A 72,089-nucleotide genomic window follows, 5' to 3' on the forward strand; every position below is an offset into this window, starting at 1 on the left:
ACGAAGCTAGCATATGGATAATCAGGCTTTAGATACTCAATTTTGCTGTTATACTTCATGAGATGCAAAGCATGCCTGGAAACTTTGATTTTTTTTATATACAATTTAAAACTATGAAGTTTACTTCCAAATGGCAAAACGTTTTTCAAGATTCCTTAATATTCTACATTAAAAATGATGTTCATTTTATTTAAAAATTTGATTAGGTTGGCTTTATTCAGACTTAAATTTTTTGTAATGAAAAAAACTATTTGCCTATTTACTTCCTATTGCTGTAGCATTTCTAAGATAATTAACAACCACTTGCCTCCTTCATTGGATATTTTTTTTAATTTACCATATATATTAAAGTAATTAAATACATTCTGTGTTAACTCCAAAATTATGATTTTATTGATGCTTTGCAATGACCTTAATCTGCATGAGTGGGTTGGTGTTGCACAAAGTTAGAAACTTTGTTTTAATCTCACTAAGTTTATCTCAAGACAGCAAAGCAAAAATTGGCACAATGTGTAAGAAGCAAGAAGGGATTTAGTTTGGTTAATTAATTAACCATTCTGCCTTTGGAAATGTCAGTAATTAATTAAATATTTCGATAAAGCTCTTATTTAATTTACCTGACCTTTCTCTGTTGTAGGAGGTGGGTTTCCTGTGATTAGACTTAAATCAATGTAACTGAAGCACACTCGTTTTAAGGAACAAATTAAATTTATTGATAAACGGAAGGATTATAGAAATATGATAACTGCATATATATATATATATATATATATATATTGACACATAAGACAGGACACAAACAGACAAACATTTATCATAGGAGAGGTTTGCTTACTTGTTCTGATTTATCTTGGCACAGGTAAAATAGTTTTACAATACCAGGTCTTTAGTGATGATATCCGATGTTGTGAGGATTTGTTCTTTTGTCCACTGGAGGATTCTTTTTGTGTTAGAGTACCCTTTTTCTTTTTCTGACATGGTCCTTTGTTTGTGATGTGCAGTGGCTTCCTCAGTTAGGCCCTTTGCTAAGTCATCTGTAACTTCATAGGGAAAATCAGTACTCTTGCTGGCATAAGAGTTTAGATGCTGAAGTTCCCTTGTTGAAGTAATAACCACTTCTCTACCTTTTCAGACTACTGGCCAAGGTTTCTGATCCACAAAGACAAATGATTGACAGTTTCAACTCCCCAAACAGGAGCAGTTCATCAACTTTCTGCTTTCAGACATAGGTTGTAGAAGATCATTTTGCAGCGGGAGAGCGCAGAGTTCCACAGTGAGAGTGCTTCACTCAAGAGAGTCTCAAGAAAGTTCAGTGAGAGAAACTAGGTATGTGGGTGTAGCTAGTTTTTAAGAAGGAATTCTAATCTCTTGGATTAAAGACAGTTCCTGTTACAAAATCATTGCCTTCCCATAGGTGCATTATTTTGCCCATTATCATTGCCATTTATTGGTTTACAGCTCTTTGCTCCAGCTTGAGTCCATTTTGAGCCTTCTGGCTCAAGAAGTTTGCAGATGTACCTTTGGAAAGATGTTAGCTCAACTCTGAATTACACTTTTGTTGTCAGATGAAGTACAGGCAGATCCTGGTACAAGTTGGACTTCCACCACTTAATTTGATATGTAAGTGGTGAAAGGTGCAGCTGGATGTCTACTAAATCTGGTGCTTTAACAGGCTTGGTGTGCCATGAAATCATATCAAAATGGGCCATGCCAACTTTGTTCTAAACCAGGTAACAGTTGCATATTTTTCATGGACCAAACAAAAAATGCACATGAAGTAGGCAGTTAATAACAATACAAGATGTCAAAATATAGTGAATAAACAAATATTGGATAAATTAGATAAATTATTAAAGATGATACAGACTAAAATCAATAGCATCTAATAAATGATGATAAAAAAATAAAGATAAAACCGAATGATGATGGTAACTACTTTATAGAAGTTCTCTCAAAGCTTAAAAGCTTTCCTGCATTTTCATTAAGTGCTTTAAAAATGATAGTATGTCTCTTAATAACATTATTATGTCATAAAACGTATGCAGCTATAAAGCAGCTAGGTCGTATATGTGAGATCTCCCACACTTGAGGAAAATTCTCTCTCTCTCTCTCTGAGTAATGCTATCTCTATTTTCTCATTTTAAAAGCAGTTCTCCATTCCAAGAGTAGTCAGGTGTCTCTTGCCTTCATCCAACATGGTTTTTTATTCTCCAAAATAAGAACACTAACAGCAGACAGAAGGGAATAAACAAAAGTAGCATCCACCTTTCATGTTCACACTTTACTTTATTGCTGACATCTGAAATAGGAAATACCAAAATAAATAAAATCATTACCAGTCCAAGGAGAAAAGTAACAAAAAAGGTTCAGGCTTTACACATTAACAGACTCCCCACTTACCTTGAGTTAGACTGATGTGCCTAGTAATTGTTTGATTCAAAGCCATGTTTTCCAGTATAAAAGTAAGTTTAACAAATGCTTTGGCTTTTAGAACACTGTTCACCATAAAAAGGCCTCCATCAGCAGGTGACTGGAGGATTTCTGTGTTATGAGAAAGCTGTCTTCCATCTGTGCTGAGCCATTGGACTCTTGGCTCTGGGTAGCCCATAGTCCTAAAGCAAAAGCTGGTATGGTGTATTTGAGGAGCAACAATGAGTTCTGGTTCAAGGTAGTAGGCTGTTGAAGTAAACAAGACCTTTGTTAACAAACATGAACAGCTTAAACAACATATCAACATTTTCATCCATCTCTTCATCCATTAATTTTCAGACACAATTTTCCAGGTTAGGTGAGCTGGTACCTAAGAACATCAGGCCCAGAAATCATCATGGAAAGGATGGCAGTTCGGCGCAAGGCACAATCACACATACACATTGTGGGAAGCAGCCCGGACACAGACAGGCAGACACAGATAGTTTCATCCCAAAACCTTTGTCTCTGAACACATACAAATCAGGTTACGACCAAAAAGTACGCCAAACTTCTGCATCTGTTAACGACCACACACTCAGGTGACGAACAAGCCAGTTTCCCTTCTGGTTCGTATGCACCGATGATTTACGCATGTGTTCAGGCTCTCCCTGTACAGTACATTGTTCTCGGTCAGACATGCATTGTGCAGAGAGACTTTACCTCAAAACTGTAATCTCCTCTCCACCCAGCTTCCTGCTCACTTCATGCAAGAACTCGACTCATGCAAGGTTAGTTTATTTGGTTGTTTATGGTTAGTTTTTGTATAAATGAAGGATTTTTCAAATGTTCATTTTTTTCCCTGTGCTTAAAACTCACTAAAAAAATGTTTACAGTGAGCGGTTCGTAAGGCTGTAGCATGAACACTTGTAATGTTACTTTCCTCTGTTCAAGCTTTTCTCAGTGTTATTCAATGTTTTACATTTAGTTTACTATTACTCTGTGCATTCTATGGTTTAATTAACTATTTTTGTCCTTAAAAATCTTTAAAAAATATATATTTACATACAGTTTGTACGGTCTGGAACGGATTAATTGTATTTAAATACAATCCTATGGGGGAAATTACTTTGGGTCACGACCAAATAGGATTGTGACCAGAGTTTTGGAATGAAGTGAATGACCCAGTGCCCCAGCACCAAGCATCCTTAGTCCAGGCCTCTGTCACAGTGCCTTTCCTCTCACCGCCTCCACTCCTCTCCTCCGAGCTATGTCCACTTCCACCCGACTCCAGCCATCGAATGGAGAGAGGCGGCCCTTTTTATATTCACCCAGACATGCTCCAGGTGCCTCCTGGTGTGGTGGAAGTGCCGCACAAGCACCCAGAAGCACTCCAGGTGTCCCTGGTCTTTCCTTCCCCCAGCACCACCGAGTGTGGCGGAAGTGCTGACGTCCAGGGCTTTTCAGGCATCCGAGCGCCCCCTGGCATAGACCACGGGCCCCTATAGGGTTGAGCTTCCATGCTCCATTTACGTGGTCCCCATACCAACCAGGGCAACTGCCCTCTCGTGGTCCAGGGGAGGTGTAGTCCCTCTTCCGGTCCTTCCGGGCGTCCCAGCTGGGCATTTTTTCATTTTTGGAGTCTGTTATTAAACAATCTTTTGCAAACATGTCCTAAAATCTTATATTTCTTCATTAATCATTATTTTTTAGTATATAAGGGTTAATAATGGAAAGAACTGTTTTGTATCATATCACATCTTTAATCATTTTTTGCAATCATAATTTTGAGGTCCTTTGGATATGACTTTAAACTGCATCCAGCCATGCAAGCGGTCCACCAATTTGCAAGGAAATCATGGGGGTTGGTGGGAGGATTGGCACTCCAGCCACAGTAAAAAAAAACTTCACACAGCTGTGAGACGACAGAAAAGACTCCTTTTTGCTCTCCGCGGGAGTAACTCTGCTGCAACTGCCCATAGGAAGGCTGCTCGCATCATAAAGGAGATGGGAGAAAGCCCTTGGGAGCCCCATTCCCAAAAGAGTCGAAGCTGCCGGAGAGCCAATGGGGTCACGTCTGTTGGGGATCAGAACTGGTGTGGTGCTGAGGTGTCGCGACGGGTCCCAATTTGAGACGGCCAATCCGGGTAGGTGCATGGAACGTCTTGTCTCTCCGGCATGATGATCATTTTCCTCTGCTGTCCGAGAAGCTGTGTAAGCTGTTCAGTGGTGGCACTCTCTGAGGTGTGCAAACCTAGGACTGGCCAGATCTCTATAGGTGGATACACCTTTTATTGGTCTGGTCGCTCTGATGGCTGTCATACTTGGGGAGTAACTGTTGCTGTAGCAGACTGGCTTCTTCCAGTTGTGTCCGATGTCACTCCTTTCAACGAACGTATTATGAGACTCAGATTACGGCACTCCCTGGGTGCCTTGTCTATTGTCTCAGTGTATGCTCCAACTAGGTGAGTGATGTCTCGGTGAGGGAGACATTTTATTCGCAACTTCGCTCGGTGGCTGATGGGTGCCCACGAGGTGACACTCCTCTGGTCATAGGTGACTTCAGTGCAACCACTGGTACTAACAGGGCTGGCTATGAGGATTGTCTTGGTCCCCATGGGTCTGGTGACCTTGGTAAAAGTGGCTCCATTTTCCTTGACTTTGCAAAAGGTCAGGGGCTGTCAATCGCTGAATCATGGTTCCAGCACCCTGAGCCACATCATTGGACTTAGTACTCCAATACTGGTGGTGCGGTGAAGGAGATCAATCACATCCTCGTGGGCAGATGCTGGAACCTATTTCAAAACTGCAGGATCTACAGAAGTGCCCAATTTGTGAATTCTGACCACAGACTTGTTGTTGCTACTCTGAAGATCCAGCTTAGGTCCAGTAGGTTAGCACCTAGGAAAATGAGCCTGGACTTGGCCAGACTCCAAGACCAGGCTGTTTCTAATGAGTTTGCATGCAGTTCGTGTGAGGAACTTGCGGATTTGGGTGCAACTGCCGATCCTAATGTCATGTGGGAGACCTTCCATCACAAGACCCTGAAGGTTGCGGAGGGCTGTGTTGGTGTTACTGGTGTTCCCAGAAAGAAGTGTTTCATCTTGCAGGGCACCCTGTATATCATTTAGAGGAGTCGCAGTGCACCACTCAATGCAACTCTGTTCTTTACCGGGAACTGAGAAGGACGGCTGTGAGGGCTCTGAGGGCAGATAAAGAGGTGTTTGTTAGAGGAATCTGTGAGCAAGTGACACACCATCTGTGGTCTAGCGACCCACGTCCTGCTTACAGAGGAGTCAAAGCATTGCACACATCTGAATCTGTTCCTCGGAGAGTCGCAGTCAGGGTGGCTGATGGAACAGTCCTTACGGATGACACTACAGTTGTGACCGCTGGGCTAGCTTCTTTGAGCACCTGTTCGAAGCTCATCCTCCGGCTAGGACGTTGGATATCTCTGGGTCCACGGTTCTTGAGGCTGATCCTCCAATTAACTGTGAACCACCCAGTCTCACTGAAATTGCACACGTGATGAACCAGCTGAGGGGTGGAAAGGCTGCAGGCATCTATGGTATCCAGGCTGGTGGTAAGGCTGTCCTCCTGGTATTGCAAGCAATCTTTGCTTCCATTTGGGAGACTGGCATCATCCCAACTGACTGGAGAACATGACTTGTCGTCCCTATCTGGAAAGGGAAGGGTGATCGCCTGGCTTGCAGCAACTACAGGGGGATAACACAGCTCTCTCGCTGAGTAAGGTCCTTCCTAGGGTCGTCCTCAATAGGATCCATGATCACTTGCTCACCTACCAGTGACCAGAGCAGTCAGGTTTTTTTTTACGCCTAAGAAGTCTACCATTGACCGCCTCCTGGCATTGAGGGTTCTCATGGAGCGCAAATGTGAATATCGGCAGTTTCTTTGCAGCCTTTATTGATTTTTGTAAAGTGTTTGACTCAGTTGATCGAGCTGCCCTGTGAGACATCCGGAGGATGCTGGATATCATCTATGTGAGTGCTGTGCAGAGTGAAGGCAGAACCTCTTTATTTTTCCCAGTTGATTCTGGGGTTCATCAGGGGTGTGTTCTTGCTCCTACTCTGTTCAATGCTTGTATGTGTGTTGGGCAAGGTCACGGGGTCCAGCGGCTATGGAGCATCTGTTGGTGAAGAAAGATTCACTGATCATGACTTTGCTGACAATGCTGTGATCTTCGTGGAGTCAATGGAGGCTCTGATTGGGGCTCTCAAGAGACTGAGTGGGGATTCTGAGTGTCTGTGCTTGTGAGTGTTCTGGATAAAAACCAAGATCCAGGCCTTTAATGACCTCAGGCACAGCCATCAGCAGTGTGCCTGTCTGCAGAGAGAGTGTCGACCTTGTCGAGAGGGTTACTTACCTTGGCAGTTACATTCATGTCTCTGATGACTCTTCCTATGAAGTCAGTAGACGGATTGGGAGAGCATGGGGGATCATGAAGTTGCTGGAAAGGGGTGTGTGGAGCTTCCAATATCTGTGTAAAAGGACGAAGGTCCAAGTCTTTGGAGTCCTGATGCTTCCTGTCTTGCTATATGGTTGCGAGACATGGACGCTATCCAGTAACCTGAAACGAAGACTGGACTCCTTTGGTACTGTGTCTCTCTGGAGAATCCTTGGGTACCGCTGGTTTGATTTTGTGTGGGTTGCTCATGGAGTCCCGAATGAGGCACATTACCTGCATTGTGAGGGAGTGTCAGTTACGGCACTATGGCAATGTGGCACGATTCCCCAAGGGCAATCCATGTTGTAGGATTCTCATTGTTGGGGACCCGAGTGGCTGGACCAGGCCAAGGAGTCACCCACGTAACACCTGGCTGTGGAAGATAGAAAGTCATTTCTGGAGGATGGAACTGAACCACGTGTCTGCCTGGGGGGTTGCCAACCGGGATCGTGAGCTGTTTCGTCGTGTGGTGGGTGCAGCAATGCACTGTACCAGTGCATGCTGCCCAACTTGACTTGACAAAAGAGTAAAGTCACTTCACACTTTTGCAGCTGTTCTGCTGGTCCTCAGAAATAGCAACAAAGCCAACTTATAAATCATTCATACCTCTTGATAACGTGCAACAGAAAACTGTTTTAGGTTATTGAACAGATTACATATTAAATAGTTCTGTATTCTGGAAATGCACATGTCGTTATTGGCTATGGGGACTGTAATAGCGAAAGACAAAGTGCCTCTTAATACACTGAAACTGTTTGAACATTAGGACGGTTTTGGCAAGAACAGACTGTTTAGTCCAACAAAGCTTGCCAATCTTATTCACTAAGTAGCAGCCTCGGCACCGATTCTTAAAGAATAATAATTTCATTCTCACCACTTAATTGTCAAAATGTACCTAGCACCAGAATTCTTTGCTTCCTGTGTTTAGGTAAATTTTGCATACATCGAAACATTGTGCCCTGCACTCTAACTCCTTTAACTTTAATTCAGTATATATATATATATATATATATATATATATATATATATATATATATATATATATATATATATATATATATATATATATATATATATATATATATATATATATATATATATATATATATATATATATATATATATATATATATATATAGTGGAATATGTGATCTGATGGTGCCGACCCGACACAGACTGACAACAGAGGCACAGGTGAAAATGAACAAAAAGATTTATTTTTGTATTCTTTAGCCATGGGGCATGTTTTCCCAGGGTCCCACAGGCCCTACACAGACCCCAAAACACATAGAAAAGAAAACACCCAAAAAATCACTCTCTTCTTCCTCCACTCCTACCAGGCAGCTTCGTAGCTCGTAGAAGGAAAATTTTTATATGAACATAGATAATAGCAAATTAACATATAAAGCCATAAAAAGTAATTAAAAGCTTCTAAAATATTAAGATTAAGCATAAATTAGAATGTTAAGCAAATAAGATAGGTCTAGCAAATAGTTAACTAAAAAATCAGTTATATTGCATTATTTTTTTGGCTTACAGTAAAATTTCCAGAGTAAGAAAAGAACAGCAAATTGATACACCGAGACCAGTTTTAGACTGGATAAGAGTTTGAGAACACCTGTGATTCAAGGCTAGGAAGCGATAACACAAAGAAGATGCCTCTGAAAGGCTTGTATCAAAAAGCAGCTGGGCTGATGAATCAGCAGAAAGGCAAAAAAGGCTTTTGCTGTAAGCAGGGTCACACTGACATAATGCATGAAGAGAAAATCTTAGTAAATTCAGGCATTAGCAAAAATACTAGAAGAATATATTAGAAGTTAACTCTAGTGTAGAAATTAAGACAAATCAAGCATGCCAAGCAATGATTAAATGAAAGCACATACTATATTTCTTCTTGATTAAAGCTTAAGCTTCAGGTCACTATAGTCTTAGACCAATCAAAATAAGCCGAACAGACACCAAGAGGAATAATGGACAGTAAAACCAGGAGCAGAATGAGCTAATTGAATGAGGTAAAAATGATAAGAAATTGTTATAAAAACTTCAATTGCTGTAATGTTCGGCGCTCAATCTCATTTGGCCGAATTGGGTTGAGTCCGTGTTGTTGATTTATTGCAATAAAGCCTTAAAACTCTGTCTGTCTATCTCGAGTCCTAATAGCCTTTATTTTTAGGTAAAAAGCCTTCTGATGATGAATTTTTCACCACGACACTCGTCTTTCCAACTCTGGCGCCTCGAGTAGTCGAGTAGTGGCTGCAGGCTCTTCTTATAGACCACAAAGAAGTAAGTGCTTCAAGTAATAATTAACCTAATTCAGGCTGGACTGAAGTCTTACGCCTTTGGCCCCGATGTAACCTAGGAGGACTGCCAACACGGGTTCTGGGGAACGTAGTTTGCATCATATGGCTGCTCCCCCAGACCCAGTGTCAAAGGGGCGTCCCAGTCAGGCATGGGTCCTGGCTGTCTGTGGGGCACAGCGGCTCGTCCCGCAAGGGCTGGTCTCCTCCAGGATGGGGAGTCGGCGTCCTTTGGTCTATATATATATATATATATACACACAACACCCTGTGTTGGCTGGGATTGGCTCTACCAGACCCCCATGACCCTGTGTTAGGATATAGCGGTTAAATAATGGATGAATGGATATATATACAGTAATCCCTTCTCGATCACGGGGGTTGCGTTCCAGAACCCCCCACGATAGATGAAAATCCACGAAGTAGAAACCATATGTTTGTATTGTTATTTTTATATATTTTAAGCCCTTATAAACTTTCCCACACTGTTAACATTATTAGAGCCCTCTAGACATGAAATAACACCCTTTAGTCAAAAATTTAAACTGTGCTCCTTGACAAGACAGAGATGACAGTTCTTTCTCACAATTAAAAGAATGCAAACATATCTTCTCTTCCAAGGAGCGCCGTCAGGAGCAGAGAATGTCAGAGAGAGCGAGTGAGAGAGAGAGCGAGAGTAAAGCAAACATTTAAAAAATCAATACGTGCTTTTGTGCTTTTAAGTATGCCGAAGCACCGCGATAAAGCAGCATTTTTTAGAGGAGCGTCCATATCTTCTAAGCAAACAGCCTCTGTGCAAACAGCCCCTCTGCTCACACCCCCTCCGTCAGGCGCAGAGAATGTCAGAGAAAGAGAAAAGCAAACAATCAAGCACCGCGCGGGAAGCATATCTTATATCATTGAGGAGTTTTAGTTAATATGTAATACATGCTCTGATTGGGTAGCTTCTAAGCCATACGCCAATGTATGAATTCAACTGGGCAAACAAACTGAGGAAGCATGTACCATAAATTAAAAGACCCATTTTCCGCACAAATCCGCAAACCAGGGAAAAATCCGTGATATATATTTAGATATGCTTACATTTAAAATCCGCGATGGAGTGAAGCCGCGAAAGTCAAAGCGCGATGTAACGAGGGATTACTGTACAGCATATATTTATTTTATCTTTTGTTTTCCAGACTAAATGCCTCACAGTTTTCAGAAATTCTCTCTTTTTGTTGTAAATTTCTCTCAGTCAGTGAGCTGCGACTGGAGCGTAGTACGGTGTCTGGAAATGGACTTTACCCCCTGGTAAAGCAAGAAGGACATGAAGCAAACTGTAAAGCTCACTATAGAGGTGCCAACTATGTGGTGCGCTTCTGAATCTCAAAAGAGAAATTGCAATTGATGATAAGCACAGACACAATGTCCACAGAATAGAATTTTCCCAATTATTTTCTTAAGGAAAGATCCTGATTTAAAGGATTGTTTGGTGTTTTTCAAGTCTAAGTCATTCCTTCACAAACATGCTATATATGCATTTGCCAAGTAAAATTATGTTCTAAAGTTAATTGCTTTCTATAAATGTTAAAAATATCTTAGCCTCCAATGGTGCTTTACATTGTAGTCTATGGGGTACAGAGGGAAAAGCTTCAAAACTTACCAAATACATCCATTTTACAGGCCAAAGCAGTTGTGGAGTATTGATCCTTGTCTTGTGATTACAGAAAAATTGTAAAATAGCTCATACATGTAATTTCTGAACAACACCAAAAACACCAATATTAGGAGATTTTGATATTTTAAAGGAAGGGTGCAATATTTCAGCACTGAGTTTTCCTATTACAACCTTTCACACACCTGGGGGGTTGGTGGTTTGACCCTGACAAACCAAATCACAAAGAACTTTCTGTGCCATGTGGTTTGTTTTGTTTTAATTTGCTTCTGTATTTCTGAGAGAACTCACATAAGCTAATAAAATGCAGCATCATGTATATGTGGTAAAATGATTATTTCCAGATCCCTTTTGTTGTCACAAACATGCACCAGAAACATAGACTCTCTCTCGTAAATAAGGACAAAACAGAAATCTTAGTGATTGGCAAACATGGAAATAGTGATGGTATCAGAAATAAACTTGATCCCATCCATGTCAACCAAGTTTATAATGCATTCACTCGGCTGCCAGACTTAATTTTATGGGCTATTAATTGACTGGTATAATCTTATAATAATTGGTTGATGTGGAAAGTGGTGATGTAACATTGTTCTAGACTTTCATTGCCTTTCTCATTCTGGTATTAATTGAATCATTCTGAAGCTCTAGTAAATATGCTGTAACATTTCACACAAAGTTAGTGTAGCCTTCAGAAGAAAGGTGATAATAACACATGAGCAGCAGTGGTTGCCCTGCTAAGAGCCTTTACTTGTTCACCATTGATGGCTATAATTTGGCATTCAAAACAAAACATTGCCACATAAATTTGTATCTGGTTTGTCTCTTGTCTCTCTATGTGAATCCTGTTTCAGTCTGAGCACACTATAGCATAAGATGGATGGGTTGGATAGGGAGGACCTTTGTGAGGTACGGGGCTGTCGTTGCAATTTCCGGGAGTGCCATGAAAATGGATGCACTATTTGAAAAGGAGCGCGAAAAGGCAGGAAGAGAAGGCAAAAAAAAAAAGACAGCCCAAGTTTTATGGCAGATGGAAAAGACATGACCCATCTAAGTCCAAAAAAAAGAGTGTTTCGTTTTGGTCTCGTCCGATGCGACAGATGGACGTGTGAAGTGGAGCTCCGCTAGCAGCGGTGTTATGTTTCATATTATTTGCTTATTATCCTGAGATATCTTGTATTTATTCAACCCAAGAGGGACTGCTACAGTATATGTAAGCACATATAAACATGGCCAACAAAAAGGGGGGCCCGAAAGAATCAAAAACTAAAGCTACACCCAAGCTACGATCAAGAAGCCCCAGTTCAAGATACGGCCTTTCAGAGACAGACCTGGATCAGATGGGTGAAAGTACAGACTCCTAGGGACCACGGTCCGCTACATCGTCGCTGGCTGAGAGCGAAAAGGGGAGCGAAGGTGCAATTGTGCGTGCAGATTGGGATAGCTCGCCGATCGGAGAAGATCAACTGAAAATGGAAAGGGCCTTGAAGTCCGCGGCTTCAATTACACAATTATGCGAGCCGGGAGCAGCGGGGACACCGGCTTCAGCAGAGTCTGCTGCTTCATTTACGGTACAAGAAAGCACAATTGAAATGTCTAAACTGGAGGTGATGCTCGCTGAGCTCATGCAAGATATAAAGAAAAGTGAGAAGGCTAATGAGAAAGCAACGGCAAAGGCACATGAGACTGAAACAGGAATTGAAACAGGAGATGAAACAGGCCAATGAATGGCTGCAACAGGAATTCCAACAGGCAAATGAAAGGATGCAAGAGGTGCAACTTGAGCTTCGACAGGTGCTGGGTAAAATTGAAGAGCGCATTCAGGAAAACTCGGTTAAACTGAAAATGCTTACTGATCAACTCGGAGAAAAACTCGGAGACAGACTGGCTGCTTTGGAAGATGGGAGTAGAAGGTATAATGTCAGAATTGAAGGCCTGCCTGAGAATCGAGAAAGTTCAAACCCTGTGAAATTCGCAGCTGAACTTTTTTCTAAAATAATCGGGGAGGACTTTAAAGCAGAATCTGAGATAGCAGTGGCTTACCACGTACGTGGATCAAACACCGTTAGACCCCGACCAAGATCTTTTATAGTTCGTTTTGAACGATTATCATTTAAGATAGAGGTGATGGCACTCCTCAGAAACAAGGAAGATATTATATATGAAAATAACCACATTCGTATCTTCCCTGACTTCTCTCCAGCAACAGCTACTAAACGTGCAGCCTTCTATAACATTAAACAGCGGTTACGGCAAGCCAGCGTCAAATACAGCCTCTTGTATCAGGCAAAACTGAAAGTGGAATGGCAGGGTCAATTCTATGTCTTCGCTAGCAAGGAAGAAGCAGAAAAGGAATTAAGAAAGCTGATCCCGGGACAATTCTGATACATAATAGTGAGTCATGGCGGTTAATGATAAAGCAAGGATTAACAATCTACTGTCTGATCTATTCGTTTTAAAATACGGGTTTTTATCAGCATATATTCTCATATATTCTCTTTATTACTTAGTATTACTAGGGCGCTATCTGTTTATGTTTTATTGTGCTTAATTATTCTTTTTTTTTCTCTTTTTCTTTTCTAATTATTTCATCTCTACCGTAAATGAGACTGTTCAATATCATACCCTTGGTTTATTGTTATTGCTATTACTGCATTAAGACTTGTTATGCTTATTCTGGACACATTTTTAACACCATCCCCCGGGTTTATTATCTGGGTGTATCATCTTAATGCACTAAAATTGCTGTAGACTATATATATATTTTAAGTGCAAAACTCTTTTTTTTTTTTTTAAGACTATATTGATAATAGATATCTCTGTCTTTTAACCCTAAAGCGCCGCTGCATTGGGGCTTGTTGTGCTTTGGACGTGCTCTGTCTCTGGGTATGTCAGAGGACTGGGACTGCGTGAAGTGGGTTTTAGCCTCACTTGGGGAGGCAAAAAGGGAGGGTGGGGGGTTAAGGGGGGGAGAGAAAGAGAGCAGGCCTGATCTATACCTAATCTATCCCCTCAATCTTTACAATTATAACTATCAACGTAATAATAAGCTGCATGGCAACAACTCATGACTATAAAATTACATCAAAAACTCAGAATCAGTGTCTCCATGATGGGACAGTTAACTTCGTAAGCTGGAATATTAAAGGCCTGAATCACGAATTAAAGAGAAAGAAAGTACTTTCTCACCTAACAGGTCTAAATGCTAAAATAGTATTTTTACAGGAAACCCACTTACTAAGCAAGGATCAGTTCCGGCTGCAAAAGACTGGACTGGCAAATGTTCCATTCTAGTTTTACAAAGAAAACTAGAGGGTGGGAATTCTCATACATAGAACAGTACCATTTGTAGCATCAGATGTAGTATTGGATCCTGAAGGGAGATATGTAATGGTCATGGGAGACTTATCTAACTGTAAAATGATTTTGATAAATGTTTATGCACCTAATGTTGATGATAAGGAATTTATACAAAATTTATTTGCATCCATTCCCAATCTGAACACTCATAAACTTATAATGGCTGGGGACTTTAATTGTGTTTAAATCCACTTTTAGATAGGACTTCCTCCACAGGGGAACGCATCTAACACTGCAAAGATAATTACAAAGTTTATAACTGATCACAACTTATCAGATCCCTGGAGGTTTTTAAACCCAAATTCAAGAACATATTCTTTCTACTCACCAGTACATCATTGCTACTCAAGGATTGATTATTTTTTATAGACAATAACTTCTTGCCTAAGATTAAATCTTGCAAATACGATGCTATTGTTATTTTGGACCATGCACCTATGATCTTGGAGCTGAAATTACTAAGCCCCATACACTCACTCCGCAGATGGCTCAACCCGCTTCTATTAGCTGACGAGAATTGTACTGAATTTATATCCAAACAAATCAAATTCTTTCTAGAGACAAATACATCCCCGAGATCTCTGCAGGAATACTCTGGGAAACTCTTAAGGCCTTCTTAAGAGGACAGATTATCTCATATCTTTCCCACAGAAATAAATCCAAGCCAAGAAAGTAGCAGAGATAAAAAGCGAAATTACTAAAATAGATGAAGAACATGCCAGACTACCAAGCGAGACTCTACATAGAGGAGGCAGGCTCTACATTCAGAATTAAACCTCTTGACAACTAAAGAAACTGAACAACTAATTTACAAATCCAGACATCATTACTATGAACATGGAGAGAAAGCTAATAAGCTTTTAGCTCAACAAATTCACAAGCAAGAAGTGCAACGCAATCTCGTAATCACTAACACGAACGGAGATAAAATAAACGAACACAAAAATATAATGCACACTTTCAGAGACTACTATAAATCCCTATATACTACTGAGTTTAAAGAAGACAATACACAATCTAATGCATTTCTGGATACATTACAGATACCACAAATAGACGCTTTTAGTGTGGAGGAACTTGATAAACCTCTGCATTATCAGAATTACTAGATGCTATAAAGTCACTCCAAGGTGGAAAAGCAGCAGGCCCTGATGGCTACCCTGCAGAGTTTTACAAGAAATTCTCCGCTCAGCTAGCTCCCTCCTATTAGCAACATTTACAGAAGCCAGAGATAACCAATCTCTTCCACAAACCTTTCGCCAAGCACTAATCACTGTCTTTCCAAAACAAAATAAGGACTTATTACAATGTGCATCATACAGACCAATTTCACTTCTGAATAACGACGTTAAAATACTCTCTAAAATCATAGCTAGAAGGATGGAGAAAGTGCTCCCTCGTAATATCACAAGACCAAACTGGATTTATTAGGGGCCACACTTATCTTCAAATCTTGACCTGTTTAATGTAATATACTCACCAACTAAATCAAACACCCCAGAAATATTATTATCATTGGATGCAGAAAAGCATTCGACATGATTGAATGGAAATACCTTTTACTACATTGGAGAAGTTTGGGTTTGGCCCGAACATTTGTGCATGGATTAAATTACTGTATACTAACCCAGAAGCTTAAATTTGCATCAATAACATTTGCTCAGACTACTTTAAACTAGAACGTGGCACTAGACAAGGATGCCCCTTGTCACCGCTGCTGTTTGCATTGCCATTGAACCACTGGCAATACATTGTCGAAATACTGATCAGATAAAGGGGATTAGCAGAGAAGGACTGGAACAGAAAATCTCATTATATGCAGATGATATGGTACTGTATATATCGGACCCAGAAAATTCTGTGCCTGCAGTCTTAGCAGCACTCACAGAATTTCAAAAGATCTCTGGTCTCAGAATTAATCTGAATAAAAGTGTACTCTTTCCAGTGAATTCTCAAGCATATAATATTAGATTAGATACCCTACCTTTTATCATTGCAGAACAGTTTAAATACCTAGGGTAAACATCACAAGTAAACATAAAGCTCTATATAAGCAAAATTTCACTGTCTGCATGGAAAAAATTAAACAAGATTTGCATAGATGGTCAACTCTCACTCTAGCTGGAAGAATTAACACTGTTAAGATGAATATTCTTCCTAAGCTCCTTTTTATTTCAAAACATCCCAATATACATTAATAAATCATTCTTTAAGCAATTAGATTCAATAATAACCTCATTTATTTGGAATTCAAAACATCCACGCATCAAAAGAGCGACCCTACAAAGACAAAAGGCAGCAAATATACAGGCGATAAGAACCTGGACACAAACAGAAGAACATACACAGGCTTGGAGCGCAATAGAAGTAAAATCCTGCAGTACTTCTTTGTATTCCTTGCTCTGTGCTCCAATAAACACACGTTATCGGCAATACACTAATAACCCAATTGTGCTCCACTCACTTAAAATCTGGAACCAATGTAGAAAGCATTTTAAGACGGAGAAGCTTCTATCTGTGGCACCCTGCAAGAGAACCACCTCTTTCAACCTTCACAAACATATGCAGTTTTTAATATCTGGAAAAAATTTGGAATTAACTTGCTTAGAGATCTTTATATAGACAATGTCTTTGCATCCTATGAACAATTACATTCCAAATTTAACATTCCAGCTACACATTTCTTTCACTATCTTCAAATCAGGAACTTTGTTAAACAGAACCTTCCAGATTTTCCTCATCTTGCACCCTCATCCATGCTGGAAAAAATATTGCTCAATCTCAAGGACTTAGACTCCATCTCTACAATATATAAAATCATTTTACAATCCCTTCCTTTCAAAGATCCAAGAGGACACTGGGGAAAAGATCTCTCAATTAATATATCAGAAAAGGAGTGGAAAGTAGCAATGCAGAGAATTCACTCGAGCTCCATATGCGCAAAGCATACAATTATACAACTCAAAATTATATATCGAGCACATCTGTCTCGACTAAAACTCTCCAAAATGTTTCCAGGGCATGATCCAACCTGCGAACGTTGCAATCAAGTCCCAGCCTCAACAGGTCACATGTTCTGGGCCTGCACCAAATTAACATTACTCTGTACAAAATTTTTAATTACCTCTCAGATAGCCTTGGACTCACAATCCCTCCTAACCCATTAACAGCTGTGTTTGGGGTTCTTCCAGAGGGGCTTAAAGTGGAGAAGGACAAACAAATTGTGATTGCATTCACTACACTCTTGGCACGCAGACTCATTCTGATAAACTGGAAGAACCCAAACTCTCCTCTTTTAAGTCAGTGGGAAACCGATGTGTTATATTATTTGAAATTGAAAAAAAACAAATACTCAGTTAGAGGATCCGTACAGACTTTTTTCAAAACATGGCAGGATCTAATCAGTAATATTTTAAAATAAGTTCATAAAGCACAGAGAATTTATTAATTTAGGTATGTTTACAAGCCTTAAATTTTACGCCATTTGGCTTGCTCTCTCTCTCAGGTGTGGGGATCGATCTGTTCTTAACTCAATTTTTCTTTTTGTAAAAACTTGATTGCTTTGTATGGATTGTAATAAAATTAATAGCACCACAAGTCCAATTCAGTTTGGGGTGGCCACCTCAAAGATTCCGAATACACTGAGTGAAGTGGAATAGTCAGTGAATGGGATCGGAATCCGTGTGAGCCTTAAATCTTTTATTCTGGGATTGGCGTGACTTAAGAAACTGAACTATTGGGAAATATGATAATCAGATAAAAAAAATGGAGGTTATGGAATATACTTCAGGTACATGATTTTATGACATTTGTTTACTGTATATATTGGAAGAGGGTGGGCGGTTTTCATAATTGGTTGATATACGGGGGAGTTTGTAGGATTGTAGACAAGGTATTAATTACATGTTTTTTTGCTGCATCTTTTCTCTGAGTGATTTTTTGTAAAAATTGTAAAAATTACTTTAATTAGTGGAAGTCATTTTTCTGCCCTCTGGGAAGGGGTGTGAAGACAATTTGGGGTTGACATGTAATCATTAGTACAATTTTCACTATAAACTTAGTGAAGCATAGCGGTTACAATCACTACATAGTTTACAGTAATAGGAATTTTAAGACTTTGCTTGAATTTGCTATGCCAGGATGGAGCATAATAGACTGTATTTGGTGTACTAGTTTTTGTTTCATTGGTAGAGCTTATTTTTAGACTACAGTTGAGTGAAGGCTGAAGTCAGCAGACATGTACCAATTGTGAAGACCTCTTAACGTCTCTGAAATGATAAAGTGCTGTACAGAACATCTAATGCTCTTTCGCGTTTTCTGAGAATCAAAAAAGAAAAAAAAAAAACTTGATTCATTAGGCTTAAAAGTCAAGATTAAGGTAAAGAATTTAGGGGTAATCATTTACTCTGACCTAAATTTTTAATTATATATTAACTAGATTACTAGGTCTGCATTTTATCACTTAAGGAATATTTAAAATATATAGCAAAATTAAGACCTCTTATAACTTTACAAGGTGCTGAAAAATTAGCTCATGCTTTTGTTTTTAGTTGGCTAGATTACTGTAATGCACTCCTAACAGGACTACCAAAGAAATACATCAATTGTTTGCAATTACTGTAGAAAGCAGCAGGCACAATCTTAACCCCAAAAAGAACATTTGAGCACATCTCACCAGTTTTAGCATTGTTACATTGGTTGCTTGTGTCATTCAGAATTGACTTTAAAAAACCACTAATGGTTTACAAAGTCTTAAATAATCTTGCTTCATCCTATATTTTGGAATGCCTGTCCCCCTACATTCCATGTATTAATCTTAGATCTTGGAATGAAGGTCTGCTTATAATTCCAATAGCTAAACTTAAAAGAAGCGGTGAGATAGCATTTTGCTGTTATGCATCCAAAATTTGGAATACTTTACCGATAGAAATTTGGCAGGCTAATAAAACTGCTAAAAATCCATCATTTTAATATGGCTTTTTTGTAGCTATATTTTAGTTGTATTTCTGATAGACTATTATCATATTCTTCAGGGATCCACAATACGTATTAATCTCTACTATTCTCTGTTGTCTTTCCTGGTCCTTCTGTGGTGGCAATCTGCACCATCACCACCTGATCAAGGCTCCATGCAGCCCCCTGCATTAATGGACTCAAGATGGGAATCCCAGCTGTCAACAACACTAACATCATCAAATACTACCTGAATAGCCTGAAAACCAAAAGGACTGATTTATGATCATTTATATGTTGTATTAGGTAGAATGCCCAGAGGGGTCTGGATGATCTTTCTGGCCCTGGAACCCCTGAAGGTTCTGTTTTTTTTTTCCAGCCTAACTAGAGTTTTATTGCTTTTTCTGTCCTCTCTGCCATCTCACTTTATTGTTTTCTTTGTTACCTATTCTTTTATAGTATTGCTTAATCTTATTTGTTTTTCGTTTCAAATAACTTTCTTTTTGTTATCTTGTAAAGCACTTTGAGCTACATTGTTTATACGAAAATGTGCTACATAAATAAATGTTATTGTCGTTTTTGTGGGCGGCACGGTGGCGCAGTGGTAGTGCTGCTGCCTCGCAGTTAGGAGACCCGGGTTCGCTTCCCGGTCCTCCCTGCGTGGAGTTTGCATGTTCTCCCCGTGTCTGCGTGGGTTTTCTCCGGGTGCTCCGGTTTCCTCCCACAATCCAAAGACATGCAGGTTAGGTGGATTGGCGATTCTACATTGGCCCTAGTGTGTGCTTGGTGTGTGGGTGTGTTTGTGTGTGTCCTGCGGTGGGTTGGCACCCTGCCCAGGATTGGTTCCTGCCTTGTGCCCTGTGTTGGCTGGGATTGGCTCCAGCGGACCCCCGTGACCCTGTATTCGGATTCAGCGGGTTGGAAAATGGATGGATGGATGTTTTTGTTGAAAGGCAAAAATTAATACTTTTAGTAAGCTTTTAAGCTTTTCCTCCTCATGCCACATGACCTCCATTGTAAAGTGCTAAAGTTAGCAAGATTCTTTTTATTTAATTATAAATGTATTTTATTTTAGAACACAATTGCACATAGCAAATGCATATACTATGTATCATGTTTCTGAAGAAATAACTTTGACGTGAAAAATATCTTTATGTGGTTGGCCACATCTAAAATCCATCAGTATAGTAATTTGTGGTGTTCAATGTAATGGTACAGTAAAATGTGCCCTTCCCAAAGTACAAACTTTAAGCTACACCACATATTTAACAAACTTTGCTAATTCAAGTACTGCTTGAATTCCTAAGGTATGAGTCTTCAAGTTCACTCCTGCAAGGCTACAGGTTTCTTACTTAGAAGACAATTCTTGCAAGTGAAGCAACACATTGCTCAAGAAACATGCTTGTTCTTCATTTTAGTTCAATCACTGTTATGATTTCCAAGCCTTAGTTGCTTCTTGTTTTTATAATCTGCTGCCAATTAATAACAAGTGGCAAGAAAACAGACAGCAGTTCATCATTTAGCTTGGTCTGATTTACACCTGAGTGTGCTCATCATGAAGTGTCTTTTTTAATGAAATATTTGGAAAGAAATTGAGGGAAAAAATTAAGAACTGACAACAGTAATTAACAGTTAGCCAGAAAATTAAATAAGTTCTTTTATTTGTAATCTTGAAAACTGAGGATCATTAGTGTAAACTTTTACATTTATTTTTATTTATTTTACCTTCAGGTTGCAGTTGAGTTTCTGTTTTATTTTTTGTTTTTTTTTTTGGTCAAAGTTCGGTTAATACTTTTTTATTGGGCAAGCATCAGTTTATTTCTCAAAGAAAGAAGAATCAACATTTGAAAAGAAATTGAAAACAAATTGAAAAGTATGCATGCATTTACATTTTTTAAAGAAATAAATAATTTTTAAGCTGCAATACATTTCCTGACACCCTTAATTAAGACATCTCATTACATAAGAGTGGAAAACTGCATTTATTATTTCTGGACAGTGTGTGTCTAAGTGTGTTTGCATTTCCCAATATTTGCACAGATTTATGCCCTACAATACTCCAGTACTCCAAAGCAGAGTTAGTTATGGTGCTTGGTGACTAATATTCTTCTCGTTTGAGTATGGTGCCCCTTTAATGGGTTTTCACCAGATGCTACTAGTTCCAGCTCCCCATGTTCCTACTAAAGACTTGGGTGGCTAACTGTATACAGGTACATGTCCCTGTAGTTTTACCTAATAAATTAGCTTTCTTAAATTGAAAAAATCTTTCCAGATTGACTTGCATACAATGTAATTGTTTATTGATAAAGTATTTAAGTCAGTAATCTAGCAAGCCACAACTTGTATGGATCCTTTAACACATATATTCTAGTGACATGTGCAAAGTTAAGTCTTTCTGAATGCAAGAAATTCATTTCATTGAGGTTATGGAATGAAGCTATTAGGTATTTGAAAGAAGGCATTTTTCCCGAATAAATAAACTTCCATTAAAATGACTTTTTTTATATATTTACCTGACATCTCTATCTAAAACAACTTACAATAACAAGATCTGTTGATTGACTTGTTCAGGATTATACAGTGAGTGATAGGCAAGAAATGAAGCAGCATACATTAACCCTGGGTTTTTAAAGTCCACTGCTTTAGTCGACACTCCACAATGAGTCATGCAGTGATGCAGGGTTTAAATTGCAGCCTGACAACTGTATTTGCATCAACTTATAGCCTGTTCACTGTTTGTGTATTCATTTTCTCCTGGGGTGAGGTTGGATTTTCCTTGTGGACCTCACTTTATCAAAATTGTTTATTTTAAGCTTATGTGCAATGTAATGGTGGCTTTTCTATTTTTTGTTCTTTCCTTGCAGCTAATTTTCTGACTATAGGCCTTAGCTCCCTGATTTGGAGTTTACGTAATTTTGGAAAATTCATAGTAACTTTTGAGTTATCAATTTTACAGGATAAGCAACAGATAATCAAACTAATGCCACATCTCACTGATTCCAGCACAACAGGGTATAAGGTATTAAATAAGGACTGAAGGAGCTTAACCTTTTAGTTGAAGGAAATGGACAAGTGAGATGATCGAAGTATTCATAATTATGAAAGGAATCAGCATCATAGGTCACAGTTGGTTACTATGAAGTGTAGCAGGGCAAGTGATAATGCATTGCGAGTTCAAAAATAGTTGGGGTGCCATCCGGGCAAACTCCCGTTTAACATGAACAGAAACGTCAGAAAAAGAAAAACACATGCTTGATGGTGTTACAATAAACTGCTGGCTTGATGCTGCCTAAGCCACTCTGGTGGCATTTTTAGAGACGTTTCACCTGCATTTGTCCCTACTAGTTACACTGTCAGGTCCAAACGAGATACCATCTTCCAGGAATTTGTTTATTACTGTTTATGTTATGTGCTCAGTGTGGGGTATTCCTATATTTTCCAAACCAAGATTTTGTATAAGCCATTAATTAACATTAATTTCAAGTTACACTTCAAAAATCTTTATTTAACCCATATTTCAGATGTCAATTTCTGACCAGTATAAACTATTTTACTTTTAATTATTTGGGTGGCATCTTTATCCAAGGTAACTTACAACATTTGAGATAGCATTAGTTACATTTCTTTTGGTTTTGCAATTGTACAGGGAGGTGAAGTGACTTGCTCTTGGTCACACAGTGTCAGTAATGGGATGTGAAATCAAAACCTCAGGGTCTGAAGTCCAAAGCCTTAACTAGTATGCCACACCGCCTGTGTACATACATTAATAATACATAATGTAAAACATTACAATGTTTTTACATATTGTCACACAGGAGACAGCTAATGGGCCTGAATAATAGTAGTTCCATGCCAGACCACGGGACGGCAAGGTGCACTAACTTTCTTTCTCGATCCCTTGCAGACCATCCACAGGAAATCCCACATGGTTCTGGAGACTCTGATGCAGTCATTTCCGGTTCCGGGGTCCCCTTGATGATGCCACTTTCTGGTTCTGCCCCTTGATGACATCACTTCCGGTTCCAGGCCTTTGATGACATCACTTCCAGTTCCGGAGCCTTTGATGGCATCTCTTCCGGTTCCGGGCCTTCTGATGCTGTCACTTCCGGTCTTGGCAAAAAAAGCCGCCATCTTTGGCAACCAGCATCAGTTTTGTTTTGGATTCTGACTTGTTAACATCTCACAACTATTTACTCATTTGCAGCCGGGGTATATTATATGGATAGCTGCCCCAAACCTTTTTTGATGTCTTCTTGTCATTTTTGTGACAATATATAGTAGCCCCTTGCTACTTTTACAATGGTGCATTACATTTAATCACCAATCACATTTAAATTTCTTTTTAAAATTTACATAATCTGACTGATTACATGTCCTGTGATTGCACCCAATGCAATCTGCTTGCTAGCAAGCTTGTATCCTGCAAAAGTTCATTTCAAGTGAATTATAGTCAACTGAAATAATTTTGGGGGGTTCAGCTTTCTAACTAAGAAAGAATATTTTAAGATGTTGCTTTTGTAAATTACTGCACAGAGGTCAGGGACTTTATCAAAACATTACTGATTGGTTTTGATTAAAAACATTACACTATGTAGTTAATGGTAATTGTGCTTTTCCTTTTGTAGCTGTCATTTTTGGTTCAAGGCATGTACAGTAACATGTTGTCTACCATGCACCAACAGCATAGCCTATATGACAGAAATTGCTGTGCAAACCTCCTTCTAGCTCTGTTTTATTGTATATGGGAGCAGTTTTAACATAGGTGAAAAATATGGGTGTGTTGCAATTCTAGCATTACAGTAAAGGACTTTAAAATATAATTTTATGTAATTACTAAATGATTACTGTTATTTAACTCATAATGTGATGCAAGTAGGAGAGCCAAACATGGAGACATATGTCTGGATCAATCCATCTCTCACACTTTAAGGCATGTTTACTAAAGCAACCTTAGGTAGACAAGAAACATCCTGTGGAGCAGAAATTTGATTGTGTTGATATTTTATAATGTTGATTGTCAATACAAGTGAAATACGAGTGCAGAAGCTTCTTTATGATTCTTCTTCCTTTTTGTATTTTAAACCAGAATGTAAAGCAGAATTCACCAAGCACTGATTTGTCCACCCAGTATTTGGAAACATGAGCTGGGATTAGATTGCTATGAAGCAGGTTAATCAAAGTTATATTGTGTATTCATTATAGAAATCATGTTCAGAGTAATATTAGGTGCAGGGTCAAACATCAATCAAACTGAACACACCAGTGTGGCTTTCCCAAATTTTAGCTCCTTCCCAAATCTAGTTTTGGGGCATGAATAATTTGCTCCCTCTAACTTTTTTATATTACAGACAGACAGACAAATTAGAGAGAAAGGTAATCTAACAGTAAAGAAAAACTGTATGTCCTAAAAACAAATTAAAAGATACAGTTTTAAGAACATTCTTCACTGAGAAAATAACAAAGGAAGTCTGACCTACTATCAAAATATTGCCGCAAAAACTCTACACCCATTTTCCCAAATCAGAATGGACAATATAAAAAAAACAATGTTGTTACCTGTAAATGTTACAAATGTTGTAGATTTTCCTGTTCCTTCCTCAGTGTTAACTGAGCATATATATAGGCCAGCATCTTCTAAAAGGACAGGCTCAAGCCGTAGTGAGGCATTTCCTTGTTGCAGCTGCTCACGATATAGGCTGGTGCGATTTAGGTAGCGGGGGCTTTGATAAGTCAACTGATCAGTTCCATAGTAGAAGCTGTGAACCACATCTTTGTCATTTCTTTGCCAGGTGACAATGAGTTTATCCAAGAATATGTGACTGCTGTGACTGAAACTGCACTCAAGCACCAGCGGCTGATCTTGAATGGCAAGAGTTTCCTTTGGTACCTGCACTTGAAAAGTTCCTGGAAGGAAGTAACTTGAATTAGCAGAGGTACCTGAACAAGCTCATTCAGATTATCCAATTAAAATTACTGCACTGCTCTTTATGCTAACATCATACTGATAAGCATGGAACAAAATGTTATCAAGTAATGAGCTAAGCATTATAATTAACTGAAGAAAAGCAAAAACTCTTAATTGGAGTATAACTTCTAAAAGAGTGCATTACTCACCTTCCTACTATGCTATCACTAATTACAAATCTGAGAGAAATAAAAACCTCTACATATAAACACATGAAATGTTGTTACTTATATGACTGTAGAGACTAAAGGAGCATCTTAAAACCTGTAAAGCTAATATAACATGAAAAAGTTAACTCTTATGACTTATGGATATCATCAAGCTTCCAAGCCAAAGCCAATGCTATACATTTGAAATTATTGCGACTGAGCTTTGACATATTAAGTACTATATAACCAACATAGAGTTCCTAACATGATTAACACAAAACAAGAATGAAACTATAAAGCATGCTATATGTATTTTAAGTGAGGACTACTGTCGCTATTCACAAAAACATGCTTCTATACCAGGAGCTTATACTTATGCATGACACCACTTCATTCTGTCTACAATACAGAACGCATTTAATTCTATGGGCACATGACTATTGTTTAATTTTTCATGCCAAAACAAAATGAGGCCCTCTAAAATAAAACAATTACAAAACAATTGTTTTGTTTTATGTGCTCTGCAGCAGACTATTATGGTAACAAGAGACTTGAAGAAGACATACAGACGGGGTTTATGTTTTATATCAAAAATTCCAACATTACGATAAGGAAGCAGCCTTGAGGTAAATTTAAATAATGATGTAAAAGTCCTTATTTAAGCTTAAGTGATTAGTCCAAAGACATGCAGGTTAGGTACATTGGCAATCCTAAATTGTCCTTAGTGTGTGCTTGGTATGTGTGTGCGTGTGTGCCCTGCGGTGGGTTGGCACCCTGCCCAAGGATTTGTTCCTGCCTTGCACCCTGTGTTGGCTGGGATTGGCTCCAGCAGACCCCGGTGACCCTGTAGTTAGGATATAGTGGGTTGGAAAGTGACTGACTGACTGACTGATTTTGTATCCTTTAATTGAGCAAATGTTTAATACTAAAACTAAATCAAGTTTAAAATTATTATAGATCTTCAAACTTGGAATTTTATTTCTCATTCCATAAATCATCTAACTATAAATTATAAGAAAATGTTTTGATATATGAAATATGGTTTGAATGTTCAAACATATTGTCATTAAAATATACTAGATCTAATCTAGATGAATCTCCAATAACCCTTCCGGCTAATTAAGAACATCACATCAGTATTTTATCTCTTGATCCTTAACAATAAATGTTCAGAGAAGAGTCAGGCCACAAAAGTATTGTTTGATGCCATTTTATGTAATTTTTTTATGATGTCATATATTGTATATATTGCACTGTTGTTTGTGTTTTGCTATTTTGTATGTGTGTCTGCAATACCAAGACAAATTCCTAGCAAGCTGGTAATAAAATGTAATGCTTGAGTTCAATGCAGCACCTGAATTGGAATTACTTTGCTAACTTTCAGAAAACCTTTCTCTTTGAGCCCAATGTAGATCTCCTAAAACTAAACAACTCAAAGAGACTAGATTAAGTAGAACAGAGATACTTAAACCTGAATGCTGTTCCCCATTATTTAAAGACATCTCTCTATGTGTAGAGATTGAGAATATTAAGTGGCAATAAACATTCTCTACAAGACACATAGGAAATAAAATTCTAAATTAAAAGACAAAAACAGAAAAAGCTAAGATTTTTTGATTGTTTCTAACAACCATAAATAAGAAATGTAAGGTATAATTCCTCCTAACATTAGATACATTTCATTTTCATTTCTTTTTTTTAATTGAAAAAATAAAATAAAATTAAAACAGCTACACAGACAACAACCTTCTAGTAGAAGTAGTATTTCTTTTGGATTTCAGCAAATGACTCCTTGTTTATACTGCCTAAGTAAATTTAACATAAACATAGAACTGAAAACTGTAATACATGTGAAAAAATAAAACATGCTTTATGTTTTAAAAAGTTACATAGTGTTAGTAATTGTGTTGAACCGACAAGAATTCTGAATAGTGATATTGCTTTATATTGAACAAACAAGAAATGTGCAGAGTTGTACTGTAAGATATAATTTAAGACTTCCTCCTTGTCTGTAGCAAGATGTGGAGTGGCAAGAGATGTACGGGGTCAGTACAACTCTCATTCGGTTTCCATTTAAAGAGATTATTCAGAAATCTTACATGATGACAGAGGTTGCCAGGAGCAAGGACAATGACTTGCAAAGTCCTTCAGACAGCCTCTAGAACAGAGAAAGTAACAGAAGGGGATTTTTATTTTATTTTTATTTTTTACATATTTTGTGATGCTTTCCATGTTGCATTGACTATTGATATGTATCTATTTTTTGCTCTGTCATCTTGTGTTTTGGTTTTGATTAATGGGCTCTGTCAATTTGAGTGCTTTTATGTTAGTAACAAAGGTTATTACAGAGTAACAGAACTATGACATCAATGGGTTGCTGTTGCACTACATAAACTATCTGAGTTTCTGGATATTTAAAACAAAACTTTTTTGCAGTATCTTGTTAGTCTTATTAGGAAGTCAGGATTTTTTGTCTGTCATTTAACTTTGATTTTTGTTTAACATATTGAGATCCAGTATTTTGGTACTCGTAGCTTCCTTTGGTTTTGACTTTAGCTTTTTGACAGACATTTCTCTCTCTCATCTCATTGTCCTTGTGACATTTTTTCCAACTCTCATTACAATGGCAGAACACCAATACAGAGATACCCAAAGATCAGACTATATAAAAGAAGCAGAATGTGGTCAATGATCTACCATCAGATATGGCAATATTTTGTGACCACTAGAGGGAATTGTCTTACCATAGAGCATATGGAACCATTCTGTTTCTCAAGAGAGTGTAGGCTGGACAGCTGATTGTAGAAGGCTACCAAAAGGCTCTGGGGGTGCAGAACCATAAGGAGCTGTTAATGGAAGTTGTATCCTGGTGTCAACAGAACAAGAAGAAGGCTGTCTCTGACGCCAAAAATGATTCCAGGGTTTGACCAGAAGTGATTCAATGGTGGGGATTGATGTCATTTGAGTGCAGAGTGTGGAGAAGAGTTGGGCAAGTGCCTAATTTTGGCAATTATAAAGACAAGTGTATGAAGTGGGAAGTAGAAAGGGAAGTGCTTCGTGTGGAATGATAGTGGGCATAGGAAACAAGCCATTCCACCAGACAAACTGAGGTGCTGACTTGTTAAGATAAGCACAGAGAGCAGTGATTTTTTTGCTTTGAATATGCCCTTAGTGTACCCCCCGCCCCCACCACAGCCTTGATGTCACTTTTGTAACTTATTAGCACTTGTGCATTCTTCTGGCCCTCCTCCTGTCACAACCTAATGATAATAGCTGCTTTGTTTTGATAACACTTAGGTGTTAACCTGATGCTGAGCTGTTCTTGACATCTCTCACCTACGTTCTCCAATTTAAAAATACATCAAAACTAAAGACTGTCTAACACTGCATTTTTATCAGACTGAAACTGACTACTGAAATATTTAACTTACTGAAAGTTTGTTTAGTTTTTTTATTTTTCCATTGTACACTTAGCTCTGAAATACTGCTACAAAAACACCTAAGAAACAAGTTCACCTTTAATATTTATACATTTGTGTCCACTTAAGTTTTAGACTGTTACAGGAAATTCTTTTCTGATATAAAATCATGTACAAATTTCAGAACCCACTTTACAGAAATATTAAACATTCCACAGTGCTTATTGCTATCCCAACACTCATTTCAAGGCTAAATATGGCTACTGAGTCTCTGGAAATAGGGGGCCTGAAGAAGGGGCCTGAGTTGCCCTGGTAAAATATTTTTGAACTTTGTAACTTATTCCTTCTGTAATATATGTGTACAGCATAAGTATTTCTCCACCTGTAAAAAATCAGACAGAGAAATGCCTGACCTTTGAGAGATAGAATATAATTATTAAGTAAAGAATGATGAATAGTCTGTCAAGGAAGTAGAAAACAGCCAAAAATGAATAAACAATTAATTTAACAGGTTAAGGTAGCAATCTAATTCAAAACAGAAATTGTTTTGGACATCCTGTTACAGTAAGGCTTTTAACAATGCAAGTCTACATATCTGTTCGCCATGACATCAATCTGTCACATCTTGTAAATATTATGCAATATTACTGAAAATACTTGATAAAATAATTTTCATAATTATTTCCCTGTACTTTTATGCCTGCAGTACTCTTTCCAATATAACATTTTAGCTATTGTGAGACATTTATATTATTTACAATATAATTAGTGTAGGTATACAACTTCTAAGACATGGAAAAAAATCACATGTAACAAAGTTTTCTTCATGGTAATTGCTTTGCTCTTGAACAAAGAAAAATATCTTTAAAAAAAATCACATTTCTTGCTTTATAAAACATACTGTACGTGAATAAATGTCATACTACCAAACTCGCACTCGCCTAGCAACAGAAATAATCCTATATGGTTCTATATGCCATATAATTGAGAACTGCTTTCAAAAGTTATTTTTTTTTCATAATTTGTAGGCTGTCACGCACGAGCGCTTCGGGAGCAGCTGAAGGACCCAGTTTGCATCGTGACAAGTCCGGTCGGGGACAAAAACAGCATACTAACCATTCGCTCTTTGTTTCTCCAGAAAGACAGACACGCAGTCGCCGTAAAACAACCCGGACAACTCAAAGAGCGACAACACTTCCGGGTTCCTTTCTTCCCTCTGCTTCCCCATTGATGATATCAGTCTACCACAATGCATCACGCTTTACCCAGCATCCCACTACTTAATTTACGGTCCTTCCCTATAAACTGTCTGTCTTCCCTACCCTGAATGTCTTTTATTTATTACGAAAACTGAACTGATCTACTTTATTTAAAGTATACAGGGCTACCACCCCAAACCTTTATAAGTGTGTCTGTCTGTTATTTCAGGGCATTCCACAAGACAAAACTGTGTGATCACTCATCTCTATTCAGTACTCATGCAGAATGTCATCATGCTTTTCTGTGGTTCCCAAAATATTATTATAAAACGTTCACAAAGAGCCATAGTTTCCATAGCACCCACAGTAAATGAATGAGGACTTTCATCTTATTATGCTGAATGAACATACTCTCCAAATGAAGGCCATACCCATGCACATTTCACTATTGCAAGTCTTAATTTTGTATGGATTGCCCCAATACTGGACACCTTCCAACATTAATATGATTGCCAATTACACATGACTGATACTGCAATGTATGTGAGCTTAGTAATGCATTGGTACTCCAAGTTCCAGGACATAATGAGCATAAAAACTGATCAATAACCATAATGGTGTCAGGAAAACAGTCTGTATATCAACATCAGAAAAATAAAAGCGCTCATAGTGAAGTGAAGAACTGAGTGCACAGCTCTGTTCATTGACAGTACTGCAGTAGAGAGAGTTTAGAGTTTCATATACCTGGAAATTAACATCAGTGACTTGACATGATCCACACAGAAAGACATTCTGGTGACAAAGACAAGGCAGTGCCTTTATCATCTCAGATCCTGCACAAAATTGCGATATGAGACTTTTTTCGTTTGGGCAAATAACTGTAGGAGGAATAAGGACAATGAGCATTTGTGACTTGGGAGGGAGTCGAAGGCAGAGTCCTTGACAGACTAGAACCCAGACACATAAACTGACTCTTGGGACAAATAATGTCATCTTTCTTAGGAAGGAGTGCTGCCAAATAGATATAGTTTAGGCTTATATCCTACCACTCACTTGGTTCTGAAAGCAATCATCTCAAAAGAGGCTGAACTCTCTTTTACTCTGGTGTTACACATAAATAAATACATCGGGCAAGAGTGAGCTTGTTAATGAGCCCCTGCCTGGTCGATGCCATGTTGGAGTTTGTCCTGGAGTACAAGAGGGCTGCCTCTGTGCAGCTAAAGGTTGTGGTGAGGAGGACTATAACTGCTATATATGCATATGCACCAAATGGCAAGTTGGAGTACCATGGCTTCTTGCAATACCTGGAAAAGATAGTGGAAAGGGTCTCAGATGGGGACTCATTAGGGGAGGTGTGATTTTTAGGAATGGCCTGCCTTATCTAAACCAAGTGGTGTTTTGTTATTGGACTTTTGTGTTAGGCGAGGTTTGTTCTTAACAAACACAATGTTCAAACATAAGGTGGCTCAAAAATAACTGTACTTGGCACCAGAACACCTTAGGTCAAAGATGTATGATTGATTTTATAATGATATCATCAGATTTGTGGCCGAATGCTCTGGACATTCGGGTGAAGAGAGGGGTAGAGCTGTCAAGCTAGTGGTGAGTTGGGTCAGATGGTTGTGCAGGTGCCTGGATAGACCTGGAAAGCCCAAGTGAGTAGTGAGGATGGACTGGGAAAGCCTTTGTCCAAAAGACTTTCAACTTTAACCTCTGATACAGCTTTTCTACATTCTGGGGGAGGCTAGAGACATAGAGTCCAAAGGACCTTGTTCAAAGTCTCAGTTGTGGAAGTGACTAACAAGAGGTATGGCCTGAAGGCTATAGGTGCCTCTCAAGGTGCAAATCCAAGGACCAAATGGTGCACACTGGAGGTGAGGAATGCACCTAGGCTGAAGAAAGAGGCCTTCCATGTATGGTTAGCATGGGAGATTCCCAAAGCAGCACAGAGGTAAGGAAGGAGTAGGGAAGGAGTTCGGACAGACCATGTAAAACGACTCTCGATTAGGCTCAAAGTGATTCTGGCAAACTTTCTGGACTGAGGATATAGTCTGGTGATGGAGGTAACACTTTGAGCAGCTCCTGAACTTAATGGGCATACCCTCTGTGGAAAAGGCAGGACCCGAAGCAGATAGGTGATGGGAGATTAAAGCCCATTTTCCAGAGGGAGGTCACAGAGGTAGTTAAGCAACTCTGCAGTGGCAACACCCCAAGGCAGATTAAAATACACCCAGAAATGCTGAAGGCTCTAGGTATTGTTGGGCTGTCATGGCTGACACACCTTTCAGTGTTGCGTGGTCATCAGGAGACATGCCCCTTGAGTGGCAGAATGGAGTAGTGGTCACCATTTTTTAAACTCCCTGGAAAAGTTAATGCCACGGTACTGCAAAGGAGACTCCATCCTATCATTGAACCTCAATCCAAGAGGAGCAATGAGGATTCCATCCATGCTATGGAACAATAGTACAGCTTTTAACCCTCATGAAGATCCCGAAAGGGAGCATGGTAGTGCACCCATTTGGTTTACAAGTGCTTTGTGGACTTAGAAAAGGAGTATGACCGTGTTCCTTGAGAGATTTTCTGGAAGGTGCTAGGAGTGTATGGGGTTCCGGGGCCCTTAACAAGAACTATTTTGTCCATGTATAATCACAGTGAGAGTTGTGTCCAAATACTCAGAACAACATCGGCAAATCTGATGCCATGGTTCTCAAAAAAAAGGAAGACTTGTTCACGAGTGAGGGAAAAAGGGATGGTGAGATCGACAGACAGATAGGGGTGGCAAGTGCAGTTATGTGGTTGCCATATAGATTTGTAGTGATGAAGAAGTAGCTGAGCCAGAAAATGAAGCTCCACATTTACCAGTGAATCTATGTCACTTCCATCACCTATACTTATGTGCTTTGAATAATGACTATAAGAATGAGATCACAAGTACAAGTGGATGAAATGAGCGTTCTTCACAAGGTGGCTGGGCTCACTCTTATAGATAGGGTAAGAAGCACAGACATCTGGGGGAGACTCGGAGAAGAGCTGCTGTTCCTCTCCATCTGAGGTGGATCAGGCATCTGATATGGATGATCCTGGACACCTCCTTGTGGATGTTTTACAGGCACAACCAGCTGGGAGACAACCCTGGGGAAAACCCAGGGCTCGCTAGGAAAATTATTTCTCGTAGATGCCCTGATAGCACCTTGGGAACCCACAGTATGAGTTGGCAAGTGTGGCTGGGGAACAGGATGTGTGGGCTTCACTGCTAAAACTGTTCCTTATGTATTTTCATGCCAGGCAGCTTTCAATGTCTGGTCTAGAAAACCATGACAGGAAAGACTAGAATATATTAACCTATTTTAAGATCATGGAAGTAAAATCATGCACTGTTGAGCTTCTTTGAGGACTGTGTTTTTTTAACCAGTGATCATTTGTAGAGCATTCCAGACATATAAGCAATCATTTGTGGAAAATGTTAATCTTACAGTATACAGTAACTGCTTCTAACATCCTTAAGTGCCTTGTCTAGATGATACTTTGCTTTCTTCTAAATAGCCTTATACTGTATTCATATTCACAAGCTTTCTTTTAAACTGTCCATAATTTTTACAGCTCTCTAGAGATGTTTGGTTTCTCATTACTGTATTTGATGTTTTGGGAATACAGTTTTCCTGACTAAAACTAATGTAAGAAGTAACTATGTACATATATACTAATTTAATGCAGCACAGCCTTCTCTGAGCATCTCCCAATGAGTAGTCACTAGTGCAATATTTTTACCTTTGGTTTAGCTCATTTTAAGTTGACTGTAAGGAACCAAGAAATATCATGGCATGGTCACAGTTGCCCAATGGGGTCCATGGGATGGCATTTATAAGCATCCAAGATAATGCTGCAGTAGTGGTACAGAGTATTTCCCTCTCTAACATCACATAGGCAGTAATGGTCCCCTCTATGTTACACACATCCCCATCTTTGTTATTTAGCCAGGTTTCCGTTATTGCTATAATATCATAATTATGCTCTGCTACATACAGCTCCAACTCACTTACCTTATTTCGGATACTTCAAGCATTAAGGCAAGCTATTTATAAGCTATTTATAATGTGTTATGCCTTCTACATTTAAATGTTTGCTTGGAATTTACATTACTATGCACGCATTTTTATTTCTACACCATTGTTTGTTCCTCCATGCATAGATCTAAACCTGGCCTGTCCTAAACTCCCTCTCCCCCCATTCCCTAGTTTAAACTAACCTATTCATACGCCTCTCCAATACATTGGTGCCCCTCCAGTTTAGATGTAACCCATCACAGTGGAGCAGGTCCCATCTGTTCAAAAAGTAGTCCCAATGCCCCATAAACCTATACCTTTCTATCCTGCACCATGATTTGAGCCACGTGTTAAGCCTTCGAATTTCTTTAATCTTACCTGGACTGGCGCGTGCTACAGGCAGAACTTCGGATAAGACTACCTTATCAGTTTTGTTCCTCAGCTTGGCACCTAACTCTTTGAATTTGGATCGCAGAACTGACGTACTACCCTTATGTATGTCATTTGTTCCAACATGGACAAAGACAACTGGATCCACCCCTGCTCTGGCCAAGAGCCTATCTACCCTTCCAGTGAGGTCTGCGACCTGTGCACCCGTAAGGCAACACACCATGCAAGACTCTGTCTCTCTGGAGCACACCTGCGCTTCAGTCCCCCTAACAATCATGTCCCCAACTATCACTACCTCTCACTTTTTGAGAACTGGTTTTTTGAGAACTGGCGCTGGGGCTCTTCATTCCTGTCTACCACCTCAGAATTATCAGAGACACCGACCAGCTCCACAAGGACATGATAACTGTTTGACTCTTCTAATTCTGGGGTTGATGCCCCGGATGGTATTTACCCCTTACCTTACGCCTTGTTACAGTGACCCACCTATTTCTACCTGTCTGGTCTGGAATCTCCGCCCGCACCACCTTTGGGGTGCACACTATCTCTCTAAAGGATACCTGGGCTAGGTCCGCCAATTCTTTACTACAATGCAGGCCAGCCAACTCCTACTCCACTCAGCAACCCTGAGCTCGAGATGCTGGATCAGTTGGCATCTCCTGCAGATGTAGCCCTCATAGACAACTAGCTCCTCCAAACCATCTTTTAAAAAGTGCATCTTTGGACTATGGCAGGAAACCCATGCACAGTCAAGGAGAACATGCAAACTCCATGCAGGGCACACCCAACTCTTGAACCCCCAGTCTCCTTGTTGCAAGGCAGCAGTGCTACCTCAGTGCCACTAATGAGACCAGATTCATAGTTTTTCAATTGCCTTAACACTAACAATTTTCTTAATTGCTTTAAATGAATGTCTCAATGTTATACTATCCTGTAATTTCCTTGTTTATTACTAACAATTCTAACTGTGGTGCTGGTGGACTGGTTAGTGCAGCTGTTTCACAGATTCAGACACTTCCTGTATGGAGTTAGCATATTGTCCTTATATCCCTAGGAGTTTTCCATCCACAAAAAATGTGTGCAGGTTATAAGTTAATTGGGGGTTAATTGGCAACTTTAAAAAGGGCAACTGTATGAGAGTGAGCACTGTAATGAACTGGTGGTTTCATTTCTGCCTTCCACCCAATGCTACCAGGACTGACACCAGTTTTCTGTGATCCAGAAGTGTTATTCCAAGCAAACATCATTCTTGAGCACATGAACAACTTGTACACTATATAAACAGCCTTAAAAAACTGCCAGCAAAACATCCAATGCACTTCATTAATGTATTATATTTTTAAGTCTTTTCTCAAACATTCCTTAGCTTAAGGCTTCATATATTTTGATGTTATATTCTGTATTTTCCATGATTTCAAATATTATTATGGCAGCTAAAAGTAAATCACTTTTTAGTAAATCATTTCCAGTATGAATTAAAATGGAGCCGCTCCTAGTGGTTTCAGAAGCAGTCCAGGATGAACACTCTCTACCGCACACATCCACTCTCACACCCCACTCATCTATACTAATAAAAGGCAAAGCCCTCACTCACTCACTCACTGACTCACTCACTCACTCACTCACTCACTGACTCATCACTAATTCTCCAACTTCCCGTGTGGGTGGAAGGCTGAAATTTGGCAGGTTCATTCCTTACAGCTTCCTTACAAAAGTTGGGCAGGTTTTATATCGAAATTCTACGCGTAATGGTCATAACTGGAAGCAGTTTTTCTCCATTTACTGTAATGGAGATGAGCTTCAACGCCACGGGGCGGAGTTTCGTGTGACATCATCACGCCTCCCACGTAATCACGCAGTACATAGAAAACCAGGAAGACCTCAAAAAAGCGCTGAAGAAAACATGCATTATATAATTGAGAAGGCAGCTAAACAATAAGAAAGCGAAAGTGACATATACAACCATATTCATGAGTTCTGCTACTTGAAACAAACCACGATGTAAACCTACACTTTAAATTAAGTTCATAGACAGGCTGCCGCTGGCGTTTGTAATTTAGTGCCTGCCCATATAAGGCCGTCCGTCAGCGGCAATCCAATAGCAAACTGCCACGGGTAAATATACACGGGTGAAGGACTGTGCTTATGGAGAGGAAGATGAGATGGTCAGGGTGGTGTTTGACACAAACTCAGCGAAACTGCGAGAGAAAGTTTTAAGTGCCAGGACTAAGGTAACATTAAATACAGCCACGGACATAACACGAGATGGCACCAGCACAGCTGGGAACCTTCGATGCAAGTACACCGAGTGGCTCACGTGAACGGACGCAGTGCACAGATAAAAGCAACAGTTCCAAAGAGCGCTGAACAAAAACCGAATTACACAATCGAAAAGGCAGCAAAAAATATGAAGCGTCTGATAAGCATATTCATAAATGCTGCTACTGTGGAAACAAAGCACACAGTGGAAAAAGTCAATGTCCCGCTAAAGGAAGACAGTGTAAAAAAAACCCGTCCATGCAGTGTGTCAGGTCTCAGATAAAGAAGAAGACAAGCTGTTTATTGATGCAGTAAGAAACGAATCGATGAATGAAACCTGTCATCTTTACAACGATTGACAAACACGGAATGTAACTTGAACACAACACATCCTACAAATACGAACCTGATTGAAAGAAATAATGATAATAAAATCCTTGATGACAGCAACACTCAGTAACACTCACAAAACAAATACTGTATATTGACAGTCATGTTACGTTATTTTTAAAATGTTCCCTTTTCTTTTCTAGCTTTTTAACACACTACTTCTCATGACACGCGGGTATATATATATGTATATATATATATCCCGCTCTACATACTCGAATAATGGATACTTTATTCGCCATCAATGATTGTTTTGGTAAAGGCATACTCAGTGTATTCATTAGATGAACGGTAAAAAAGTAAGAGCGAGGGGAGGATGACTCATTGAGGCATGCAGGCTGTAGTCTTGCGTCAACTCTATCTGAATTGCGCGATCACATTTGAAAAATATATCTTTTCAAGTTCTATTTAGTCCATATGTGTCAAACTCAAGGGTCGGGCCACATCCGCCCGGCGTAATTATATCCGCCCCGAGATCATGTTATATACTGTATTATTGTTATTAAAGCCCGGGTATATGAAGCGCTGGTAACACAATAAACTACAGATCCCATAATGCAGCGCTTCAGCTGCCTTGCCGAACACTTACTACGTTAATCAAGTCTACCTTATGATGCGGCAAGTTATTGCGAAGCTAGAGTTATTGCGCACTGAGTTTGCACGGCGCTTTGGTGACTTTGAAGAACAAAAAAAGTCCGTCTACATGCGGCTCGAACCTTGTGCATGTTTGGTAGCACATATCTGTGTGAGAAGCTCTTCTCAGTGATAAAGACTTAACAAAACAGCACACAGGAGTCGCCTCACTGATGAGCACCTGCAATCCATCCTGAGAATCTCCACAACACAGAACCTCACACCAAACAGAAACGAACTTGTGGCCAAAAAAAGATGCCAGGCGTCCAGCTCTAAAATGACATATGAGCAAAGACAACTGAATGATTTGATTTGTTATTGCACGTAAGAGCGGAGTCAACCGTTTTAACAAACAGCGTATTGCACTGATACGAAATAGCTGTGTGTGTATATATGTAGATATGTATGTATATGTATATATATGTTTATATATGTGTGTGTATATATGTAGATATATATGTAGATATATATGTATGTATATATGTGTATATGTATAGATATGTATATATATATATATATGTTTATGTGTGTGTGTAAATATATATATGACAACAACACTCATCACTCACAACAGTGACAAAACAATTACATTGACAATCAGGTTACGTTATTTTCAAAATGTTTCCTTTTCTTTTCATTGCTTCTTTAACACACTACTTCTCCATGGCGCGGTATTTTGCTAGTCTATACTAATAAAAGGCAAAGCCCTCACTCACTCACTCACTGACTCACTCACTGACTCACTGACTGACTCATCACTAATTCTCCAACTTCCCGTGTAGGTAGAAGGCTGAAATTTGGCAGGCTCATTCCTTACAGCTTACTTACAAAAGTTGGGCAGGTTTCATTTGGAAATTCTACGCATAAGGGTCATAACTGGAAGCTATTTTTCCCCATATAATGTAATGGAGTCTTGAGTTGGAGATGGCCGTGGGGGGCGGGGGTTTCGTGTGACATCATCACGCCTCCTACGTAAGTACGTAGAGAACAAGGAAGATTCCAAACAGCGATGAGCACAAAACGCCATTTCACAATTGAGAAGGCAGAAAAACATTATGAAGCAAATGATGCATACAAGCATATTCATAAGTACAGCTACTGCGGAAACAAAGCACGGCGTGAACCGTAAGTTTATATTAAATTAAGTTCATAGACAGGCTGCCACTAGCGTTTGTAATTTAGTGCCTGCCCATATAAGGCCGTCCATCAGCGGCAATCCAATACAAACACGGCCGGTAAATGTTCACGGGTGAAGGACTGCGCTTATGCAGTGGAAGATGAGATGGTCAGGGTGGTGTTTGGCACAAACTCATTGAAACTGCGAGAGAAACTTTTAAGTGCCGGGTCTTAGCTGACATTACACGAGATAGCACCAGTACAGCTGGGAACCTTCGATGCAAGAACACCAAGCGGCTCACGTGAACTGGACGAATGCGCAGACAAAAGCAACAGTTCCAAAGAGTGCTGAACAAAACCGAATTACACAATTGAGAAGGCAGCAAAAAATATGAAGCGCCTTATACATACAATCATATTCATAAGTGCAGCTACTGGAAACAAAGCACACGGTGGAAAAGTGAATGTCCTGCTAAAGGAAGACAGCGAAAAAAAAACCCGTGCATGCAGTTTGTCACATCACAGATAAAGAGGAAGACGAGCTGTTTATTGATGCAGTAAGGAACTAATCGATGAATGAAACCTATTATCTTTACAACGATTGACAAACACGGAATGTAACTTGAACACATCCTACAAATACGAGCCTGATTGAAAGAAATAATGATAATCAAATCCTTGATGACAGCAACATTCAATAACACTCACAAAACAATTACTGTATATTGACAATCATGTTACGTTATTTTTAAAATGTTCCCTTTTCTTTTCATAACTTCTACTTCCACTGCGGTATATATATATATATATATATATATATATATATATATATATATATATATATATATATATATATATATATATATATATATATATATATATATATATATACCCCATCTACAATACATACTTTAGCATAGACAAGCCACACGCTGTATGAATTGTAGAGTCTTAAGCCTCTAATGCCGACATTCGAGGTTCGATTCCCGAGAGGGGATGTACTGACTATGTACGCGCGCTACCTGATTCATTTTACCTTCGCATCTCCTTGGTTTGGGATGTATGAAAAATATTAGGTTAACGCAGAATCATGTTACGTTAATTTTTAAATTTTCCCTTTCTTAGCACAAGCACAGCTGAGAAGCTTCGATGCATGTACTCCATAACGCGTTAAAAAAATAACGCATTTAATCACACTTTCAATTCCAAGCAAATGGGAACTTTTGTCAATGCATGATTTCCTGGTACATCCATTACACTGATGCACACATCACAGCTACAAAAATGTTAGAGTCGGAATAAAGCGCGTTCCTACGACTGATCATTTCACTACCCGAGTAAGCCTTGATAAAAGTTTTGTGCACACTGAAAAGCAAGCAAAATTAGATGCATTACAGAAAGCGGACTTTGTGGCTCTTACTGGGGATCATTGGACTTCCGTGACCGTTAGTAATTCTAAATACACCTAATTACAAAATGTTCAATGATCACACTGTTTTAGCCTAATGTACAAAATAATTTTGGCTAATGTTACTCAGAGTTTAAAGAGTAAGCTGGTCAAATTACCTTTTATGTTTCTGACTTATTTTTTTAAGAAGAAAAACTGCACTTTATGTTGCAATTTTGGTTATTATTATTTAAAGACTTAAAGTACTTAAACTACCACTTTATTTTTAAGTCTGCCCAATTTTAACCAGGGATGATATTTTTGTTTCTGTTTTGAATTCAAATACAGTTTAAAAGCTTTTTTTTTCAGAAATTAAAACAGCTTCAGTTTACAATATTCATGTCCATGTCTATTATTTGATTCTGTCGCCCACTAAAACCGTTTTAAATTAAAAAAAAACATTTGCGATTTGGGGCAAATTTACGTGTGCGATTACATACGATTAATCAAGATTAATTCTTACACAGCCTCTAATTAATTGGATTAATTTTTTAATCGAGTCCCACCCCTAATATATATATGTAGATATATATATGTAGATTTGTATATATGTGTATATACAGTATATATGTAGATATGTATATGTTGTATATACAGTATGTATATATGTGTGTGTGTATATGTATATATATATAACTGTATATATGTATGTGTATAGATGTGTGTATATATATATATATATATATATATATATATATATATATATATATATATATGCCAGCAACACTCATGACAATGACAAAACAATTACATTGTCAATCATGTTACGTTATTATTAAAATGTTTCCTTTTCTTTTACTTCTCGCTGCCAATCGCAGGTATTTTGCTATATATATATATATATATATATATATATATAATATAAATAGATAGATATGACAACAACACTCATATCAATGACAAAACAATTACATTAACAATCATCTTATGTTATTTTTAAAATGTTTGCTTTTCTTTTTCATAACTTCTTTAACACACTACTTCTCCGCTGCGAAGCGCGGGTATTCTGCTAGTTCTGAATAAATCGGAGGACCTAAAAAAAAAAAAGCCCAGGCGGTCTCTGGCAATGCGAGTTTGTCTGAACCGTGATCCAGCAGCGCTACCACTGCAAAATGTCCAGGGTCAATATCCTTTCATTCTAATAGCAATTTACAATCTAAAGTTCCACTAAATGTGTATTTAATGCTCGTGTTGTGTATTAATTATCCGCTCATTTATTATATGAATTGGCTAAACTCCTTTTTATCTTCCGTTATATATTTCAGACCATTACGCGTAACAGTGCACACATTCGCTCCTTCATAAATGCATAGCATCAGGGATTAGCCAGTACATGCAAAACATTGTTATTACAATAAAAACAAACACCACGTATACATGCGAACATTTTTTGTTCTAAACACTTTTTCATTATTTCTAATATTGCTCTCAACATCCTCTAACCGAAACTTTGCCTTTACAGCTGACATTACATTTGTTTTTAACAGGTTGCGTCTTCAACTCTCAGCTCCTGAATGCGTTTTTCCCTGTCGGAGAACGAACCAGCTTCACCATTTTACTAATCACAGCCTTCTAGTAGGAATGTACATTTCAGTGCGGAAAGTACTTAAAATGCACCAGTTTAACAAAGAAATGTCGAGAACATGTTCGAAATTCACAGGACACAAAAATAACCAAAAAAAAACAACCATAAAAACAAGAATCACGTCATTAATTCCTGACAAGTTTCAAAAAGTAATGCACGTCATTAAAGGGCCGACGACCACTTTTAAACTCACCTACGAGAGAGGAATGTTCACAAAAACACAAGAGAAAGTACAAGGCGAGCATTGTCGAAGAGGAAAGCCGTTTAAATAAGGGATCCCTTTGTACTTGTCGATGTAGTAATCCTGCTGGGAAAAGGTTAAGTGTTCAACTGTGCGCATGTCGAAGGCTGACGATTACACAGCAGCGCAGGCATAATAATATATACTGTATATATACTTTTTAAAAACCACGCATATATTAAGTTAAACAGTGTGTACTAAAAAGTAAAAAATAAGTCTCGCATACATCACTCGTAAAATAAAAGGTGGGTGCTTTTGATAAGATTTTAAGAAGTGTTTTTTGAATGTTGATTGATGAAAAAGCGCCCACGCTTTTATTTTACGAGTGATGTATTACGTATACTTTTTAACTTAATATAAGCGTGTTTTTTAAAAAGTATTTTTTATATACAGGTATATATTATTTTCAACTTTTTATTCTTGAGTTTGTTTTAGCATAATTTTGTAATCCATATTTTAACACTTCCTTTAATATTTCTATCTGTTACTAGCACCATCTATTGGTGAAATCTTTTAACTATTAAGTGTGCAAAATTTCAAGTCAATTGGGCAATAGGAAGTGAGTTAAATATCGATTACAAGATTTGTACCAGACAACAAACAGGTGTAAAAATAAGCGTGGTAAGACATAATAATAATAATAATAATAATAATAATAATAATAATAATAATAATAATATTTATTATAATAATAATAATTTATTTATTAATAATAATGTAACTTTTCGCTTGACAAAATAGAGAAAAAAATTAATGTCTCTGCTTTGTGCGACACCTTTTCATTTATTTATTTGTGTGTTTAGGAAATTGTTTTACTTTAAGCATAAACCTATGTTCCTCTCACCTGTATCAGAGACGACAGATAGTTCCAATTCCCTTTAAAACAGTTTTATGAAACCCTGATATTGATTGAATTGAATTTTAAACCCTGATTGACTTTTACCATTTCTATGATATGTATATATATATATATATATATATATATATATATATATATATATATATATATATATATATATGTGTGTGTGTGTGTGTGTGTGTGTGTGTGCCTGTATATAGTGAGATGCTGCTAATTTGGTATAAAGAAGCCAGGTACCAGGGTTTCCTTTCTTACTGCTTCTAAATTTTGAGATAAACTTGCCCCGTGTTATATGTAAAATACTTAAAACTAACCCATATCTCCTAAACTGTTTATACTTTAAAGATTATCCAAATGTAACTTGCTTAGGCTTTGCCACATCTGCTCAAGTTTGCATATTTTCCATACTAAAATGTAACTTTTAACAGCTTTATTGTACTACATGCAATACCAAAACACAGTGAAATCTATTATATTATGGTTACTGCGTTTAATTGGTTCAATCATGTTTATCCCTTCAATTCTGCCCTGATTATTACATAATACTTGATGCTTTAGCATAATGTGTTAAAGAACAGTCACTGATTATGTCTAAAACCTATATTCTGCAGCTCTGAATTTTTAAGGCTAGCCCAATTAATATTTGGGTAATTAAAGTAAACAATGACTACAATATCCCACACTAAGCTTTCTTGTTAAACATTATTAAAAAGATGTCCATTTAAACTATTGTCTGCATTAGGGAGTCTATAATACAGCGTTTCTCAACCTTTAAGTATTTGCGACCCGAGTTTTCATAACAGTTTTAATTGCGCCCACTTTATCATTTTTTTGAAATGTAGAGGCATATTTTATTATATCTACTTAACTTTTATCGACATTTATCTAGCTCTATATTGATTGTTCTAGTATCAGAATGTAGTTTAAATTAATTTGTTTTGGTTTCAACAGATGTTTTTTTCATATTTGTGATTCTTGTTTTCTTTTTGTCACATCTTCACGCCCCCCTTTTTGTTCCTTCGTGCCCCCCTAGGGGGGCCCACCCTACAGGTTGAGAACCACTGCTATAATACATTCCTGTTTTGAGGCCTCGATCCTTAATGCTGTCTAGTTAAATCCAAATATTAACTTACTAAACTGTGGTCCACCATCTAATTGAAGAAGACTTGCATTTAAATTTTGTTTTATGTACAAGTTGAATCCCCCAATTTTTGGTATTGCTTGTTTTTCCTGAGTAATGTGCATCCATGTTATGTTCCTTCTCATCTCTATTATTTAGCCAGGTTTCTATTATTCATATTATATCAGTTATGTGCAAGTACATATAGAATTCCATGTCATTTATTTGATTCTTTCTATTAGAATTAAGTCATTTTCAATGTATTACTTATTCTACAATGGCATTTTGGTTAGAAATTAAGTTAACATGTTTGTTTGATATTACACTATTGTTCTTCTCTTAGGTGAAATTCTACACCTGGCCTTATTGCTCAAAGGCTAAGGCTCATGAGACTTAAAAGAGATTCTAATTTATGTTTCATTTAAGAATCAACTATGTCTTAGATAGTTCTCCTAAAATTCCTTAGGAGAAATAGCTTAACCAACACATATAGATATGAGACACAACTGAGGTAAAAGGAAATAAATTTGAGAATTTGCTTTGAAAAGCATGTTATATTTTGTGAGTTCTCATTCTAGTATTGTTTTAATCACTTTTAATGCTTGATCATTTTTACTTATTATTGTACTGATGCCTTTACCCAGGTGAAAAAAGTATACTGAAGTGTACTTAATACTAGTGACCTAAAGTATGAAAAATAAACTTGGGCCAGGACTAATGATAAGTATATTTCAAATGTATTACATTGGAGCAACTAATTATGTGCTAAACGCATTTAAATTGTACCAAAATGGTACAAAATATCAACTTTATTTGTGTTAAATATACTTTTTTTAATCTACTCATACTTACAATAGATTTAAAATATACTTTTTTATCTAATACAAGTGCAACCCCCCCACCAATTCCCTATTTGAATACCAAAACATTGGTAACCTATCTTTTGTCCATCCATTATATGCCATGGTTTCAGCAATGTTTTAAGCCTTTTAATATCCCCAGTCTTACCTGGACTGGCACATGGCACAGGCAGAACCTCAGAGAAGACCACCTTAATTTGTTCTGCTCCTTAACTTGTCACCCAACTCTTGAAAGTTAGATTGCAGATCTGACAACCTGCCAACATGGACACTGACAACTGGATTTACCCTCTGCTGTGGCCAAGAGCCAATCCACTCTTCCAGCGAGGTATTCTATATACTCCTGGTAAAGCAACACATCATAAAAGACTCTCTGTCTCTGGAGCAAATGTGCATCTCAATCCCCAAAATAAGTAAGTTTCTCACTATCACTGCTTGTATGTTTCTGGGTAGGGTTTGGAGGTGATGCGTTCATGCTCCCCATCAGTACCTATTACCTCATAGATATTAGAACCAACACCCAGGTCCTCTAGGTCCTGAAAATAGTTGGAAACCTCAAACTCTGAGGTTGATGCCCCCAAACAGTGTGCATTCTTTCCTTGCAATTACTTCTGACCATGACCAACGATATCTGCCTTCCTGATCTGGAGTCTCCTCCTGTGCTACTTTAGAGGGTAATACTGCCTCCCTAAAGGGCATTTGGCCAGGAGCCTTCAATTCTTTACTATATTACAGGCTAGTCACCTACTCCTCAAGTTTAGTAACCCTAAGCTCAACTTTATATTGTATACAAAGAAAGCCAAGAAGTAAAATTGCACTGCAGCAAGTAAGACAATTACTGAGTTGATCTCCAATTAACCAACCCACCAGTGAACGGTGATTTACTGTATATATAATATATATGTTATATATACAAGAAAAGGTGGAACTTTTACCATACGGTAAAATGAATTAACAAAAGGATGCCTCAATTGAAAACTGACTTGAAGAGCCCAAAACTATATTACCAAGGTGTGTAAAAGACTTAAATAACTTATTATTAATCACTGTATTGCATTATCTTCATTGGCTTGTCCATATCTTTACAAAAGAAACAGAGAAGACTAACAGAAGTGACCTCTATAGTAATAAGGAGACATGTTTAGAAGACATGCTGGTCTCTATCTACAATTTTTTTATTTTTAGAATTAGTATGTCTATTCCAGTTTGTTCTTCATGATAAATTCATCCAAGATTTCTCCTATAAGGGATACAATTTGTTTGAGTGTTCTGGATTTTCTTAGCAGAAATGCTTGCCTAGTTACTTTGAACAGAAGAACATAAAAAAAATCCAGCCACATCTACATAACTCAGTATAATGGACAGCTCTGCACAACATGAAAGGCCTTTTTTCTCATCTACTTGGCATGCAGCAATAGTAGACAGGCCTGTTCAGAGCCTTTGTCTGCAAATGCAGGAGTGGGTGCTTCTGTGTTTCTGAGCTTCAGCCTACAACCCCTGGAGGGTTTGCTTTTGAGTTGATAACCTGTACCAAGCCAGCCAGTCCCCCAAAGAGAATATATGAGACCTCAATATTTGTGTGTGTGTATGTGCATGTGGGTGTGTTTTTGAAGAGGGTATTTCTTCATAATTCATGATATCTTTTTGTTGACAACCAGGAAGAAGGACTTTAATGTTTAACTTATTTACATTATTTACATTCAGAATGTATTACCATATGGTCTGTTGTAGGTTTTTTTTTACTTCCCTGTATATGAGGTATAGGGAAAGAATTAGAATCCTCCAAAAATTCTATTTTGAGATTTTGATGAATCTCAACGTTTTAGACCTCCCTGAGTCCAAAAATCCGTTTTTGGAATTAAGGTTGTGTGTCTGTCTGTGTGTGTGTACATAAACATGATAACTTGAATGTCTTAATTGTACATTGTACACTGGGGGGCTGTCAAGAGGTAGGGCCTGTTAAAGCTCATTGCGGCACTTCCTGTGTGATTAAGGACTATACAAAAATAAATTGTATTGTATTGTATTATGATCTGGGTTTTAATATTTTTAATGTTTTGCAGATATTTCCTGGTCTATAAAACATTTGAAACATCATTTTGAGGGATAGGGGGATTGGTGCAAAGAAATCCAGTATAAGTTTAAGATTTTGTTTCAGTATGTCTTTAACAATATTAACTATGAAATGCAGCAGCATCTTGTTTTCCTTATAGGCTCCACAATTTTTGGATCTTTCTGTCGATATTTTTATGCATTTCCTTTCTATATTATTTATATTAAATTCCTTCAGTTTGTCTGACTGTGAATATGCATTTTCTTCTGTTTGTGGCCTGTGGTTTTCTCCAGTGTTTTTTCTTGCATTACTGTGAAGTTTTGTGATCTGTTGGAACTTCTAATTTTTTTTTAAACTTTTGTTTGTTTTAGAATTGTGATTACTACCCTATTACAATATACATAGGTTTGTGTGTACGTAAAACTAAAGAACATATTGTAAAACTAGAGGGAGCTGTCACACCTCTAATCCAACAGACTGTCGCACCTCTAACCCAACAGACAAAAGTCCAGGGGCCTCATGTATAAACGGTGCGTACGCGCAGAAATGTGGCGTAAGAACTTTTCCACATTCAAATCGCGATGTATAAAACCTACATTTGGCGTAAAGCCACAAACTTTTCCAAGGTACCTCATGCCTTGTCGTACGCAAGTTCTCCGCTCGGTTTTGCAGACTGGCGGCACCCAGTGTCAAAGCACTTTACTGTTCCTGTGTGGTTACACTTTTATTTTCCTGTTGTGGCTTTATAAATCCACTGAAACTAACCACATATTCTTTATTAGTGTAATGCTTCTGATTGTAATTAACTTGTAACAATATAATGGTCCAGGGAATAGCCATAGTATTCCAAATACCATAACTGCTTTAGTGTTGTTACTCTCACTGCACCTTCTTCTTCTTCTTCTTCTTCTTCTTCTTCTTCTTCTTCTCCCGTCTTTTTCCATATTACTCTCACTGCACCACTCAGAGTATTTATATCACTGTATCTGAGTTTGAATCACAGCAGCAGCTGATCAGAAAGAGAATTATCGAGATACAGCATCAAGCACACGCTGTCTCAGCCACGGCAAAACATTTCAAAGCCTTTCCTGTACGGACCTCGCAGTTCAGAAACAGTTTCATCCCGAGAACTTTAAACGCACTTAATCAATTGCTTCTTGTAGAACTGTTTGTACTTATAAGTACAATCATCCCACTGTAAACTTGCACTACAGTTATAATATTACACAACCTGCGCCACTTTACAAAGCGCGTATTTACATACTGTATGATGACGGTATCATTTGTAAGATGAAATGCAGCAAAATATGTTGATTATATTATACAGATAAAACTTTAACTTCATTTAAATAATCTATATTGTTAATAATTAAACATGTAAGGACACGGTACCACAGCGCTTGCATGTTCATGTATTGTTCCTGCCTCGCGCTGTATATTTACTGAGGCTGGCGCGATACTGGAAGGATAGATGGATAGAATAATTAAACACATACTATGAAGATATTTCAATGTTCCTTAAAAGTTTTGAAGAATTGTCGTTGTAAGCTTACAGATTGCTTAACGTCTATTACAGGGCTGATTGTGGGGAGATTGGTATTTGGAGAAAGAAAAGTAAGGACAAGAATTGAAGGTTAGTACGTTTGAAAGAGACAGTACTGCTACAATAAATTATTTCATTGAAGGTCGCGCATGGCGCAGCAGCATCTTGTATGAGACATGAACAATCACTGTGCCATCGTGTTCTTAATAACATGCTTTCATTCCAATCATCATGAAAATGATATCATATATACATCTCAGTATTGTAATTATTCAGAGAGCTGTAATATCACGAATGTAATGGATTCTGTGTCCTGTCGGAGAAAGAGAAAGAACAGAAGCACATACTGATTCACACACATACGGCATATTGAAGATCAAATACAAAACAAAGCATTTAAAGTGCTACTTTAGTTACAATGGGATTCGAGAAACTAGTAAATTAAACGATTTTAAGATGAAGTTTATGTTCTACTTTAATGACAAAATAAACTACGTGATTAAAGTTGATATTTCGAGATTGAAATTAACATTTCATGCTTTTTTCCTACTCTGTGCCTTTTTTTCTCACTGTACCCTAATAAGCTTCCATATGACACTCAGGTGGTGGTCTACTTCTCTCATTTTCACAGCGACTTTGATATGTGACAACTTCTTTTTTATGTTGGGCACTGTGAACTTGAGCTTGTTTCTCCAACACGCTATGTCACTCGATCAACTTCCTTTTGTTGATTATACCACTGTATAAACCAACAAATAGTACATTTTTTTTGTCTCCACTTGCTTTTGCCATTGCCTTTTCAGAGAACACTGAGCTTAAGGTCTATTGATATTGATTTGCATATTTAAAGAGGTGTAATTCTGGGAGGAGACGGGGCGGGACAGAAGGCGCGTGCACGTGCATTAGTTTTCACGCTGATCGGTATTTATGGAATGGAAGAACATGGAAGTTGGAGTACGCACAGATTCCTGCATCTGGAATTTTATGTGCGTAAGCACATTTCGGCTTTTGTGCTTACGTCATGTTATAGTGCGAATTCTACGCACGGCGTTATACATGAATCTCCAGGATACGAGGTAAAAGCGCAAAAAAGTTTTATAATTCTTTCCTTCGTGCCTCTAAGCACCCCAACTACCATATACAGGCCGGTTATATTAATAAACTAGCAAAATACCCGCGCTTCGCGGCGGAGAAGTAGTGTGTTAAAGAAGTAATGTAAAAGAAAAGGAAACATTTTAATAATGACGTAACATGATTTACAATGTAATTGTGTTGTCATTGTCATGAGTGTTGCTGGCATATATATATATATATATATATATATATATATATATATATATATATATATATATTGTAAAAGAGATAGCAGGAGACAGCAAAAAGGTTTGGGGTTTTCCGGCCCCGTATATTGTCGACAATCCACAATATATTCAAAAAATTGGTCAAAACTATAAACGTATAAGCGTCGGTGGCCATTTTATGGAGGAGGAGCCTGAAGTGGAAGAATGCTGGGAAGGAACCGTGAGGGAAGATGGGATCGATGACGTCAGGAAAGATGGCGGAGGAAGGGCGGAAGTAGACGTAGTGCGGGTAAACCGGCTTATGGTGGCGGAGCGTCATTTTTCATGTAAGGAAGCATAGGAGAAAGTTAGTACCCGCCATTCCCTGCCGGGCGAATGTCTTCCCAGGTGTGTCAAGATCCTTCCGCGTCTCCCCACTCGCGCAGGCATGACACGACCCCCTTAGCCCAAGACCGCCAGGTCGGGCGGACTAACAGAGGTCGTGGATACGAGAGAGAGCATCGGCATTGGCCTGAAGGGTGCCCCGACGATAAGTGACGGTGAACTTATAGGGTTGTAAATCCAGAAACCACCTGGTGACCCGCGGATTCGATTCTTTATGTAGGGACATCCACTGATCCAGCGTGATCAGTCACCAGAGTGAATTCGCGACCCAGCAGGTAATAACGGAGATGGGTCACCGCCCACTTAATGGCCAAGGCCTCTCTCCACCGCCAAGATACTGGGTCTCCCGATCCATCAGTTTCCGGCTCTGGTACATTACGGGGTGCTCGACACCGTCGACGCTTTGGCTCAACACAGCACCCAGGCCTGTGTCCGAAGCGTCAGTCTGGAGAATAAAAGGGAGCCCAAAATTGGGCGTCCTCAATACAGGTGCCGACGTTAGGGCCTTCTTTAAGTCACTGAATGTGTGTTCCGCCTTATCGTTTCACACCACGTATAAGGAAGCGCCCTTCTTTGTCAAATCGGTCAAGGGTGCTGCTCTTTCGGAGAAACGGGGCACGAACCGGCGGTAGTACCCTGCTAACCTCAAGAAAGCCTGCACCTGCCTCTTGGTATTCGGACGGGCCATTCCAAGATGTCTTTGATTTTGTACACTGTGGTCTCACTTGTCCCCGCCCCACGAGGTAGCCTAAATACTTGGCCTCCTTTAAGCCAAAAAAACATTTTCGAGGGTTTATGCGGAGGCCGGCTTTAGCTAGTGTTGTGAGGACAGCAGAGACCTGCAATAGATGCTCCTCCCAGGTGCCAGAATAGATGACGACGTCATCCAGGTAGGCGGCACTATAGGACTGGTGGGGCTTCAGCACTCTATCCACCAGACGTTGAAAGGTCGCTGGGGCCCCATGCAGCCCAAATGGGAGGACCTTGTACTGCCAGTGCCCACTAGGGGTGCTAAAGGCCGTTTTTTCTTTAGCGGATGCCGTTAAGGGAATTTGCCAATACCCTTTCGTCATGTCAAGAGTAGTCAAGTATTGAGCCGTACTCCAGCCGCTCAAGGAGGTCGTCAATGCGGGGCATCGGGTAGGCATCGAATTTGGAGACTTGATTCAGACGTCTAAAGTCATTACAAAATCTCCAGGAGCTGTCTGGCTTGGAAACGAGGACGATAGGGCTGGACCAGAGGCTATGGCTCTCCTCAATGATGTCCATATCCAACATTCGTTGCACCTCAAATTCCACTTCGGCGCGTTTTGCCTCCGGGAGTCTATAGGGTCTCTCCCGGACGATTACCCCGGGATCCGTGACTATGTCATGTGCAATCAGCGAAGACCGGCCAGGCGACTCGCTCACTACTTCGGGGATGGCTCGGATTACCTGGGTTAACTCCTGCCGTTGTTTGGGTCTTAGCTCTTCACCGAGGTTAAGGGCAGTCGTGCATGAGAAAAAGGAGAGGAACCTACGGGAGTCGGGAGGCTCATCCCTATCTTTCCAAGGTTTCAATAAGTTCACATGGTAGATCCTTTCGCTAGGTCGACGATTGGGCTGTTTCACCAAATAGTCGACGAGCCCCTTTCTTTCCTTAACCTCGTATGGTCCTTGCCAGTGAGCGGGTAACTTGGAGTGAGAGGTAGGAACGAGCACCATAACTCAATCCCCCGGGCGGAACTCCCGGAGGACGGAGTTGCGGTTGTAACACCAGGCCTGCGCACGAGTCACGTGGTCTTTCAGGAGGGGTCTGATTTTTGTGAGCCTGTCACACAGTTGCGCCACATACTCCAATATGTTAGAGGAGGGAAGAGCCTCAGCCTCCCAGCCCTCTTTTAGTATGTCCAAAATGCCTCGGGGTTGTCGCCCATACAACAATTCAAAGGGAGAGAAACCCGTAGAGGCCTGAGGTACCTCCCGGTAGGCAAAAAGCACGAGCGGGAGGAATGATCCCAGTTCCTGCCATCTGCGTCGACTACCTTGCGGAGCATCTGCTTAAGCATCTGGTTAAATCGCTCCACCAACCCGTCTGTCTGCGGGTGATAGACAGATGCTTTCAGGTGCTTTATTTTCAGTAATTTGGCCACCTCCCTGAACGTATCCGAGGTAAAGGGTGTACCCTGGTCCATGAGGACTTCTTTGGGTATACCCACTCTGGAAAATAAACTGACTAATTCCCGTGCGATATTTTTGGTGTTAGCGGAGCGCAGGGGAACCACCTCTGGGTATCGGGTGGCGTAATCCACCATAACCAATATATATTTATGGCCATGGTTCGAGGGCTCGAGGGGTCCTACTAAATCGACCCCTATTCTCTCGAAGGGAACATCGAACAGGGGTATAGGGACGAGAGGAGCGCGGTCCTCCTGGGAATCTGGCGGGTCTGACACTCCGGACAGGATTGGCAGAAGCGCCGGACCTCCGCATTAATCCCAGGCCAGTAAAACCGGAGCTTAATCCTCTCCAAGGTCTTTTCGGCCCCAAGGTGGGCGCCAAGGAGGTGAGCGTGAGCTAGTTCGCATATCACCCGCTGTAAGGTACACGGAACTAGCAGCAACTTCCGCACCTCGCCCTTGTGGGTTGCCACCCGATACAGCAGATCGTTCTCAAGTACAAAAAAGGGCTCGCGTGGTGTGGAACCGTTGGCTTTTGAGCTGTTTGGCAGAACCACCGCATTCCGGGCAAACCGCAGGGAATCATCGTTCCACTGCTACCTCTTAAATGAGGCTGGCGTGGATCGAAATTGGTGATCCAAGCTACCGAGAGGGTCTTGTGACCTGGACACCGGAAGAGTTCCCTGGCTTGTCCCTTCCCCGGCAGAGTCCTCCGGGTGAGGGTCCGTCACCGAGGAAATGTCCCCCAAGGTGCCAGCGCCACAAGGGCCTGCCCCCGAGCACGGTGTGGAGACCGCGGGAGGGGCACCTTGCCACCTCATAACCAGATCAAACGAGGCCCCGGGAGCGGCGAGTGTCATACCGCAGTTTTTTTCTGACCAGTCATGTCCCAAAATCACCGCATAGGGGGGTTCGGGCAACATAGCGACCATCAATTTGGTTAACTCCCCCTTCCAGGTGATATAACATTGTGCGGAACGATACGACTTGGACCCTCCATGCACACAAGTGACTTGTAGGTGTTGTTTAAGCCACTGTCGCGGTAACACATAATGGCGAGCAACAATGGTTATGTTGCTGCCGGAATCAAACAAAGCCACCACCGCGTGCCCATTCAACAATGCCACTCCCATGTTCGGACTCACCAAGGGATGCGATGGGGTACAGTGCCTCTCCGTAGATGCCCAGGTGCAGTCCATCGGCTCCGCCGCGATGTTCAGGGGGCAGGCTGGCAGCAGATGCCCGGTTTCACCGCACTTGTAACAGCGCTGAGAGGCCGTTTTTTCTTTAGGCCTTGACGGCGCTTCCGCAGCACGTCGAGGGGGCTCAGGGGTGGCCGCCCGCCCCTGTCGGTTCCCACGAGCTAACCTTTCTGACCCCCCGACTCGGAGAACCGCGAGCTGACGTTCGAGGACTTCCAGGAGACCCGGCATGTCCTTGTAAGGATGCCGCCGGACCTGCTGGGCGAGGGAACTGGGCATGGCGTTCACGAGGCCCTCACAGGCCACCTGCTCTACTACTCTCCGGGCCTGGGGTACCTCTGGCCATAGCCAGCGGCCCATCTTGCCCCAGAATTCGAAGGCCTGGGCACGGGCAGGTTTTTCCGGGTCGAACTGCCAGTTCCTCCACTCTGCCGCCTGCTGGCCCGGCGTGATGTCGTAACGGGCCAGGATCTCCGGTTTGAGGAGGTCGTAGTTCGCGGCCTCCTCCTCAGGAAGGTCATAATAGGGCTGGCGCTGGTCCTTCAAGTAAGGCGCCAGAATGGACGCCACTCGACCGCTGCCACTCGTTCCGGGTGGCCGTCCGTTCAAATATGCCCAGGTACGACTCCACGTAGTCAGCCTCTGTCATAGGCACCAAAGGAGGAGGCGTCGGTCTGGGCGGGTCTGGTCTCGCTGTTTGGGCTTCTGCCAGCCGGGCCTTCGTAGCCTCTAATTCCCTGGTGGTAGCGGCTTCCGCTTGCTGCAGAGCTTGGAGTTGGGCATTCATTCCCTGCAGCACGGTGTTAAGGTCCTGTCCCTCGGTCATCTCTGGGGATCTTCTATCCTGCCGACTACGCCAATGTAAAAGAGATAGCAGGAGACAGCAAAAAGGTTTGGGGTTTTCCGGCCCTGTATATTGTCGACAATCCACAATATATTCAAAAAATTGGTCAAAACTATAAACAAAAATGGCCGCGTCGGCGCCATTTTATGGAGGAGGAGCCGGAAGTGGAGGAATGCTGGGAAGGAACCGTGAGGGAAGATGGGATCGATGACGTCAGGAAAGATGGCGGAGGAAGGGCGGAAGTAGATGTAGTGCGGGCAAACCCGGCTTATGGTGGCGGAGCATCTTTTTTCCTGTAAGGAAGCATAGGGAGAAAGTTAGTACCCCGCCATTCCTTGCCGGCGAATGTCTTCCCAGGTGTGTCAAGATCCTTCCGCGGTCTCCCACTCGCGCGTACGTGACAATATATATACACACGCATATAAACATATATATACACACATTTATACATATACATACATACATACATACATATATATACAAATCTACATATATATATATATAAAATTAATCTAATTAATTAGAGGCTGAGTAATAATTAATCTTGATTAATCGTATGTAATCACACATGAAAATTTGCCCCAAGTCGCAAATGTTTTTTATTTTTAATTTAAAAGGGCTTTAGTGGGCGACAGAATCAAATAATAGACATGGACATGAATATTGTAAACTCAAGCTCTTTTAATTTCTGAAAAAAAAATGCTTTTAAACTGCATTTCAATTCAAAACAGAAACAAAAATATCATCCCTGGCTAAAATTGGGCAGACTTAAAAATAAAGTGGTATTTTAAGTACTGTACTTTAAGTACATTTTCAGAATGGTATTGTCTTTAAATAATAATAACAAAAATTTCAACATTAAGTGCAGTTTTTCTTCTTAAAAAAATAAGGCAGAAAACATAAATGGTAATTTGACCAGCTTCACCTTTAAACTCTTAAAACCTTAGCCAAAATTATTTTGTACATTAGGCTAAAACAGTGTGATCATTGAACATTTTGTAATTAGATGTAATTAGAATTACTAACAGTCACGGAAGTCCAATGATCTCCAGTAAGAGCCACAAAGTCCGCTTTCCATAATGCATCTAATTTTGCTTGCTTTTCAGTGTGCACAAAACCATGCTTTTATCAAGGCTTCCGTCGGGTAGTCTTTTGTGTGCATGAATGTAATCGATGTACCAGGAAATCATGCATTGACAAAAGTTCCCCTTTGCTTGGAATTGAAAGTGTGATTAAATGATATTTTTTTTAACGCGTTATGGAGTACATGCATCAAAGCTTCTCAGCTGTGCTTGTGCTAAGAAAAGGAAACATTTTAAAAATAAAGTAACATGATTGTGAATGTAATAGTTTTATGACCGTTATGAGTGTTGCTGTCATCAAGGATTTGATTATAATTTCTTTCAATCAGGTTCGTATTTGGACAGTTTGCACAAAACCACGCTTTTATCAATGCTTTCGTCGGGTAGTCTTTTGAAATGAAATTTGCTTCCGATCAGTCTTAGGAACGAGCCTTGTATCCATTATTCATAAAGCTTCAATTGGTGATCTGTCTTTCTGCGTTAACCGCATATTTTTTCATACGTCTCAAACCATGGGAATGCGAGGGTAACATGAATCGGGAAGCGCGCGTACATACTCAGTGCACCCTCTCGGGAATCGAACCTTGGAGCTAGAGGCGAAGCCTCTACCATTGCGCCACGGCGTGTGGTTTGTCTATTTGAGAGTATGTAGATCGGGGTATATATATACATATATATATTGTATATACCCGCACTTCGCAGCGGAGAAGTAGTGTGTTAAAGAAGTTATGAAAAAGAAAAGGGAACATTTTAAACAAAGAGAACATTTTAAAAATAACGTAACATGATTGTCAATATACAGTGTTGCTGTCATCAAGGATTTGATTATCATTATTTCTTTCAATCAGGTTCGTATTTGTAGGATGTGTTGTGTTCAAGTTACATTCAGTGTTTGTCAATCGTTGTAAAGATAATAGGTTTCATTCATCGATTCGTTTCTTGCTGCATCAATAAACAGCTCGTCTTCCTCTTTATCTGAGACTGTCTTCCTTTAGCGGGACATTGACTTTTTCCACCGTGTGCTTTGTTTCCACAGTAGCAGCACTTATGAACATGCTTGTATGTATCACACGCTTCACATTTTTTTGCTGCCTTCTTAATTGTGTAATTCGGTTTTTGTTCAGCACTCTTCGTAACTGTTGCTTTTGTCTGTGCACTGCGTCAGTTCACGTGAGCCGCTCGGTGTACATGCATCCAAGGTTCCCAGCTGTGCTGGTGCCATCTCGTGCAATGTCCACGGCTGTATTTAAGCTAAGCTATTAGCTAAGATCCGGCACTTAAAAGTTTCTCTCGCAGTTTCGCTGAGTTTGTGCCCAACACCACCCTGACCATCTTATCTTCCTCTGCATAAGCACAGTCCTTCACCCGTGAATATTTAGCGGCAGTGTTTCTATTGGATTGCCGCTGACGGACGGCCTTATATGGGCAGGCACTAAATTACGTGGGAGGTGTAACTCCGCCTCCCACGGGCATCGAGCAGAAGTCTATTATAGTATATGGATGAAAAAATAGGTTCCAGTTATGACCATTACGCGTACAATTTCGAAATGAAACCTGCCCAACTTTTGTAAGTAAGCTGTAAGGAACGAGTCTGCCAAATTTCAGCCTTCTACCTACACAGGAAGTTGAAGAATTAGTGATGAGTCAGTGAGTCAGTCAGTGAGAGAGTGAGGGCTTTGCTTTTTATTAGTATAGATACAATATAAACACAAATCTCTCCTCCACACCTCCAAGCAAGCTCAGTCCACTACTTCCCAACTCTGGCTCTCTTGCTGGGTTCTCAACAGTCCTTTTTATAGTCCTTGACCTGGAACTGCTTCTTTTCTTCATCCTACATGACTTGTCAGCCCAGAAGTACTTTGCGGCTTCTGTCCCCGTGAGTATTTCCAGGCTATATAGGAAGCAAAAATCCCCCTGTCCCCCTGCAGTGACAATTTTACTATTTTAATTATAGATGAAATAAAGTTATTAGTAATAATACTATATAAGCATATACAGTACATTTACACAACATGTACTGACATAAGTAAAACATAACATTTTCAGCTCTATACAGGTGAGTCTTGCTGAGTTTCTTAGTAAGGTCACAGTTTACATAACAAATACAGGAAAGCTTTATTGTTTATTGACCGACTTTTCCATTGTTCCAGATTAACTTAACATGGACAGCTTCAGGATATTTAAGTAAAAAAGAAATAGGCAGAGAAAAATCCATATAGACATGTCAAAATGTAGAAAGTCTATACAAAGTGTGACAGAGCAGAAATTCAAAGCTCATTTTGTGTGTATTGTCGAAAGAATAGTCAGGAGCCATAAAAAGGTTTGGGGCAGACACCTCTATAATGTTTCTTTGCTGCAAAATTGGTTAAATGGTGTACAGTTGTGTATAGGTTTGAGTCCAAAATAGAACCGCCTGGATGAGGCAAAGATGGCGGCTTTAAGAGATGGAAGAGGAAGTGACATCATCGGGACCGGAAGTGGCATCCTTGTGGTCATGACAGGAAATTACGTCATCAAGGCCAGGTGGGATTTCCTGTAACTGAGTGGAAAGAGAGAAAGGATTATGCACCTCACCATCCCCTGATCTGGCTTGGAATTATCCTCATTCGAGCCCCTGATCTGCCTCCTATGTGCACATATGTGACAGTATGTATGTACTAATTTGCTGATTTTGTGAAATGTGTTTACACTGAAATGTTACTATTGTGTACAGTAAATGCAGTTTGTCTGTTATGGTACTCATACAGCTTATCCTTATACCAGTGCAAAAGATGAAGTGTCGTCATTTTTTAACTATTTGTGAAGTTGGTAAAAAGTGTTAAAAAACCATGCAACATATTTTCCACAAACTGTTTTCACAGTGTTTGCTATATGCCAATCCCACCCCCTTAAACAGCTGGCAGTGTGGTATAGTGATTAAGGATTTAGACCTCAAACCCTGAAGTTGTGGGTTCAAATCCTGCTACTGACACTGGGTAACCATGAGCAATTCATGAGAGTAATTATAGAGTCAGAGTCTTTAGAAAATGCTGGGCTGTTTTATTCCTCCCCGTTTCAGAACTGGCCAGGAAGTCTGGGGGGCCTATGTTTAAATGCGTCCTGACTCAGGCCGTGTCTTTGATCTCACAGTTTGTTATGTGTGGGTGAGATGGATAAAAAGCAGCTTGACTTAGTTTGAAGCCAAGATGAGTTTTAATTCCTGGCTTGCGTGCTCATCTTAAAATCACAGATAGAACAAAATGCTTGGCTTTTTAGGCTTTCGGCAGGGAAGTGTGGGGGACTGGGAAGTCCGGGGGACCGGGCAGTGTGGGGAGGCCGTCCATCAGGGTACGGATGGGAATGTCCTCGGATCAGTGCTGGGGCAACTTTGGGCTTGTCTGAGCTGGTCAAGACAGGCCCCGGGCATGTCTGGACTTGTGCTAGAGAAAGGGCGGGGGACGAGGCAGGCCCCGGGCGTGTCTGAGCTTGTCGAGGTAAAGGCTGTAACACGCCCGGGCATGTCTTTCGGGAGAGGGGGGCGGTGGTGAGTTCAAACAGCGGTCAGACATCCATCAAACGGACCGTTGACAGTTTATTTCACCCGGCAGGTGCGGGGCGGGTTCAACCAGAGGGCAGACATCCATCAAATGGCCCTTGACAGAAAGCAGAATCAATCAAGTGCAAGGGGTGGGTACAAGGCGGAGTCTAGGCGGGGGACGGGGAGCCCTGGACCAATCCGATGCCAGGGGGCAGTGCCAAAGGGGAGGGGCTAGGTCACGTGGAGGGACGGGGGAATTCCGACGTGACATCATCAGGAGGCGACGGGGCGGGACTTCCAGTCTTGCGTCATCGGGGCGGGACTTCCGGTATGACGTCATAGGGGTGGGGCTTAAAAGTCATTAATAATGATTGACAGCTCAAATTGCGATTTTGACAGTAGGTGCCCACCTATAACTACTCATGAGCAATAACCACGAGCTGCCTGTGCTCCAATTGGAGAACCAAAAGAAATGTAACCAATTGTATCATAAATGTCATAAGTCACCTTGGATAAAGATGTCTGCCAAATAAGTAAATGTTCGTTCTTAATTTAAGTGATGTAGAGGTTATTCCGAAAAAGTTGAGGCATTCAGTTGGCTGCATAGCTGCTTAGTAGCTGAGCAGAGCATTGTAAAAGTGTATGAGAGTCTGTGACTGTGTTTTACTTGTACAGAGGAAACAAAAGCAATGAATGGAGGGATCAGGTTTAAAAGTTAGCAGCAGAAATGAAAAACGGAAAGACACACACCACTTCTGATAAAGCACTGGGCCTATTAATTTATTGAAAACTCATCATAAGCTGTTCTAATGCCGCGTTTGCAGCCAGCAGTTGAACAGCGACAAGTGGCTGCTCAGTGGGCTTCGAGTGACATATCGCCGTCATAGACTGATGTCTCCCTGGAGACCAAAGCCTCAACATCACGGAATGGGGCTCTGCCCTTGAGGTCACCACTGACCATTTCTCCAATCTACACTTTCAGTTCAAACAAACTCCATTCTCCTTTAAAAGGGAGCAATGGAATGACGATTCCTTAAAATTTGCTTTAAATGCAATTACTGTAATTGACGGACAATATGCAAATTACCTAATTCCCCAGGGACCATTCTAAGAATGATTTACTGTACTGGGTAGCAAAACATTAGGGTGAGGTACGGTTGCTGTTGTTAATTCCATGGATTTTCCCGTGACAAGTCTATGAATTAGCACATGCTAATCTCTTAGGCACCCACTTGGGCACCGAGAAGACGTTGAAGAGGATTAATCTCAGATTTTACTGGCCAGGAATTAGGAAGGAGGTCCATCGCATTTGCACCTCCAGAATGGAGGTTCAACTATGACAGATTCCTTGGAGTAACTGTGCTCCACTTGTTATCCTACCACACTCACTGACATTCCATTCAAGCAATTAGGGGTGACATAGTGGTGCCCCTCATACCCTCAGCTACAGGCCATAAATATATTTTGGTTATAGGCGATTTTGCTACCCAATATCCTGTAGCCATCCCATTGCAAGTAGATAACTCCAAGACTATTGCACAGGAACTTATTGGGGTCTTTGCCCAAGTGAGTGTCCCTAAGGAAGTCATAACAAATGAAGAGGTGCCCTTTACCTTGGAAACATTGAGGGAAGTGGCCAAATTATTCAAAATTAAGAATTTAAAAACCTCTGTATACCATTTTTATGTAGAGCAGTAGAGCGGTTTAATCAGATTGTAATATAAATGCCGCATAAGATGGTCCAATTTTATAACATTGTGAATACACAAAATTAAACCCATTCTAAAGGAAAATGTTGACCTGACTTAGTTAGCTCAGTTCCGTCCTGGTGACCAGGTAATGGTTGTCGTTCCCACTTCCCACTCTAAATTACTGGCCCATTGGCAAGGCCCATTCAAAGTTAAAGAGAGGAAGGGCTTGGTTGACTATCTGATTAAACAGCTGAATAGGCGACCTGCCAAGTGAGTCTACCACATTCATTTGTTGAAGTCATAGAAGATAAGGGATCAGGACCATTACTCTGCTCAAACTCGTTCTTTTCTCTTTTGCAGCACCCTTAAATTTAGTTCCAGTTTGAGTCCCCAACAACAACAGGTGCTCGAAAGAGCCATCTTGTCTATCAGGGAAGTGGTTAATGAATGACCCAGAAGAACCTTCCCGATTGAGCACAGCACTGTTACAGAACCAGGAGTGGTTGTCAAAGAACACCCCTATCACTTCCCACAAGCTAAATAAAAAGAAGCCGAGCTTGAGATCAGACACATGCAGGAACTAGGTGTGATAGAGGAGAGTTTTAGCCCCTGGTCCAGTCCTACCGTACTGGTCCATAAACCTGACAGAAGTTGGCACTTTTGCAATAAGTTATGCCAGTTGAATCAAATCTCACAATTTGATGCCTATCCGATGTCCCAAGTGGACGAGCTCCTCAAGTGACGCGGAAGGGCACAGTATTTGACCACTCTCAAAATGACGAAAGGGTACTGACAAAATCCTTTAATGAAATCCACAATGGAGAAAACCTTGTTCAGTACCCTGAGTGGTATTTTGAAGTATACAGTCCTCCCATTCAGTTTGCACTGGGTACCTGCAACTTTCCAGTGTCTCATGAACAGAGTGCTTCGTCCCCACTAGACCTATAGATCTGCCTACCTCAATAACATTGTCATATATTTCGATTCCTGGGAAGATCAAATACAGCAGGTATGGACAGTACTTCTGACATTAAGAGAGGCTGGATTTTTGTTTAATGGAAGCTAAATATTTAGGTTATTTGGTGGGCAAAGATACTGTACCTCTTCAGTGTACCAAAGTTGAAGCCATTATGAATTCACTCCGTTTGAGAACATATTTAAGCCTTCTTAGGTTTGGCTAGGTATTATTGCTGGTTTATTCCTCATTTTTCCAAGAGGGTCGCACCTCTGACAGACATAAATAAATGGGCCCCCAACACAGTGACATGAGAGGAGAAAACAGAGATCATGTTTTGTGACTTGCACATGCCCTCACTTTAGCACCTGTATTAATAACCTCTGATTTCTCTTTGCCTTTTGTTTTGCAGACCGACACAGGTATCTGTGCTGTTTTCAGCCAAACATCGACATTGCTGAACAAGCCTGTGATGTATCTAATCAGGTATGCAGTGATGGAACATGAAGCCCTTACAATTAAGTGGGCTATTAATTAGCTGCACACTTAACTTCTAGGTTGTGAGTTCACTCTAGTGATGGACCATGCACCGTTACATTGGATGGCCATGTGCATGGAGTCAAGGACTTGCCTGTATGAGGTCAAGTGGTCTCTTTCATTTTGGAAGTTCAACCAATGGAAGTACTTCCAGATCAATCGGATATCCCAAAAAGTAGGGATTGTGAGTTCCATCAGCTCTCCCTGGTGAACCCCATAAAAACCAACAGAGCTGCCCAATGGGACTACAGGCCCCAGAATGCCCTGTGGGTATCTGTGTGGGAATCCTAACTCAGGGAAGTTGCCATCTGGCATATTGGAGGAGAAAATATTTAGCAGTGCACATCTCCCCCTGTTCTTCTGTGACACCGGCCTCCTGGTCAGATAAGGGTCTTTGTTCAATCTCAGCCATTATGCCAGTCCCTGCATGCTGTCCATTACACTACCCCACACCCAGCTGAGCCTTATAGGGGGAGGTGGCCAGTCCCATGAGGGGTATAGTCCCATAAGAGAAACACCATGAGCCACTATGTCCAAAGCACCTGTTTACAACAGAAGAAGCACAGTCAGTGGTTATATGGCTTTGTTCACAATTAACATGGTCTCAGTTTCCTTCTTGCATCTTGTAAGGACGGGACTTCAACCATGTCCAGTTTTATAACATTCAAAGCACTGAATGTTTTGCAGTGAATGTGTTTTTTTTTTTTGCAATCCTGAAAGCAGGGGGGAAATCCTGGTTCTGTCCTCTGTTCAACAAATTCCATTTCCTTGTTTTTATAATCACAGCCCATCTGGGTAGGGTGAACAAAAATACCTGACCCCGAGGGTTCTTGTCTTTGGCTATTAGGAGAGCCTGATTATCTAGCAGGATTCTCCTTTCTATTCTGTAGTACAGGCAATCTTAGGCACTCTATGAATTAAAGAAGAGTCCTGTAAAGTCTGTACTGCCTTCACAGCTTTTTTGATAGACCTTGTAAGAGATTGAACAACTTGGACACTACTAATGATCTCCATTATTTTTACCCGATAGGAGCACCTTGGTCTGAAGAGCAATTTCAACGACTGGATGCTTCCATACTGGGACATCAACTATTACATTCTGATCAACTGTAGGAACAGTGGCTATTCAGTTCCCATCGCATATGTCCAGGACCACTTCACTCAGTGTTCCCTTATCCAGTACTGTACAAAGATCACTTACCTGTACGGCCAGATCTATTACAGTTAGTAGTCATGTTGTCATAAGTTGGAAATACCTTGCAGCTGGTACTTTTGCTGTGTTCTTAATGTCCTTAATGGTCCTCTCAAGGTAATTTAGTAGGATAGTAGTTTCTGTACTGGTTGCACCAGTTCCTCTATCTCCCATTGTTTGATAGGGTATTCAATCATCTTCAATGGCTGTCAATCAGGACCTTGGATTTTCTCATTCATTGCCTTGGAGTTGGAAGGCACATGCTCAGTTGAGTCTCACAGAGCTTCCTAGGACTTGTAGCTTGGGTGATTGCTAGGACAATCAGTCTGTTCCGATGGCAACAATTTCAAGCTGGAATTCAAACATAACTACCAACTACATTGACAAAGGGAGAGAATAGGAGTTGAATCACAGTTTGGGAATCATGGTTCTATTTCTGGGTCGCCATTTTGCTTTTCTCATGGGGCTTCATATTCCTCCCCATGATTTGCCTTAAGTCAAGTCTCCAAAAAATTCTTCCAAGTTTTGCAAAACTTTGTCTTCGTAAAGGTTGTCTGTCCTGCAGGACGGGATGTCCTCTAAATCTCTTACCAGCTATCAAATTCTTGCCACTTCCCTCGGGCATTCTAGAGAACACATCCCAATGGCAAATTTCTGGACCAAAAGTATTGCTACTTGGCTTGGTTGTTCTCTTCCCCATGGTCATTTTATTATGACCGTCACTTTTCGTTTTGCTCCATGTAAAGCTGGTCTGGGTTGTTCCAGTTACAAGAAATTTTTCATGCAGGTTCCTGCACAGCAGACGGTCAGGAATCCTGCTGACTACAACACTTGTGACCACCAGGGGGCAGTGCATCACCCAAATCCCCATATACAGTACACCATAACAGACCCAAATCCTGATATAAATAAAAGGTTAATTAACAAGAATACCTTATATAAAGGTTCCAAAAGCAACATGAACCAAATATGATTCTTTCTATTTTTTTCTCTTCTTCCACTCCTCCACGCAAGCTTCATCTTCTTACACTTGACTCTGACTTGCCTAAATGAGGTTGAGAGGTTTCTTTTATCTTGGGCCTGGGAGAACTTCCAGTGCTACAGAATAGCCCAATGGAAGTACTTCAGGGGCAATCAGAATTCCTGAAAAGTAGGGATTGTGAATCCCATCAGCTCCCAGTGGTTGGCCCCATGGAACCCAACAGGGCTATTCCACAGGACTACAGGTCCCAGTATGTCCTGTGGGCACCTGTGTAGGAATCCTAGCCCAGGGAGGCCGCAATCTAGTTTATTTGGGGAGAAAATATTTATCAGTGCTCCCAAGTCCTTCCATTGACCTAGCCTCCCATCCGGGGTCCTTGTTCAGATCAAACCAGGATGCCAGTTACTGCATTCCTTCCATTTCACGGATATTTTTTGGTTGTTTGTTTCCTGCGATGGGATGGTACCCCGACCAGCACTTGTTTCTGGCTTAATTTGCACTTAATGCTGCTAGAATGAGCTCCTACTCTGTACAACCATAAAACTCAGTTATGCAGTTTAAGGAAATGCCAAGTGCTCAGGACCATGAAATTTCTGAAAAAGATGTTTCTTTCAACTAGCAGATGGAATATTTTTCAGAATGTAGTTTGCAGTAGCAGAACATTGTGTCATTCTATAAAAATCTTGTATATATAAAAAATAAGTATTTAATATTTTAACATTGTGGAAGACCAGGCCTGGCACAGACAGGCAGACACCAATGTTCCAAACACACACACGTTTATTTACAATATATACAAGTTTCCAGTCCCACACACAATCCAGTGTCCCTTCACTACACACCCCCAAGTCCAGGCCTTCCACTAGTCTGTCCTTCCATCACAGCCTCCACTCCTCTCCTCTGAGCTTCGTCCACTTCCACCCAACTCCAGCTGATGACTGGAGGGAGACGGCCCCTTTTATTCCCTCCCAGATGTGCTCCAGGTGCCTCCTGATGAACTTCCTGCGGCACTTCCTGGCACTCCGGGTGTCCCTGGTCATACTTCCGCTGGCACTTCCAGGTGTGGCTGAAGTGCTGACGTCCAGGACTCCTCAGTCGTCTGGGCACCCCCTGGCGGTGGCCACAGGGCTCCATAGGGTTGAGCTTCCATGCTCCATTCCCGTGGCTCCCATACCAACCAGGGCGGCTGCCCTCTCATGGTCCGGGGGAGGCATAGTCCCTCTTTCAATCCTTCTAGGCTTCCCGGCTGGGCACAGCCCACAACCACCCGCCACAACATAAAATATTTGAATGTAATTTTTTATATTGAACAAGTGATATAAAAAGTTGAACAATCATGAATATTATCATAATATTTAGAATTTTTCAGTTTGACTAAACTTCTCTAAATGAAAAGATCTAACTAGACAAAATGAGAAAATAGAGTGCATAGTGATTAGTTTTTAAATGTCATTGCAAATCCAAAAATGAACCAAACCACTTTTCCATTGTGTATCTTCGTATAATTCAATGTATTTATTTTTTGTCATTATAATAGCGAAAAGTGTTTGTTGTACTATTGGTACAAATATATCAAAAATTCAATAATACATAGCATGTTACAATGAAACAGTACAGCAGGCACAGGTAACAAAACAAAGAAAGAGCAATTAAAATAGCAATAAACTTCAATTAACATATAAAAAAGTCAAAATAAAAATAAATATCAGAAATTACAAATAACATGAACCAGATATGACAAGTAACAATCAAGCTATACAAGTAACCAAGCAGCAGAATGGTTAGTACATAAAATCGGCAGTACCAATTTAACCCATTAACAGCTGTAGGATAGACTGGCATTACTCACTTTGCTTTGCTTTGGCATACACAACTTTTGCTTAAGAGGCAGCTGCCAGACCCTCTTTCTTAGAAGCTTAAGTTCAAATAAAATGTCAGGGTCTCATCTGATAAGACTGATTAAGTAAGGTCAACTGAAATTCTAAAATGTCTCCTTGATGCAACATTTAAACACTTGGTCAGTGAACAAAGAGCTATAATTCAACCATTGGCATCTCTCATGGACAAAACCTTGCACCATTTGTCAACCAAAAGTTTAGACTTACATAATGAAAATCCCATATGACGCTGGACTGTTTGGAAGCTGCCTTCAATGGTGTTTGCCTCAAGGAATTTTACATCTATGGGAGATGCTAGCTAATCCAGAACCTCAAGCTCAGGGTCGCTGAACTGCAGATGGAGGTGACTAGCCTGTGTTGTAGTGAAGAATTGTACCAGTAGCTAGTGCCAGTGTGACCTGTGGGAATCCGTGTTACCACAGCCGCCCAGGAGACCTGCCCTCTAGCATCCCAGGGGAGGTAGTGCCTCGCAGATGGTCTCTGCCCAGATCCTTCCATCCAGCTGGCATCCGGGTAAGGCTGAGGCCACTCATCACGCTATGAAGTCAGTGACGGATTGGGAGAACATGACGGGTCATGAGGTCATTGGAAAGAGGTATATCTATGCAAAAGGACAAAGGTCCAAGTCTTTAGAGTCCTGGTGCTTCCTGTTTTGCTATATGGTTGCAAGACATGGATTTTATCCAGTGACCAGAGATGAAGACTGGACTCCTTTGATACTGTGTCTCTTCGGAGAATCCTTGGGTTCCGCTGGATTAACTTTGTGTCGAATGAGCAGTTGCTCACGGAGTCCAAAATGAAGCACATTAACTGCATTGTAATGGAGTGTCAGTTAGGGCACTACGGCCATGTGACGTGTATCCCCAAGGATGATCTGACTCGCAGGATCCTCATTGTTAAGGACCAGAGTGGCTAGACCAGGCCAAGGGGATGCCCACATAACACCTGGCTGAGGCAGATAGTGGGTCATTTCCAGGGGGCGAGACTGGTCCATGTGTTTGCCTGGGGGTTTGCCAAACCAGGATCCCAAGCTGTTTTATCATGTGGTGGGTGAGGCAACGTGTTGTACCAGTGCATGCGCCCCAACCTGACCTGACTTGCTTTGTTTGGATTCAACTAGGGAGTATTAGGTATCAAGACCACATATTAGGAGTATGACATAGACCCTCTAATGCAGACAATTGTTTCAATGTACATTTTTGTAAGCATTTTTTATTATTTCTTAAAGAGAGAAAAAAGGGGAGCAACAAAGAAGGGGATATTATTAGTCATGGGGTCTTAACAGTATTTACGTAAATATTAATTGGGCTACCCTTAAAAATAACAAAACACAAGGACATTTTTTTAACAGCGTATGCTAAAGCATCATTGAAGGGAGAGGCCTGTCCAGATTTAGTATTCTGCTATAATCAGGATTAAATTGAAGTGGTATATGTGCTTGAATTAATGTATTAGGATCTAGTGACCGTAATGTAATAGTTTTCAAAGTGTTCCGGCTAAGTAAATATCCTAAATAAAAAAATGTTAAATTTAATTTTATTAATGCAAGTGAGCAGATGTGGCAAAGCCTCAGTAAGATACATTGAGATAAACTTTTAAGTGTGTGCACAGTCAAGTAAATGTGACGCAGGTTTAAAAGTATAATATAGTATAAAGTATAAAGTACTCCTGAAAATTTAGAAGCAGGAAGAAATTTTATCAAACTCTAAGGTGGATAAATAAGGCATGAAAAAGAAAGTGAATGAAAAACAGCTAATGGCCAATGGATTCAAAAGACTATTAACTCCAGCATGAGCTGATAGCATGAGAGCAATGCTAAAAAGGGATATTAAGAGGACTCAATGACAGCATGAGATAAATATACCAGAAAACAGGAAAGATGACCTAAAGAGATTATTTCAATAATTTAGCAGTTAAAGAATAGTCATGAGGTGGTGAAGAGTATTAGGTGAGCTAGAATATACAGACAGTGAAATAGGAAACATTTTAAACGTACTTTATTGAAATTACATTTGTGAAGAAGTTGATAACCTCCAAAAAGTAATGGGGACTACTGAGGAGGTGTTTCACTAACATGATGGAATTCTATTAGGAAGCAACTAAACAATACGATTGGAAAGATGCATATGGTATTATTTATCCTGATTTTCAGAAGGATTTTGATAAGGTATTGCATGAAAATGGTTACAAAATTGGCTCCGACACAGAAAGAAAAGGGTTATGGTGAGGGGAACCTCTTCAGAATTAGATGGTGTTAAAAGTGCTGTTCCTCGGGGGTTAGTGGTGAGACCACTATTGTTTAATATATTAAACATAAATGATCTGGACAAGGATGTACTCAATAAGCTGGTTAAGTTTGAAGATAATACCAAACTAGTTGGAATAGTATAATGTAGAATCAGGAAACCTGTTACAGAGGAAATTGGATAACATACTGTACACGTTTGAGCAGATTTCTGGCAGAAAAAAAATAATGTAAGTAAATGTATTACATGTAGGGAAAAAAAATGTTACATTTGAATATGCAATAGAAGGTTTGAAACGTGAAAGTACTCCTTATGAGATGGATTTAGGAGTTACAGGTGCCGGTCATAAAATTAGAATATCATCACAAAGTTGATTTACTGTATTTCAGTAATTCCATTCAAAAAGTGAAACTTGCAAATTAGACTAGCCATGTACGCCCAACTATGTTGCGCGTGTTAAAGTTGTCTGTGAAGGGCTCCCTGTTTAAACGCGGCTGCCAGTCGTGAACTGGGGCCTTCGTCGCACAGCATTATGATTTTTTATAAGGGAAACTAAATTATAAAAGAAAACCCTTGGACATTGATTCAATAGGAATGGCCTACTCGGAATCACTGTCCGAATCATAATTATGTGGTGGTGTAGGAGCATTTCTGCTTCTGTCCGTTCACAGTCCGTCTCGTTTTCACGACGCTGTTGTTTCCTCTTACAATCTCTCCAATCTCGCAAGTTGCTTTGTGGCAATCCAAAGAGTAAGGTAATATAAACGGAGCAATGGTTATAAAAGGGGGATTCATAGGTATCCAGGCTCTTTAAAGCATAAATAGGGATCACTTCACTGACATATGAGCAAGCCACAGTACAACTGACAGACGTGCAGCACTCGACGGCTACAATGTAGCCGTAATAATTTCCGGAACGTGCTGTTACGTTGTCATTCATTTTACCCACTGTCTTTCTTTCATTCATATGTTATGTAGGCACGTACCTTTTATCTTCGGCAATCTCATTCTCTAACCAGACCTCAGGAGCTAACCAGCGTAACACTGTCCACCACCCCTTTCGTTATTCCGGCACATTGTTGACATCCGTGAGTAACAACAACATACTAAACTGGAAGGTGGTCTACGCATGCATTAAATTTGCGGACAAACAAAGATCAAGATCTAAATGAAGATCTCTTTAGTTAATTTAAAGCACAACAATTTATTTAGTTTGAATGTCTGTGTTTTGAAGTGTGACTGGCATACTACAGTCTTCAGTAGTATAAGCCTGGAGGAGATTCTTAATGCAATGCCTATGTTTTAGCTGTCTCTCTACTGCCATCTAGTGCTTCTGCTTCTAATTCATTCGCGGACAAACAAAGATCAAGATCCAAATGAAGATTATATATAGAGATTCATTCATTACATACAGACTGGTTTATTTCAAATGTTTATTTCTTTTAATTTTGATGATTATAACTGACAACTAATGAAAGTCCCAAGTTCAGTATCTCGGAAAATTAGAATATCAATTAAGACCAATGCAAAAAAAGGATTTTTAGAAATGTTGGCCAACTGAAAGGTATGAACATGAAAAGTATGAGCATGCACAGCACTCAATATTTAGTTGGGGCTCTTTTGGCCTGGATTACTGCAGCAATGCGGCGTGGCATGAAGTCGATCAGTCTGTGGCACTGCTCAGGTGTTATGAGAGCCCATGTTGCTCTGATAGTGGCCTTCAGCTCTTCTGAATTGTTGGGTCTGGCGTATTGCATCTTCCTCTTCACAATACCCCATAGATTTTCTATGGGGTTAAGGTCAGGCGAGTTTGCTGACCAATCAAGAACAGGGATATCATGGTCCTTAAACCAGGTACTGGTAGTTTTGGCATTTTGTGCAGGTGCCAGGTCCTGTTGAAAATGAAATCTGCATCTCCATAAAGTTCGTCAGCCGGAGGAAGCATGAAGTGCTCTAAAACTTCCTGGTAGACGGCTGTGTTGACCTTGGACCTCAGAAAACACAATGGACCAACACCAGCAGATGAAATGGCACCCCAAACCATCACTGACTGTGGAAACTTTACACTGGACCTCAAGCAACGTGGATTCTGTGCCTCTCCTCTCTTCCTCCAGACTCTGGGACCTTGATTTCCAAAGAATATGCAAAATTTACTTTCATCAGAGAACATAACTTTGGACCACTCAGCAGCAGTTTTGTCTTTAGCCCAGTCGAGACGCTTCTGACGCTGTCTCTTGTTCAAGAGTGGCTTGACACAAGGAATGGGACAGCTGAAACCCATGTCTTGCATACGTCTGTGTGTGGTGGTTCTTGAAGCACTGACTCCAGCTGCAGTCCACTCTTTGTGAATCTCCCCCACAGTTTTAAATGTGTTTTGTTTCACAATCCTCTCCAGGGTGCGTTATCCCTATTGCTTGTACACTTTTTTCTGCCACATCTTGTCCTTCCCTTCGCCTCTCTATTAATGTGCTTGGACACAGAGCTCTGTGAACAGCCAGCCTCTTTAGCAATGACCTTTTGTGTCTTGCACTTCTTGTTCATGGTGTTAATGGTTGTCTTTTGGACAACTGTCAAGTCAGCAGTCTTCCCCATGAGTGTGTAGCTTACAGAACTAGACTGAGAGACCATTTAAAGGTTTTTGCAGGTGTTTTGAGTTAATTAGCTGATTAGAGTGCGGCACCAGATGTCTTCAATATTGAACCTTTTCACAATATTCAAATTTTCCGAGATACTGAATTTGGGATTTTCATTAGTTGTCAGTTATAATCATCAAAATTAAAAGAAATAAACATTTGAAATACATCAGTCTGTGTGTAATGAATGAATCTAATGTACAACTTTCACTTTTTGAATGGAATTACTGAAAAAATCAACTTTGTCATGATATTCTAATTTATGACCGGCACCTGTATAGTGGACTCATTTCTATCTACATTCAGTAAGTAAAGAGAAGAGTTAATGAAGGCAAAAAGGTTGCTATGTTACTTATCACGGGTCATGGAGTTCAAGTCAAGGAAGGTTATGTTTAAGTTATATACCATGGTAGTGAGGCATTGCTTGGAGTTTTGGTCTACATATTACAAAAAAGACATAGCAATAGTAAACAACATCCAGAGAAGAGCAACTAGGCTGACTCTGGGACTAACAAGATATGAGCCATGATGAGAGACTGAAGGAAATGAAGCATTTCGGTTTAAGCAAATGGAGATTAAAAGAATACAAAAATTATGAAGGTTATTAATACAGCAGATCCCAGTTGTTACTTTAAAACTAATTCTGCAACAAAAACAAGGGGACACAGTGCAAAAAAGGGTATTACTTTTATATAGCACTTTTCTCACTACTCAAAGCACTTTATATAGACAGAAGGGAAACACTTCAACCAACACCAGTGTGTATCATCCACCTTGATGACACAGCACTAGAAATCTTGTGCCAGTACGAACACCACACATTATGTAATGAAAGGGTGAGAGACTTTTTTGTCCAATTAGAGACAGGGGGTGATTTGGGGAACATAATGACTAGGCCATGGTGGGCATTTTACCATTGGCATACACCCTACTATTTATGAAGAATGCCCTGGCATCTTTCATGACTACAGAGTAATATAACCACTGTGTCTGAGGTGGTTTAACTGAGACACATTTTTCTTGACATTACACATTTAGTATAAGAACTGTGAAT

General features: G+C 40.0%; 1 protein-coding gene across 1 annotated transcript; it reads right to left on the reverse strand.

The window, feature by feature from the left end:
• Positions 1-980: 980 nt before the first annotated feature.
• Positions 981-42,131, reverse strand: LOC120517776 (CD276 antigen-like). The gene is made up of 4 exons (XM_039740257.1): positions 41,930-42,131; positions 24,698-25,045; positions 2,401-2,676; positions 981-2,299 (listed from the first exon to the last, which is right to left on the reverse strand). The coding sequence occupies exons 1-4, from the start codon at positions 41,979-41,981 to the stop codon at positions 2,187-2,189; spliced, it is 789 nt and encodes a 262-aa protein (XP_039596191.1). The 5' UTR covers positions 41,982-42,131; the 3' UTR covers positions 981-2,186.
• Positions 42,132-72,089: the final 29,958 nt, after the last annotated feature.

This window comes from Polypterus senegalus, chromosome 17, assembly GCF_016835505.1.
Source record: "Polypterus senegalus isolate Bchr_013 chromosome 17, ASM1683550v1, whole genome shotgun sequence".
NCBI lineage: Eukaryota > Metazoa > Chordata > Cladistia > Polypteriformes > Polypteridae > Polypterus > Polypterus senegalus.

Excerpts from the sequence above, each read along its gene's own strand:
- LOC120517776 (XM_039740257.1), bottom strand. The coding sequence starts at position 41,981 with ATGCTCGCCTTGTACTTTCTCTTGTGTTTTTGTGAACATTCCTCTCTC. Across the intron at positions 25,046-41,929 it reads TGAACATTCCTCTCTCGTAG|GAACTTTTCAAGTGCAGGTA; the intron begins GTGAGTTTAAAA and ends ACTTCCTTCCAG. Across the intron at positions 2,300-2,400 it reads GCACATCAGTCTAACTCAAG|ATGTCAGCAATAAAGTAAAG; the intron begins GTAAGTGGGGAG and ends TTCCTATTTCAG.